The sequence below is a fragment of the Propithecus coquereli genome, unplaced genomic scaffold (assembly GCF_000956105.1).
Source record: "Propithecus coquereli isolate 6110/MARCELLA unplaced genomic scaffold, Pcoq_1.0 Scaffold423, whole genome shotgun sequence".
NCBI lineage: Eukaryota > Metazoa > Chordata > Mammalia > Primates > Indriidae > Propithecus > Propithecus coquereli.
The window spans coordinates 1,082,685-1,153,447 of NW_012149986.1; the positions used below are offsets into that span (position 1 = coordinate 1,082,685).

Consider the following 70,763-nt stretch of genomic DNA (forward strand, 5'->3'; position numbering starts at 1 on the left):
TGGACCTCTTCTCACACCAGTATTTTAATGTATAAAAGAAAATGAATATTCAAAACAAACCAGTTGTATTGAAATGCAGTTTTATTGGTCAGCTTGGACCGCAATAACAACACACCATAGACTGGGTGGCTTAAACAACAGAAATTTATTTTCTCACAGTTCTGGAGGATGGAAGTCCAAGATCAAGATGCTGGCAGACTTAGTTCCTGGCGAGGGCTCCCTTTCTGGCTTACAGAAGGCTCCTTCCTGCTGTAGTTCACGTGGCCTTCCCTTGGTGCTCGCTGGTGGGGAGGAGGAGGGAAGGAGGGAGGGAAAGAGAAAGAGAGGGCAGAAAGAAAGAGAGAGAGAAAGACAGAGAGGAAGAAAGAGAGATCTTTTTCTTATAAGGCCACCAATCCTATTGGATTAGGGCCCTACCCTTATGACCTCATTTAACCTTAATTACCTCCTAAAAGCCTTATCTCCAAATACGGTCACATTGGAGGTTAGGACTTCAACATATGGATGTTGGGGGTGGGATGAGATATGACTCAGTCCATAGCAATCTTTATCAAAATACTTAAAAACCAAATGTGTGGCATAATAATATATGTGCCTCTTGAACAGATTCAATAACAAGAGCTATCAGAGAGTCTAATAACTACCATAATTCTGAAGTAGTGATGAGTGAAAATATCTCAGGATGTCTGCAACAACTGTAATATAATCTGGCTAATACTACTGTGGTTTATCTCCAACATTCATAATTGAAGAAAATGCTACGCTTCAATTACGGGAAGATTTTTCTATCCAAAGCTGCAAATTCCTTGAATTCTATCCATGTACTCCTTAGGGGATCCCTGGATTGCAGGTTAAGGACGCCTGATTTTTGCCCTTAAAAATGATGGATCACAAAACAAACAGTACTCACTCAAGTTCTGTGGAGACAGGCTATCAAATAAAGGGGAAAGTGAAGACGGTAAAGGCACCTTTCTTCCTAAAAGGAAGCTTGTTCTCACCTCCCTCCCCTTCCCTCCCCTCCCCGCTCCTCTCTTCTCCTCTTGCCTCCTCCCCTCCCCTTTCAAAAGTTAGTGAAAGATGTTCATTTACATCTTTCAGTAACTTTTATAAGGATACCATGGTCGAATACCATCCCCTTCCCTCCCCTTCCCTCTCATCTCCTTCTCTCCTCTCCTCTCCTCCCCTCTCTTCTCCTCTTCCTTCTGTGAGCCAGGGTCTCACTCTGCTGCCTGGGCTGGAGTGCAGTGGGGCACAGTCATGGCTCACAGCAGCCTCAAACTCCTGGGCTCAGGCCATCCTCCCGCCTCAGCCTCTCCAGGACCACAGGCGCACATCACCACGCTTAGTTAAATTTAAAAAATATATTTTTTGGACAGATGAGGCCTCACTACGCTGCCCAGGCTGTTCTTAAACTCCTGGCCTCAAGTGATCCTCCCACCTCAGCCTTCCAAAGTGCTGGGGTGACAGGCCTGAGCCACTGTGCTAACACTCTCCTTCATTTTCTCACCCGCTCCAGAGGTTAATACTTCCTCCCGGCATCACTCAGGGATCTCTTACTGCCTGTCCCACACCTCCACGTGTCCTGTTGTCCAAAATTACTCTCTCCTTCCCTCCTGCAAAGGCAAACTTCTTCCCCCATTGTGATATATTTCAGCTGTGGACTATTAGGAAAATAATCTAATTAAATGAAGTCACCCCAAGGGGCAGTTCCTTATTTAGAGCGTATGCATTCTTCTAAAACTTTGCTTTTTCACCAAATAAATCTCCAATTGTGAGGACCATGGGTGCAATTTTTCCCCTTGAGGGAGGATGGCACAAGGTGCCATCCCAGGCCGCCCGAGGCGGTGCTCCCTCTCCGCGGAGACGCTGCCTGGGAGCTTTGTCACACAGCAGCCTCCATCGCCCACTGCATGTCCTCGTGGAGCTTTTCCAAGCCGAGGAGTGTGTACTTTTAAACGGAAATAAACCTCTCAGATATCCTGTGTTAACTTTACATTCTTTACACTGGGAGAAAATGTTTTTATTAGAATGTTACTTAAATACATTCAAAAACAGTCAGGCTTATATCTCTTAATTAAAAACAAACTAAACAAATCAAGTTAAATTTCATGTGACGGATGATGTTGTTTTACTAGTCATGAATTGTACGACTATGATAGAGACTCTTAAAGAGAGGCTCTTTTTGAGGTCAGCATGACTTAAAAATCACGGGCTCTTGGATACATCAAATCCTTTACTACCATATTCTAATAACTCAAAGCCTTCATATGTTACACTATTCAACCTTTGGTTTTCATTTTACATATTAAGTCTGACTCATTCTTTTGTCTTTGGCCCACAACTAAAGGGGTGCTAACAGAAACAAAAACAATCTTGGGCTCTGTAATTAAGAAGTTGTACAGATAATGCAGAATTAATTTGTTCATGGACCTTAAAACACAAAATTCAAACAGGCTGGCATAGAATTTGAGGACCTTTAGAAATCTATGGCCCCTAGTTTGAGAAACACTGTTCTTATAAGCTATTCTATTTCCTACTTCCTTTTTCTTCATTCACATCTTTCAGTAATTTTTATAAGGATACCATCGTCAGATGTGATTAATGAAAATATTTAGCAGAATCCAATTTTTCACATCTGAAAAATTAACAGAAAATGTTTCAAAAGGAATAGTAACAATTTTATCAAGAAAAATGGGAAAACTATACATAACCAGACTTTGAGTTTATGGAAAAAAAATTTTTGTTTGTACCAGATAGGTAGAGAATTGAATTAATCACATTTTTCAGTTCCTGGGTTCGTGTTATTGTTGGCCCGTGTAAATCATCTTCATTGTATTGGTTCTCCATCACTCACTACTCCTGTTCCCATTCGTTCTTCCATGTAGGTACCCACGATCATGGGTTTGATACAGACACTGGGGATCTGAATATATATTCCAGTTGTAAATACGTAATATTATTTTCTATATATTTTTTGTGTGAAAACAATTCTGGTTGTTTTATTTATATAAATGGTATAAAGTTATAAATTTCATTCTACTTTTTAACTTTTTGGTTAATGCTTTCTACTGTGTCATTTTGATATGGAGAGGCAGATAGATATAGGGATATATAACTATAGATATATGAACCTTATAAATGGTGTGAATTCTGTTCTAGGATACAGAACCACTGTGGTGTTGCTATGAAATAGGGAATATCCATGCTTAATTTCACTAAGTATGGCCAGACTGCTTCCAGAAGGCATGTGCGAGCTTATGCTCTACATGAGGGTTCCTGGACTCTACTGTCCTCACAAACACTTGTCTGACTTTTTATTTTTGCCAGTCTGATGGGTGTAAAGAAGCAGCTCATAGTTGTTTTAATTCGCATTTCTGAGATTACAAATGAGTTTCATATACTGTTAGCCTTTCAGATTTTTCCCTTCTGTGAATTGCTTATTTACAGTTTTTGCCAAGATTCTGTTGGATTTCTGTTCTTTCTCTTGTTTTGTAAAAGTTCTTGGTAAAATCTTGAGTTTAATTCTGTGTTAAATTCCTTGCAAATATCTTGTGTCAGGCGCCTGTGATAGGTGTCCCTACTGCACAGAAATACTTTTCTTGTAGTCAAATCCATCAGTTTTTTGCTTCATGGTTATTGTTATGTAAATATTCTGCCTCTTGTGATCCCAAGGTCACGAAGGTATTCTCTGGCATTTTCATCTATTAGCCTTATAATTTTTTTTCACATTTTCTACATATTTGGAAAAATTTTCTCAACCATATACTTTCCTCACTGGTATGTGGGCTCATGCTCATCAAATATCCACTCCCCACATACACATGCATCTATTGCTACATTCTTTATTCTGTTTCATTGTTTTATATGGTTTTCCTAAATTCCCTAATCATTTCCAAAATTGATTTAGCTATTTGTGGATCTTTATTCCTAGATATAGATTGTAGAATAAGTTTTTCACCTTTCTCAAAAAACTCTCCGGAATTTTCACTGGGATTGCAATGAATTTATAAATTTGGGGACTACTGACATCTCACAGTATTACACTGGCAGTACCATAAATGTGTTCTATCTTTACACTTAGATTTTTTGTTGTCTTCATAAAGATCTTGCACAGTCATTGCTAGGTTAAGTTTTAGATACTTTATAGTAGTGCTTGCACTCTTTTTCACATCATTATACACAGAATATGATCACATTTGTATGTGGTGAGAGCAGTATATTTTAATTCCCAATTTTAAACGGGATATGTCTAAAGTTCTCCATTAAATATGTGTTTACTGTAGGTTTTTGGATGTAACCTCTGTCAAATAAGAAAGTTTCCCTCTATTCTGATAATTTTGATTATAAATCAGGGTTCAACTTTATCGGATGCTTTTTTTTGGTATGTACTGACATTGTATTTCTTTTTCCTTTTGTCTATTAATGTATGAATTACCTTGATAGTTTGGCTCACTGTCATTAGATTCACTGCTATTGAGTTTTTGAGACAAACTCTACTTGATAATGATGCAATTTTTAATACAGTATTGGGTTTAGTTAGCTAAATTCACACCTGCATTCAAAATGAAAATTACTCTGTGATTTTGCTTTTCTTGTACACTTTCCCTTCTCTGATTCTGGCACAAAGGTTACCCTCATCTCATAAATTGAGTTGGATTGTTTTTCTGCTTTTTCTAGTATGTAAACCAACTTGCTTAAAGATCTATTTAACCTAGCTTTGCAAATTAATATGTAGTTCATGTGTCTCCTTCATGATCTATTCTGACACACTTCCAGTGCCACACCGGTTGGAAACAAAAAACATGACCTGAATGTCATTGCAGTGATTCTGAATATAATTAGGTATTCCCCCATCAGGTATACCTCTATGATGTTTGAATTCAGAACACAGATAACAGGGGGGGGTGTTTCAGTTGCCTATTGCTGCATAATAAACTACCCCCCAAAATTAGTGATTTAAAACAATAATTTATTCTTTCTCAGTATTCCGAGTGGTGGTTGGGCAGTTCCTGCCCTCGTTTTTCTTGGTGTATTCTGCACCACAGGCATGCGTTTGGCAGCTGCTGTTAACTGATGGCCAGGAAATTTAGTTCTCCTCTAAGTGTCTTCCTGATTATTTCATTCCTGGGTAGCATTTCAAGAGGGAGAAAGTAGAAACTGCAATGCCTCTTCAGGATGAGCTTCAGAAGATGTGTACCATCACTTCAGCTACATTCTGCTGGTCAAAGCAAGTCACAAGACCAGACCAAGGGTGAATAAATAGAGTTCACCTATCTGTTCTACAGATAAGAATAGTGAAGTTATATTGCAAAGGGGCATGCATACCAGGATGGGAGGTATTTGTGACAATAATTTAAAATTTACTCCAAGGAGGGATGTGATACTTGAAGCATCTAATTTTGCTACTGCAGATGGTAGCAGGAACAAAGTGACTGCAGCCAACAGTTCTGGTGATGGGTTTCTAATCTCTTTCACCTTCCTAAACTTACCAACAGCTGCCAAGATAACTGCCTTAGAGCAGCACTAACTTTCCTCTTATTCTCTCTACTCTAGCCATAAAGGTTCTAAATTGTTAACAATAAACTTTTTTTTTACATCTCTGCTTTTTTAGGCAACAATAAACGTACTAGGTACTTGCTTTCTTTTATTTCCAAGCCATTTTGCATTATTATATGGAATTTGTTTCTACTGTTTGATTCAGTACTTTGTGAACAGAAACCCTTGTTGTCTTGAATCCGGGGCTGCTTTTGAGATCGCCATTGTAAATCTATTCTTGTTGCTTTGTAGGATATCTGCAATTTCTCCCTGGAAGCTTTTAGAACTTTCCTTTGTCTTTGATCTTCTTAAATTGCACTGTAATCTTTCTATGGTTACATATTTTTTTATCTATATTGCTCAGCACTCTACAAGCCCTTTCAATCTGAAGTCTTTTATCTTTCTTTAAAAGTGGGGAATTCACAGCCATTATTTGTACAAGTATTTCCTTCCCTCTGTTTATTTTTTCTCTCCCTTTGGGACTCCTTGCAACCACAGCTGTCACCTCTACTTCTAGCTTCCACGCTTGTGCTGCATCTCGTTACCCCTTCTGGATGCTTTCTGATGCTGTAACTCAACACAATCTTCCAGTTCCCTAATTTATTCTTCATTTGTATCCACTATGCTTTCAGTTTACCTATTGAATTTTTAACTTCAACTATTTAGTTTTCAATAATATTTCCATGTGACTTTTCCTTAAGATTGCAGTTACTAAGATCTTTTCATCCCTTTTACACTTATAATTCATATTCATAATTCTAAAATAATTCCTAATCAAATATACAAAATAAAAGCCTTTAAAGTATTTAATGAAATAAAACATCTATGATAAAACTTTAGCACACTGGGAATGAAGGGATGCATTCTTACAATGACGGGGGCATCCGTAACAGTGAAGCTGCAGCAAACACCATGCTGAGCTACTACTATATTTCATTAGTCAAATTTATCTTGTGCTTCCAGAGGTTAGAAGTAGAAAATAGGTCTTACCAGGCTAAAATCAAGGCATCGGCAGGGCTGAGTTCCCTCTGGAGACTAGGGGAAAATCTGTCCCTTGCTTTTTACAGCTTCAAGAGGCTATCTGTGCTCCTTCCTTCATGGCCACGTCACTCTGACTTCTGCTTGGCCGCAGCTTCTTCTCTGACCCTCCCATCCTCCTCCTTTAAGGACCGCTGTGATGGCATTGGCCCACTCCAATAACCCAGGATACCCTCCCTATCTCAAGATCCTTAATTTAATCGCATCTCCAAAGTCCGTTTTGCTGTGTAAGGTTAACATGTTCACAGGTTCCAGGGATTAGGACATGGACATTGCAATGGTTTGAATGTGTCCCCCAAATTCCATGTGTTGGAAATTTAATTGCCAAATTCATGTTGATGGAATTTGGAGTTGAGGCCTTTGGGAGGTAAGTGGGATTAGATAAGGTCGTTGGGTTGGGCCTGTTTAAGAGGCCTAACTCTGGCATCAGTCCCATGATATGACAGGTGGCTTTATAAGAACAGGAAGAAAGACCTGAGCTGGCATGATCTTGCCCTCTCGCCAAGTGATGCCCTCCGCCATGTTATGATGCAGTAAGAAGGCCCTCACCAGATGTGGCCCCTCGACAGCCTCCAGATTGTAAGAAATAAATTTCTTTTCTTTATAAATTACCTGTCCGTGGTGTTCTGTTATAGCCAACAGAAAATAGACTAATAGAGACATCTTTGGGGGGCATTTTTCTGCCTACCATACCCATCCTCCCAAATTCACCTCCCACAACTTTCCTTTCTGTGATCTCTACACTATAAGCCAAACCTGTTCTGTTTTTCTCTGTATACCATGGTCCTCACACCTTCACAAATGCCAATCCTTCTGCTTAAAGGTGCTTCACCCTCTTGGTTTTCTACCTGTGGAACTCTAAGAGACAGTGTAAGTGTACAATAGTGGTTAAGAGGTCTAACTGGAGTCAGACTTCTTGGACTAAATTATAAGTCTGCCACTTATTAGCTGTGTGGATTTGGGCAATTTTTTTTTTTCTATTTTTAGTAGAGATGGGGTCTCACTCCTGCTCAGGCTGGTTTTGAACTCCTGAGCTCAAGCAATCCTCCAGACTCAGCCTCTCAGAGTGCTAGGATTACAGGCATGAGCCACCACACCCAGCCTATACATTTCTTTTAGAATACTTCTCCTAGGAAGCTTTTCTTTCCCAGGTTCTGCTAAAAAGTTAGTAATTTCCTTATTGATTTCCCGTAAGTTTATTCGTATCTTTACCATCAGAGTAATTATTACGCCTAATTATTTTAAGCTTTTATTACTATGCCTAAAGTTTATTTAAAATTTATTATCGTGTGCTCAAGTGCAAGGGATTCTATGTGCTGAGGATGAAGCGAACAAAACAGAAATGCCCTCTACACAGGCTTTACCCAGAGTATGTCACAGTGCAGATGGGGGACAAACAGTACCTACGCAAACATGCAATTGCAATGGCGGGCAGGAAACCCCCAGAAGTGTGTGGACAGAGAATGGAGAAATCGGACTTTCTCTAGAAGGTGATTAAAATCTTTCCGAAGAAATCCTTAATTTCAGAAATGATTCCATCCTATGTATCCTCACCCCATCCACAGTATTATAAAGTGGAGGCTTTGGGAGGTGATTAGGATTAGACGATCGTAACAGAGGTCCCTTCATGAATGGGATTAGAAATGTCATTAAAGAGCTTGCTTCCTCACAGTGTGAGAGTACTAGAAGCCAGCAGTCCTTAACCTGGAAGGCCTTCATCAGAACCGAGCTATGGAGCACCCTGATCTCGGACTTCCAGCCTCCAGAACCTTAAGAAATTTGTTTAAGCCACCCGGCCCATGGCACTTCCTATAGCAGCCCCAAACTGACTAGTCTGTATTAAAAAGGGCAGAAACATTTTAAAGGATCACTCTTACTCCCATTACCCGGTAATTAACGTTATTTTTGGCGGCTGTAGAATATTTTAATCCCGCAAACTTCGCATGTCTTGGACGCTCCTCTAGTTTTGGACAGCAGTTTAGAATACAGAAAGCTTCCTGCGTTTCCAGCCTTTTTTTTTTTTTTTTTTTTTGGGAGCTAGGGTCCTCCTGTGTTGTCCATGCTGGTCCCAAATTGGCTGTCTCAAGCGACCCTCCGAGCAGCTTAAGTGTGGGCGTGAGCCATCGCGCCCGACTTCCCCCGCGCAGACTCGCGGGCTCGGCGTCCATTCACACACACGCCCTCCAGACAGGCGCGACAGGGGCGCGGGCCCGGGCAGGGAAAGGCTCCCGGAAAACTGCAAGAGGCAGCAGCGCGGCCGCCTTGCGGAGGGTCAGCCCGGGGCACCGCCACCGCCCAGGCTGCCCTCGCCAGAGCGCTCCTCCTCACCCCACCGCCCTTGTGGCCTTCACATTTCCAGCCCTGAGGCTCGAGCCCGAAGTAGCACCATGCACGATGACGCTCGCACTAGCCGATAAAGGCCCATGCATTCCGCTGCGTTCCGGCCGTGCTTCCGGCCCGGCCCAACCCGCTGCCCGGGCTCGCCAAACCCCGCGATATCTCAACCCACCCACAGATCAGCAGTCCCAACGGCTCCGCCACCCTGGAACATTCTACATTTCCGCACACGCGCTCTGCGGCCCTTAGCGTCTGGGCTCCGCCTTTCTTTGACCACGCCCCTGCCCGTCAAGGGCGCTCCCTGTCCCCGCACCTCCACTTCAACCTCGCAACAGGCCTCTGATTGGCTGACTTGGTAAGCTAACGCCGCAGAAAGGAGGCGACGATAGGTTGGCAGCAGGCCCTACTCCCGCGGGAGGTGATTGGTCGGCGCTGCTGTCCAATCGGCAGCGGGCTGTCGGATTCAAATCGGGATCGTTGGGCCTGTCGTCGTTAGGCTCAGTCGAGTCGTTTCCTTGGACGGGCACGGACGCGCTCTCGGTTGCGCCCTCTCTTCGTGCTCTTGTCCCCTGCTCCGCGGCGCGCCGGCAGGATGGCCCACAAGCAGATCTACTACTCGGACAAGTACTTCGATGAGCACTACGAGTACCGGTGAGCAGCCTTCGCGGACCCCGGGCCGGCTCTCTCAGCCGCCGCCCGCTCGGGCAGGGCGACCCGGGTCGGCGCGGGGCGAGGTCAGGGCCGGGAGCTGAGGTCGGGGTCGGCGTTGCCTGCGGCCCGTGCGGCCCCGGGAGTCGGGCGCGCCTAGTGTGCGGCCGCGATGGCCCGGCTGGGCCCTTGTTCGGCCTGCGCGGAGCGGGCTGGACCGGCGTCTTGTGCCCCAGTGAGAACCGGGGCGACTTGGGAAACGGGTCCGGGGTCCTGGGCGACGCCGAGCGACTGCCGGGTCGTTCTGGCTCTGTGAACAAGACCGGGACTAAGTGAGACCCCGCCGGGGACCGCCCCGCTTCTCTGGCTGCCGCGATGTGACTGGTTTCTCCTTCGTGCCAGCCACCCGCCCGTGACTGCCGGGGTGTTGAACTTTTACTGGTTTCAGTTTAGAACGGTGATTTTGATCCGCTAACAGAGCCCGAGGAACATCTTCACCATTTTCACTTTTGAAGTTGATGGTACTAGAAAGCCCCGAGAAATGAGCGTGGTGGGGATCTGATAATGTTCATCGTGTACGGTGATTTAGGTGATTGTGCCCCAGTCGTTACTAGTTGAGGGCGTCATTAAAGGGCGTTTATTTTCATTTTGAGATCAAATTGAGAACACGAGTAGACTTTGCCCATTTTTTAATGCTAGTGTAGATTAGCCGAATTTTTGGCTTTTGAGTCGTCAAGCTGTGCACTAGAATGTCGTGGCTATAATCAGTAAAATTAGCAAATTGGATTAGGGGCACCTAAAATTGGCTTTGTTGTGTGCGGGAGACTTGTTTGGGGCGTGGCTTCAAAGACCGGGCAACCCCTTGTCCTACTGGGTAGAGACCAGAATGTTGCATTCTGGGAAACCACCATGATTTAACGGAGATACAGCCCATGCCATCCTTGGCCAGATAGTGACCTTGTTTTCTGTCTGCTGCCCGCCCTTTTAGGCGAGATTTCTAGAATGCTATTCGAGGAAGAAAGGTGTTCTGTCTCCCCCTTCCTTGTTATCATGGAAGTCTATCATCACAGGAGGAAAACTGAAGATTTCTGTGGGCGGCTTTGCAAATTAGTAATAATTGCACCGTTTTGTATTCCTAGCTAGGAAAATCTGTTTTTCTGGCTATAGTAAATTTCAAGTAGATTATCTTAACTTTATGTAGTAACTACAACGCTTACAGTTCTAATCATATGTTGACATAATGATAAACTATAATACCTTGTTAACACATGGAAAACTATTCCGAAACACATCTGGCTCCAAGTGTTTAGGATAAGGATTTATGGGTCTGTATACTTTTTTTTTAGTATATAATATTAAAATTATACTCCTCAGACTTATTATAGCAGTAGTTCCATTTATTATTTAATATAATCACATAATCATGGGTGCTAGGCACTAAACCTAATTTACTAAATGGTTTGTATTGGTAATGTGTAGAAGAAAATCCGGTCATATCTGATGTGATTTATTTTAATCCAATATAAATTAGAGCTGGTCTTGATTGACCAAGCCACACTTACTTTATGAAACCGAATAATTAGTCTCTGTAATTAAAAGAGATACTTTTAAAGTGAAAACGATACCAACAATATGCCACTGAGACATGAGTTTAGGGTAGTTTGTATATAGTGGTGTGGCATGCCATGTAAATTTCAAAAAAAAAAAAAAAAAATAGTGTTTATTTTTCCCAGTGTGTAATTATTTATATCTTTGGTTTTTCTTTTGTGATTACAGACTTAATTACCTAGTCTTTTTACTTGAGCTTAGGTTCTTCTCTAAGGGCACAACAGTGGGTGGCCTTTCTTTTCTCCCTCCCTAGTATCATGGGAGTCTATATTCACAGGAAACGAACTGAGGATTTCTCTGGGTGGCTTTACAAATTTGCAATAATTGTACTGTTTTGTACTCCAACTGCAATAAACATTGGATTTGGGAAAAAATTTTCCTTACTTGCAGTTTGGAAACTACCTCCGTGCAATACAATTCAGGTAGAATCCTCATGTGGGCTTTGATGGTACTTAAACATTTTTCCTTTATAATCAAACGCTAATGAAGAGCCTATTTCCATGGTTTATGGAGAAGGTAGGGGTGGTGGTAAGTTATCTACATAAATGTAACAAGTTATTTAGATATAATTCTTTTTGTAAAATTGAAAAGGTACAAAAGCATTACATTTCGCTTTGAAACTACTCAGCAGTTAATGTAGAAGGTACAAATAACAGGTTATTTGTAGAGCCTTAAAAGATAGGTGTTATCTGCTTTGTGTCCTGGAGGAAGGAAAAACAAAATAGTGTTTAAAAAAAAGTGAACTGTTAAAGCAGCATTTCAAGAATGAGCACAGTAACTGGTAAGTGTTACTAAGAATCACCCTATAATTCACTGGAACTGATGAAAACTCCACTCTGGTAGTAAGCATATGAGCATATGACTTGCTTGCCTCATGTCAGACTAGCAACATAATAAAATTGTTCTGAGGTTCAGTTTGCTCTGTGAGTAATACTAAATTGGTACTTAACTAGCCACATCCTAAAATTAAAGTTGACAGCTTGGTTAAAATGGGTTATGGATTCAGTTTTACTGTGTGCCTGAAAGTATGGCCAGATTGCACCTCTCACCCACAGCCAGCTGACACACAGATAGATATCCTAAACTGTTAAAATAAAAAATAAAAAAATTGGGTTGGTGGTTATGGATGGTTCTGTAAGAATGCGGCTGAGAATTGTGACTTTTATAAAAAGTTCTTTTTATGGTAATAAACAACTAAGTGGGGAGGGGTGCAGCAGATCTGTTTTTAAGAATTTCACAAAGCTACAGTCATACGTATTCTTGATGGTTTAATATTAAAGGTTATTTTGTTTCTAAGAAACTGAATAAAGTTAGTTTTGGATATAGGTCAGTAGCTTATTGGAAAATATGAGGTCTGTGGGGTTGTACGTAACATGTATATGTACAGTTAATAAGAGTTGAGCATGTTTATCCCTTTGAGGACACTTCATACGTTGTATTCTTAGATCTTGTTGGCCATTATTTGGTCAAAAGTTAGTCCTAAGTAAAATGCTTTTTGGTTTTGAGTTGCATGCTTTTAGCTCCCTAATTTGAACATAGGCCATCAAAAATCGGAATTAAAGGTTGTAGGGGGTACTCAAGATTGACACCAAAGGGGATATAAGATAGAGTTTCTTTGAAGAACTTTTGAGGACCAAAAGCCTCAAATTTTAAACATCCTAAAGGTTCATATGTAATCATAATTTTAAGAAAGACACAGAGCACTAATACTTGGCTGTATCTTTTAATAGGCATGTCATGTTACCCAGAGAACTTTCCAAACAAGTACCCAAAACCCATCTGATGTCTGAAGAAGAGTGGAGGAGACTCGGTGTCCAACAAAGTCTAGGCTGGGTTCATTACATGATTCATGAGCCAGGTAAGTTTTGCTATAGTAAAGTATTAATTGAGTTAAAACAGTAATGGTTATGGTTGGCAAAATTTTTTTGATGACCTTGACTTTCTATGATATTCCAAGGTAATTCTGTGGTAAGTTTGACTGTTTTTTCAAATGACTTCTTAACCCTCTGGAGAGGGTTCCAATTTCGTAGTAAACCAAACACCCACAGACGCCAAAAAATACTATTCTATTTTAAAATTTGTGTCTTAAAGTATTTTGCCATATGTATAGCTAGAATTCCATTGTATCTACCACATTATGGTTAAATGAGATAACATAGCATATGAACTCAAATGTGCTACCTGTATTATGCATGTACGAATGCCTTATGCTATTATGTGGTATTAACCAAAAGTGTTCCAGATATTAAATAGTAAAATAGACGAACTTTGGAGTTAGATTCTATTTATGGATTAACAGTGAATCTAAAAGTATTATAATCCTTTGAACAAAATTTCATGCCGTAGAAGCTGAAGTAGATGGAAACAAAGCTATCTTGCTTTTTATTCTTGTTAAAGAAAAATAGCATCAGAAACTCTTAAAAGACTCAACTTTCTTGGGGTTGGGTAACATAATTAAAATTCTAGTGTTCTTTCTCTAGCTAATACAAAAGCAACTGAGGAAACTAACTGTAGATTCCTGGGCCCCACCTACTGAAACAATTTATCAAGATGGGCTCCTGGGATCTGCATTTTTGTAAACTCCTGGTGTTTTTCAGTGTGCATTAAGGTGAGATCCAGTAGGTGATTTGAATGAGGTGTCTTTCCCCATAAAGAGATAACCTTTCTCTTTTACTTATTATTCCTTTTCTTCAGAGTGGGTAAACTAAAATATTGGAGGGATCTTCTCATTATCAGGTTGTTTGTCTTGTTTAATGTTGACAGTGACTTTGAAGCAAAATTCATTTAAGACACTTCGAACCAGTTTAATAGCAGACTCAAGTATTTTGGTTTAATTGAGAATTCCTTGAATTTTTGTTGAGTATATGAAAACTCACCATGGTATTAAAATGATACAAAACATTTTCTTTCCACAGAACCGCATATTCTTCTCTTTAGACGACCTCTTCCAAAAGATCAACAAAAATGAAGTATACCTGGGATCGTCAATTAAATCTTTTTCAAATTTAATGTATATGTGTATATAAGGTAGTATTCAGTGAATACTTGAAAAATGTACAAATCATTCATCCATACCTGTGCATGAGCTGTATTCTTCACAGCAACAGAGCTCAGTTAAATGCAACTGCAAGTAGGTTACTATAGGGTGTTTAAGGTAAAATTTCTTCTAGTCAGTTTTTCTCTTAATATAAGTGCCTGTTTGACTTTATCTGTTACTTTTTGTTAAATAAAGTTTGTACGTTGCATTTACCACTGTTTGAAGTTACCGAGGAATATTTTCTTATGGTTAATTTGTGACTATTGAGATTGTTTGATTTCAGTTTTATAATTTTAGCCCTGAGGAAATAAAATGTTGAATGAGTATATAATAGCTTGGTATGATGGAGGTAACATTTAATTCACTTAGGAAGAAACTAAGAAACCAGGGATATGTTTAAAACTAGAGCCAAAGTAGATTTTAACACTTTATTGTTTTGTTCCTAGAGAATTATCTAGAATCTTCAGTTGAACAGAAAAGCCCAACTTAATAGTATCTGGGCTACTTCCACTTACCTGAGAACTGCCACTAACTTCTAGCAGTCTTGGGAGAAACCCTTAACCCTGTTTATCCTTTTCTCCATTTCCTAAGTGGGAATGGTGTTTCCTATAGCTTTTTTTTTTTTTTTTAAGAGATGAGGTCTCACTCCTGCTTAGGCTGGTCTTGAACTCCTGAGCTCAACCATTCCTCCCGCCTCGGCCTCCCAGAGTGCTAGGGGATTATAGGCATGAGCCACCAGGCTCAGCCCTCCTATAGCATTTTTTAAAAGTTAAAAAGTACTGTAAAACATGTTCATATGCCCTATGTATTTTGCATCTATTTAGATTGCCTATTTAGTTAGCTGCTAGGAAAATGTTGAGTTAAATGCTGACATAGACTAGTTTACCTTAGTTGATTGCTATATTAGAGAAAACATAAGACCCCCTCTGTTTAGAAAGGGTGTCGTTATATGTAATCAGCACAGTAAATATTGAAGGTGGTGATGAGCAGCAGCCTAGAATCTACTCCCAATCTCCACTGTCACTGCCACAGGACACCTCATCTGGAAAGCTCCAGGATGACAAAGACAAAAATGCCAAAATTAGGTAAACTTCATCGCACTCTTAGGGTAAACCCAGTACTGCTGAGAGGGAGGGGTGACAGCCACCCCTCGACCTCCAGCATAGATTGTTGCCAGACCGTAGGCTTCTGTCCTGGAGGTCGGGTGTATCCAGGCATGCTTAGTAAACTTGTGGGACCCACTAGGACCGAAATGTGGTAAAGAACTGGAGCTGCTGCCTGCATTTCCTGTGTAAAATAAACACCTGGTAGGGTTACTCAGTCTGCAGGCCACGGAGGAAACCTACAACTTGCCTCAACCTAATAAACCCTCTACGGGTAAATGGCCTACATTGCTGGCAAACATTTTCTGTCCCTTAAATCCCTTTGCACCTTCCTTTAAGCTTCAGAGCAAAAAGGAAGTTCCTCCTCCAACTACTGAAAGACACTCTGCAGTCTTCGGGGTACGTCTCTGGTGAGCCATCTTGTCCTTGCAGCACCCTGCACATTTCTCAAAGTATTTGGTTAAGTTCTCCCCTTCTGTAGAGCTCTTTCCCACCCGCACAAATCATACTACTTTTCTATTTACCACATCCTAGCACATTTTTTAATGTTGGAATGAAACAGCGATTTTGGAATTAAAGTTCTTTCCGTGGTTACTTTCAAACCTTAAAGTTTCTGGGAATTCAGGACGCCGGTAGTCTTGTAGGCTTTCCAGATCTGTAGGACTTACCGGGCGCACAATTCCCCTAAGTCACCTTATGAAATCTCAGGGAAATGCAGTCGTGGAATTGGGGTCAGGTTCTCCCCACAGTTCCCTTACTATTAAGCGTTCTTAAGGTGACTGCTCAACACAGCCAGAGGCCTTTCCAGGCCACCTTATCCAAGGAACCTTCCTGTCTGATGCCAGACCCAGAGGACACGAGCGAACCACGGCCTCATGCTAAGTTTCTCTTTGCTACTGCCTCGGCAGAATCTATCGCAGACAGCCCGGCACTGCAGGGCACACATGAGGCTCCTGTGGTCTACACTGAGGCCCTAGCCCAGAGGACTCTTAGGGGTCACTTCCCCAGTAACCACGTGCTGCTCGCGGAGGTGCGGAACACACGCCCCGTACTTCCGGCCGGAAGGAGGGGTGGACCCCGTCGCGTTTCTGTGACGCACTTCCTGGCGTCCCCTCCGAAGGCGGAAGCGCCGCTTCGTCTGTCGGGTCAGCCGACGGGCTGGCTGCGGGCCTCACCCGGCGCGGCCTCCTCCGAGCAGCCCGCCATGGCGTCGGAGGGGCCGCGAGAGCCCAAAGGCGAGGTAAGGGCCGCCCGGGCCGGCGGGCGCTCCTTCGGCGGCCTCAGCCCGTCGGCCCTGTTCGCCCCGGGGTCTTGGTCGTGCGGTGACGGGGCCGGCCCGCTGGGCGGGGGCCGGAGGCTTGTGACGGCGCGGGAGCGCGGAGTGGGCGGCCGCGATCCGTGCGTCCCGCCCCGGGCCCGCCTGGGGGCGGCGGTCGGGGCCGCAGACACCACCCACGGGTAGCGCCGCATCTGGGTTGTGGTGCCACACGGGCCAGTGACGGCTGTCCTGTCCCAGCACGCCCAGGGGTCACGGCACGGGACTCCGGCAAGCTTGTGGCGCTCTTGGGAAGTAGTTTGTTTAAAGCGTCCTTAATTTTCTTAAACGTCGTCTCTGCGCTGCATACTCAACGTTGCCGCTAGATGGAGCCCTGGCAATCGCATCCATTAGTTTTAGACTTAAAAACCATGGCTGTGAAATTCTCAGTGAAAGTAAATCTCTTACTACATATCTTAAAAACTTTAAAAAATTTCAAATCTCAAAGGCCCATAGCCATAGGATGATTTTTTTTTAGCAAAGCAAGCTTTTGCTTTTTCAGTAAAACAAGATGGTGGTTCATGAGTAAAAAGCAAATGTTTTGGGGCAACTTTTTTTTGAGAAATTTAATGGAATAAACATTCCACGTCTGTATTTGACTACAGTAATTCTACAGTTCTTGGTTATCCCTAAGTAAAGCTGAGAGAGATGAAATATCCTTATTCCAAATTTAAAATTGTGGAAACGGCAGTTGTGGTCCTAACTGTGTAATCTGGCTTGAATTTTATTTTCACTTTAATTGGTTGTCCACATTTTTCACTGTTACTACTTGGATGACCGGTTTTTCTAACAAAAGAAAGCATTTGAGAGAAATTGTTAGCAAATGAATTCTTGTCTCTACTAGACAGAAGTTTTTAAACAACAGCATTGGGATTAGCATTTCTGGGCCTGTTAGAAAGGAACACCTCTCTTTGGGTTTTTTGTTTTGTTTACTTTTGGTTGATTGCAGAATGAAGCCAAAACCCCATTTTTTTCCCCTCAGGGCATCAAGTTATCAGCAGATGTCAAACCGTTTGTCCCTAAATTTGCTGGGCTCAATGTGGCATGGTCAGAGTCCTCAGAAGCATGCGTCTTCCCTAGCTGTGCAGCCACATACTATCCGTTTGTTCAGGAACCACCAGTGACAGAGTATGTATCTTTCAAAACGTCTTACCTTACCAGGGGGCTTATTTCTAGACTTAATGGTGATTAGGCTTTCAAATATGCTAACACAGAAAAATCCTGCAGATGGCAAGAGAATGCTCTTCAGCCAAGGAGGGTCTGAGCCAGTAGTATCACAGCTTAATGGTATCCGGTGCCCAAAACTGGACTTTTACTCCTTTTTTTCTCCATACTCATTCTGTTATTTTGGGTAAAGAAAAGGGAGGCTACATTGTATTTATTAGTAGGAAATGCAGTTTCAGGGTTCATTGGTTCATACAGTATATCGTGTATCTAATGAGAGATGAAATGGCAGGAAGAACCAAATAAACATGCTCCTCATATTTAAGGTTTGACATTTTAAAATCTTGTTCACGGAAGGGGTGGGTACTAGCAACCATGGCTGCCTCTGTGTATAATTCCTTGGAAATTGCTGGCTTTTGCTTTCAGCCATTTTGCTTCATATATATTCTGTGGAGATGGGTTTCACAAATTTTGGGTTTAAATTCTTCTAAATTAAATTTGAGTTGAAGGAAGGTTTAAGTTTTTCTTTAAATCTTCTTTTTCCTTCTCAAGATTCATTCTCTAGGTATTTACAAACTGGGTTCTACTTTTAGCTGAATTTAGAAAAACAAGTGTTAATCTTTCATGTAATTGTGTAGATTTATTTGTAGATCTATTATAAGGTCTGCATCAGCTTTAGTTCTTATGTAAGAATCTTTCTGCTTTATGTTCCTTGGATATGGTTCAGACTTGTTTCCTTTTTATGTGTGGGCATGGTCTGATTAAAAATAGTTTGTACCGCCCATAAATTCTGTAATTATATTTGCAAGAATGAAAGTTGGAATAAGAAAATTATTGAGATGTCTGGTGTATTTAGGAAATACTGAAAGTTGTATTTATTGACAATAGTTGAAATCCTACCTTTATGTGCTGGGATTTGGCATTTGGTAGGAATTTCCAATTTTTCCACTATAGTCTCATCTTTTATAAAGGGGAGGTTGGCATGGGTCTCATTTGAGTTGTTCCCTGGCTTGGGTGTCTCCCATTAAAAAAATACAAAAATGTATGTCACACTCTGAGAAGAACTCAAAGCCATCTGCTAGGTGGTATTCCAGAATGGTGGTTACTCAGAATGGTGGTGGAAAACATTCATATGGCTAAAGCAACATTTTAACAGTAACATGAGTGGACACTAATCAGAGACTCAAGGATGTATGGTGCTGAATTTCAAAATTAAGCTTCTTAACCCCTTGTCCTTTTTTAGATTTGATTTTTTAAAAATTGTTTATCACCAAGGAAAAAATAGGCTTACAATATTCACTGCTGGCAAGAAAACAATTAAGGATAAAGGAGGTATTAAACCAAACAGTAAGGGTTAGAAAGGAAAAGAGCCTTTAAAGTAGGGATGAAATGATGTGACTTCACATAGTTGAGAATCAATTACCCAGTCAGTTCTAATATAGATTAAAAATTGCATTGCTATAGTCAGATTATGTATAAATAGAGATCTCTTCCCTCTGTCAAAAAAGGACTAGAATTTTCTGAAACAAAACTATGTCCTCTTTCTTACTTGTTCCACCACATAGCAACCTAAATCATCTTTAGGTATCACTTCCATCATCTTTCCTTAAAGGAGGCATAGTAACCTTTCACAGAATCTGTCCCCTCCAGTACCTTTACTGCACTGGAAGATACTTCATTTATTCATTTGGAATTAATTATCGAAAGGCTACTGTATGGAAAGCACTATATCTTAAAGGAGGAAAAGACTTCTCATGAGCTGTGCTCCTCTTTTTGTCAGTGTTACATAGACTTGAACTGATGGAGATGAAAACAAATATACCAGTCTCCTCCAGACTTTCTTATAGGACAGGCAAGTATCAATAGAAGTCATCTGATATATAGCATTGGCCTTGGAAAATACTGATTATTTACTGATGTAATGAACAAATAAAAGCCTGTGCAAGCAAAGTAAGTTCTCTGCTCCACGTGATGTCCACAGTTGATGACTTTATTGATTATCATAGTATTAGGTCACGGAATATGAAATGTCTGATTTCAAATCAAAAGTATAGTTTATTATATCTCAGATAGGAAGCAGTACAGTTAATCAAAGAATGCACCTAAATTGTCACTTGTTCATGCCAGCAGCGAAGGAGCCTGGAGAGCGAGTGGTGATGAAATCATGAAAGGCGTTTTCCACAGCTTGTTGAGAATTGAATGTTTTTCCTTGCAAGAAGTGGCCCGGAAGAAGTGGGAGTCAGTTGGTGCAAGGTCTGGTGAATACGGTGGATGACAGAGAGTTTCCGTGTCCAGCTCCTGTAGTTTGAGCAGCATTGTTTGTCTGACACTTGGTCAAGTATTGTCTTGCAAGAGGATTGGCCTGTCTCTATTGACCAATCTTGGCTGCTTCATCACAAGCATCATCATCATTTCATCCAGTTGAGTGCAGTAGACATCTGCTGTAATCAATGGACCAGGTTTCATGAAGCTGTAGTGGATAATACCAGCTCTGGACCAAACAGACACCATTAGCTTTTTTTGATGAATATTTGGTTTTGGATTGTGTTTCAGCACTTCATCTTTATCTAACAATTGTGCCAAATGCTTGCAATTGTCAAAAAGAATCCATTTTTTATCACATACAACAATATGGTGTAAAAATTGTTTGCCTTTATGTCATGACAGCACAGAAAGGCAAGCCAAGATGATTTCTCTTCTGACATTCATTTAATTCACATGGAACCCATCTATCCAGCTGCTTTTACCTTGCTGATTTGTTTCAAGTGGTCCAATATTGTTGTAATAGTAAAGTCAGACCTTGCTGCTAATTCACACGTAGGTTGAGATGGATTCACTTCCACTACAGCTTTCCGCTCATCATTATCCACCTTGGTCTTGGGTCACTCACATGGCTCATTTTCAAGATTAAAATCACCAGAATGGAACTTCTCAAACCATCCACATACTGTGCATTGGTTACCACATCCTTCCCAAAAACGTTGTTATTTTGAGCTGTCTACGCAGCATTGGTTCCATGATAGAACTTATATTTGCAAATAACATGAATTTTTGACTTATCCATGGTTTCACAAAAATTGCTGTAAAAGGAAATTTGAAAGATAATCACAAGCCACAATGTATGTTTGAGAGACTGAGGATATACCGTCATAATACAAATAAAACAAGAAGTGTCAAAGTGAAATGTCAGAGATATCAACTGTCAAACTTAGTACTTAAGGAAATCCGACATTTCATGCTTAATAATGTAATATATCCTTTATGACAAATCCTGTGCAACACGTGCATGAGGATGTGTACATTTTGTTTGGGAATTATTGTATACTTTCACTTCTTTCATGCTTACTACAGTCAGTGAGGTTGGCAGAGAGATATAATGTTATTTTTACTCATGAGAAACTGAGGCTAGAAAAGTTTGTCCATACTAATTCAAATAAGTAGTGTCAGAACCAGAATTAGCATTCAGATCTTTTGACCTAAGTGAGTTTAATCATGGTGTTCTCCAGAACTGCTGCTTTTGACAAGAGGTAGTTGAGCATCAGTATCTTGCAATATATTGCAGAAATTTCAGAAAGCAGCAGTTGATGCTTTTACATTAAAACATCAGCTGTGAGAAGAGCTAGCACATAGCCTAGCAGTATACAACATTGCACGGCTGAGTACCTGGCTTCAGTCAGTTTGGTGGGTGGGGGAGATTCTGGATCCCCTCAGGGTCCTGGCCTGACTGAAGGGACCATGTGCACGGTGTGTTTGTTTGGAAGACAGTAGAGGAATGAGGGGAAATTGGTAGAGGAAGCTGTCAGTAGATTGGAAGGCTACATAGTACAGCTGAAAAGTTTAGATCGGTCTGCTGAGTAGGAAATAGGGACCTTTTGGTGGTACTTTGAATGGAGTTATGATAATCACTCCTGAGTTCTGGTTCTGTTTTAAGGAAGCAGGGCTTATAGGTTTTGACCAGGTTCCAGGCACTAGAAATAGCAAAGAAAATACATGAGAGACCTGCTACAAGGAAAAAAGGCTCCACCATGGTCCATACAGGTTTTGGTGGGAAAGATATTATAAAGGTCTCCAGTTGAATACATGGAAAGAATTGTGGGATCATTCATGAGCACAGAAGTTGGAAATGGTGCTGGTTTGGGGACTAGAGAGTAGGTTTGGGATTTATATGTGCTAGATTGGGAAAGAGTGAAATATTAGGTGGAAATGACCTGTTAGTTGGAGATGGAGGCCGAAAGCTGGTGAAGGTTCTGGGTAGTTTGTATTTATATGAAGTCCTGAACAGAGTGACGAGAGGTTCCAACTCAGAATGAGTCTGAAAGGTGAGATGGAGGGGTGCAGAGGAGACCGCTCTAGGGAAGGAGACAGAGGAGGGGCCTTGGAGGGTGGGCGAGAACCAGGAGAGGGTCGAGTTCGCAGTCCAGGCCAGTGGAGCTTTCCAGGTCAGGTGATAGAAGGGCCAGACCTAACCCCTGGCAGGAGAAAGGCGAGAAGGAGGTCCTGAGAGACCTGAAGGCTGTTGAGGCATGTATTGCACAGATAGGTAGGCAGGTTAGCTTTACTGGGGACAAGGCAGGGTAGGACAGTGCCTGTAAAACAGGTGTGTTGTTCAGGGTCATCCGAACAGCTCGTGGCATCTGGAATTTTCCAGACAAGCCATTTGAAGCCTCACCGGATGCTGTGAGTTATCTCTTTGATATTTTGTATTGTGTGTTCTCTGCATGTCGTCGTGTTTGCACTGGAGGGAAATGAAAAATCCCAATTTTCCAGAGAAAGAAGGACCAGTGAGGGGACAGAAACCCAAATGACTTGTGCAGGGTGGAAAGCTAGATGGTGATAGAGTCAGAACCCCAACCAAGGTCTTCTGACTCATGGATGGAAATTTTCTGGATGACAACAGCCTTCAGAACCACATTGGACCCTGCCCCTCCTTTTTTTTTTTCCCCTGCTGTCAACCCATCTTCTTTGCCCATCTTCTCTTATGAAGAACAGATTCTTCACTTTCACCTGAAACCTGCCCTCCGGTAGATTTTCTGAGCCGCAAGCAAAATAAGGCACAGAATTCACAGGAGTATATAGGCAGTGGGTGAAGCTTTGAATCTCCCTCTTCTCTACGAAGAACTAGTGCTCAGTGCTCTGTTTGGGGCAGTACTAGGCCAGGTGTTCTGGAGGACAGAAAAATGTCAGTGGAAAAGGTTTGGTTTTTGATTAGGAATATTTCATTTTTTGAATGAATTGCCTATAAGTAAAAGATCTTACAAGATCTAAGTTTATTACAAAATATGAACTAGCACACAGTGATACAAGGCAGTGTATAATTAAGTGCTGGATAGAAGTGAAAGCAGTAAACATTCTTAGCGTGTTATAGGTAGAGATGGTGGCACCTTTTCTTACCCATTGTAGGCTTTTACTTGGAAAGATTAGAAACGTGATTTCTGGTAAGTGGTGCCCGTGTGCCTGTCTCCTGACACCCGACAGTTTGAACGTCATACAGGGTGTGTTATGATTAGGTTTGGATTTTCTGCCTTTCGGTGTACCAGTATGCTTTGGTATAGCTCTGGAAATTCACAGAAACATCTGTTGGTGCTTATTCGTGGGAATGAGGGGTTACGATTTGAATTTTAACTCAGCTGCTTAGCATTTTGTCATTGTATCAGCTTTCGTTGGAAAATGGTTGAAATCTCTAACTTTGTACCAGATTTGCTTAAAGAAAAATCAGTGTTACATAATATTTCGGCTTAGTCTTGTAGCTTGAACAAATTGAAGCAATTGCAGTTTTCAGAGACGGCATTTTTTCTCGTCAGTTGGCTGTGTGGTTCCCTCGTAGTGTCCCCTTCGCACTCTGGCCCTGAGAGTCGGCACGGCACAGGATGTTGTGTTGGCCTTGGGGCAGGGAGGGCTGGAGAAGAGTGGCTGCAGGCCCCAGAGGCCTCTGAACGGAGGCACTGCTGGCTGTTGGGCACCCTCCCAGCAGAGAGGGTGGTCTTCTGGGCCATTTTGGCCAGGTCGCTAAGAGAGGCTTTCCCCGTACTTGACAGAGGAGTGGGAAAGCTGCCCACGCGTCCTCTGGCTACGCCGATGTTTCTTGCAGACTTCTGGCTCGTTAGTGAAAAATACAAACTGGTTAACATCTTTCTTTGCAAGATGAGAAAGAAAGGCTCAAAGGTTTTATTTGACTTTTGATAGGGACATTTCAATGCTAAAGTGAATGATCTCAAAAATACTGAATATTAACAAGTTAGAATTTGTTTATTATAAAATATTAAACCTTTTGGTTTATAGTGTAAAATGTGCAACTAAAATTTACACTTTCATTTAGACGGAAAATATATCCTGAAGATATGGCCTTTGGAGCTTCCACTTTTCCACCTCAGTATTTATCTTCTGAGATAACTCTTCATCCATATGCCTACTCTCCCTACACCCTGGACTCCACGCAAAGCGTCTGCTCAGTGCCTGGCTCCCAGTGTGCCTATAACCAACCCAGTTGTTACCGAAGTTTTCAGACGGTGAAACCCCGGAATGAGCACATGTGCCCTCTCCCACAAGAAACGAAAGCTCTGTTGAAGGTGAATAAACGCTGTGGTTTCACTGTGTTCTTGAGTTGGTTGCTTTAGCATTTAAAATACCAAGAATTTTGGTAAATTTTTGCATATTTAAGCATTGTGTATCTTTTTGTGGTATTTAACCTTTTTAAGAATGATTTGGTCTGATCTTTTTAAAAATGACTGAATTGTGAATACTTAATAATTTGCTATTTTAAACCTTTTTTTGTAGTGGTGGTTTTCTTATTTCATGTTGATTTTTAAACTTTCCTGCAGAAAAAAACCTATGATGAGAAAAAAACGTACCATGAGCAAAAGTTGGATGGTAAAAGGGTGGATGGAACTCTGTCATCTGAGAGCAGCTCAGCTAAAGAGTCACGTCATTTGTCTGTTCATGCTGAGAATACTTTGAAATCAGGTAAAAGCCACCAGCTTTATAGTATGATGCTGGCCTACCCATCTACCCCAGAAATGCTGCTGTTCTTTGTGTGACTGTTGCCGTGGGGTGGTTCACTGTGGCTCTCACTGACGTGAGAGCCAGGAGACCTGGAGCCTGACACAGTGTGAGGGCATCAGACTTCCCTTGCAACTCTGGAGGCCTTTCCTCCCAGGGAAGGGATTATTGCATGGTACCTGTTGCATGGTGGGCTCTGAAGGTGTCATGACCTTGTTTTACACACGAAAAATTTGTCTGAGGTCACATAGCAAGTAGGTGATGACCCCTAGCCTCAAAACATGTCCTTAAATAAAAGCATATTACAGCCACATCCTTTGTACTGTATTTGACCATATTCATTCATGAACTAGCTTCTCTGATGTTCTGTTGGAAGACTTTCAATAGGTGGGAGAATTGGACTATGGTTTCAGTCCCATCCTGAACGATAACTGAACCTGGGCATTGTGGTTACTCAGAGGATACCACGTTGATTTGTGCTGTAGGCATGTCTACTCTGGGCTTGAAAACTCTCATTCTGGCTTGTGGCCAAAAGTTAATGATTCTACATGATGCCTTGTTTTTTTCCCTGTAAATTATTTACTGCTGTCGTTGGGTTAGAGACATAACCTATTTATATGCTAAAACCTTCTGCCAGTTTATTTACATGTATAATTTATATTACTTGGCATATAAACTTTTCTCTTTCCAAAGACTTTACTCACAAACCATCTGGTAAAAGGAAAGATTAACTGTTAACTGTAGTTGCTCTGGCCTTGCAATTAAAGGAGGGGCTTCATGGTGCAGCAGTCTACCTGGATGACGATCCACTGAGTGTCAGGAGAAAGATGGAAAGAGGTTATGAGTTTCGTGCTGCCTGCCTCCAGTTTGTTCCAGCAAACTGAAAAATGGAAAGCTTGTTACTACAGGAAATTTGTTAAGTCCCTTCGAATTTGCAAAACTCTGAAATGTATTTTAAGAATAATTAAAGGCCAGGTGCAGTGGCTCACTCCTGTAGTCCTGGCACATTGGGAGGTCAAGGCAGGAGAATCTCTCAAGGCCAGGAGTTTGAGAACAGCCTGGACAACATAGCAAGACCCCATCTCTTAAAAAAAAAAAAAGAATAATTAAAAATCTCAGCTGTACAATCAGGTTAAGGTGACTATTTCATCAGCCTTAGAATTACAGTCTGGGGATATGTTTCTGAGAATCGGATCCTTAGGCAATTTCATCATCATGCAAACGTAGAGTGTGCTTACACAAACCTAGATAGTATAGCCTACTACACACCTAGTCTATATGGTATAGTTTATTGCTCCTAGGCTACGTACCTCTCAGCGTGTTGCTGTACTGAATACTGTAGGCAATTATAGCACAGTGGTAAGTATTTATGTATTTAAATGTATCTCAGCATAGAAAAGGTATACAGTATAAAAGATAAAAAAATGGTACACCTGTGTGGGGTACTTACCATGAACAGAGCTTGGAAGTTGCTCTCGGCGAGTGAGTGGTGAATGAGTGTGAAGGCCTGGGACACTGCTGTACGCTGCTGTAGACTTTAACAACACTGTACACGTAGGCTACACTGACTTTATTAAAAAGTTTTTTTCTTCAATAATACATTAACTTTTGTTTACTGTGACCTTTTTACTTTATAAACCTTTGAATTTTTTACATTTTTGACTCTTATAAATATGACTGTACAGCTGTATAAAAAATTCTTTATGTCCTTATTCTGTAAGCTTTTTTCTATTTAAAAAATTTAATTTTTTTAACTTTTTGAACTTTTTGTTCAAAACTAAGACACAAAACATACACATTAGCCTAGGTCTACACAGGGTCAGGATTATCAGTATTATTGTCTTCTCCCCTCCACATCCTGTACCACTAGAATGTCTTCAGGGGCAGTAACACTCATGGAGCTGTCATCTCCTGTGGTAATAGTGCCTTTTGCTGGAATACTCTCTTGAAGGACCTGCCTGTGGGTGATGACCACCAGCTTCAAAACATATCCTTAAATAAAAGAGGTGTGTAGCCTAGGAGCAATAGACTGTTTTACAGTTAACTGTTTTTTTTTTTTTTAATAACTAGGAATACACTCTAGAATGATAAAAAGTGTAGTGTAGTAGATACCTAATAAACCAGTAACATAGTAGTTTATTATCATTATCAGGGTATTACACCTGTACATATATGTGCATGTGCTGTAGTTTTATATGGCTGGCAGTGAAGTAGGTTTGTTTACACAGCATGACTACAAACACGTGAGTAATGCATTTGTTGCATTGCATTGTTACAAAGGGTGTGACGTCACTAGGTGATAGGAATTCTTTAGCTCCATTATACCACCATTGTATGTGCAGTCCATCATTGGCTGAAATGTTACGGGGTTCATGACCATACTCCTAAAATTTGCAGTGCATTTTGGTTTCTCTGCATGATGGCCCGACCAGAGTGACTGATACTTCTGGTCATTTATGCTTTACACTTTTGCAAAGGAGAGTAAGAACACTAGCAAAAATAAAGATGTATTGACAGGAATCTCTTGCATCAATATCAATAGACTTTCTATTCTGCAATTTAAGCGTAAGTACTGTATGGTCATCAAATGGTATCTAAATTTTTATTCCTTTTAATTCTGTAATTACAGATGCTTATCATAAACGAACAGACAGGAAATCCAGCATCATTGCAAAGGGTGGATCTGCCTCTAAACCTGAGTTTGAATTTACTAGGTTGGATTTCCCTGAACTGCAGGGTCCAGAGAACAATAATATGTCAGCAGTACAAAAGCAACCCAAGTGGGGACCTGTCTGCTCCACCTCGACGGACATTTCTCTTCTAAGAGAAGTGGTAAAATCATCTACCTTGTTATCAGAGGTGAGTTGAGGATTGGTTTCTTTCACTTTCTCTCTCTCTTTCTCCTCAGTAAATGCCTTTTCAGTTACATCCCTTCAGACACTACACTTTAAATCTTGATGTGGGCTGTGAAGTCCATGGAGCTGGGGAGGCGGTATTGGGGGGAGGCCTTTTATCATGCATGTGGATCACTTTCTCTGTTATTGGAACTGTTTACAGTGAGGCTGTCACACCTAGTATAGCTATTCTTTTAAAAGAGTCACCTAGGCCAGGCGTGGTGGCTCACGCTTGTAATCCTAGCACTCTGGGAGGCTGAGACGGGAGGATTGCTTGAGGCCAGGAGTTCAAGACCAGCCTGAGCAAGAGTGAGACCCCATCTCTACTAAAAATAGAAAAAATTAGCCAGGCATGGTAGTGCGCACCTGTAGTCCCATCTACTCAGGAGGCTGAGGCAGGAGGATCACTTGAGCCCAGGAGTTTGAGGTTGTTGTGAGCTAGGCTGACGCCACAGCACTCTAGCCCAGGTGACAGAGCAAGACTATCTCACAAAAAACAAAAATAAAAAATTAAAGAGTTACCTAATAAACTTGTTTTCATTTGGAATTGTAAAAGGTATTGTGCTACAGAAGGAAAAGGTTCTAGCAAAGTCTAGCTGCTTTGACAGCCCATTCTGAACATGCTACTCCTGGCATTGCATTCTGACAGCACATTTTCCAATACAGAGAAAAAGACTTTTTAAAAAATGGAATAGTAATATTTAAAACTACATAGTGTTTCTTATGAATTTTCCAGGCTTTTTATGTAAATCCCTGTCTTGCTAATGAAACTGCAAATTCAGCAAAAATTATTGCAGTAGGTGCTTTCAGTTTGTTGTCTAATAATTTTAAGTTACACTATATTCAGCATTCAGTCTCAAAGTTTTAGTTCCCCACATTGAGGCATTTTCCTGGGTTGATTTGAGACTTCCGGGAAAAAATGGTATTGGACTAGTAGTCTCTAAAATGGCTTCTGACAAATTTCCACTGAAGAGAGAGGCGGGGTACATGCTGGTAGGAAGGCAAGGAGAAGAAGGATAACAAAACCGAGCTCACCAATTCGCTTACCTCTTGAACTGAGAAAGGATTTCTGTTTCCTGTCCTTGGACTCGTCTTAGATGCCTTAGAAAGACTCAGTAGCAGTGCAGAATATACACCATCGGGTAGCATTTCCTCTGCAGGACCCTTACACTGTTTCACCGCAGTGCCTTCCCGTTAGAGAGATGTGAAAAGTCAGCCAGACTGATGGCTGACTAAAAATCACAGTGGCGTCAGGCAGATGTGTGTCTGCCTCCTGGGCCCCAGAGTGGGTGTGTGCAGTGGCTGAATAGTCATGGGGGTCCCCGTCTTCATCACATGCAGAGTTTCGTGAGTGCCCCACAGACACAGTGCAGGATGCCGTCTGAGCCTCAGGGTAGGTGCATGGGGTGGGTGGGAGCATGGCTGATGCTTTATGTCGAGGTCACCTGTTACCTGTGACTGTTACATTCTATTATATATTCACACACTTTTGAATTATATGTCTGCTTTTTGTTTTAGTTTCCCTTGTAACAAAATTTTTTTCCTGATATTAATAGTGTCTATAAATGACAGAAAAATATTAAGGAAAACAGAAAATATAATTGTCTGAAATTGTACAGCCAAGAGAAAACCATGCTTAGCACTTAATCTTTTTTTTAATGGTCTGTTGTGGGAATTGAAGAGGTTTCCCCTCAACTTGGGATTATAAGCATGAACAGCCCTTTATTTGAATTTGTAAGAACTGTTTTTGGCATTTTTCCCATGTCACTGAATATTTTTTGAAAACAAGTATTGCATTTGATCTCTCATATTGATATGTGTATTTTATTTAACCATTCTTGAACAGGTAAACCATTTCTATTTTTTTATTGGCCTTGGTGAGCATAACAGTTATATTTACTAAAAGAAAGCTATGTTTTAATAATTTTATTTTTTTAGTGGTCTCAGATGTAAGGAGATGGCAATGGGAAAATATGAAGCATATGAATTTTAAAAATTATTTTAAATCCTTTGTGTGCTTAATGGATTCAAATTTGAATTTATCAATTGACTTACCTCTGGCATGGGTCACTTTGAGTTGTCTTTTGATACACTCACATGCCCCCTTCATATACATACATTTGTGCCTTATGTCCAGCGTGTGAGGCAGCTTTCTGTCTCTGTGAAAGGGGGCATGTGCCACAGGCTTACGTTTGTGGACATTTTGGCAGACTGTTTTGGACTTCGGTGTGTGGGCCTAGTGAATGATGGCTTTCTCATGCATGTAGGAGGACTGCAGCTTTAAGAACTGTGTGCTGCAACTGCACTGGCCTGGAAAGTTGCCAGTGGCATATTAAGTTTTTAAAAAAAGGCTGTACAATATTACATATGGTATGATCCCATTATTGGGAATCCATATGGAAATGATGTACAAATGTTTATATCATAGGCAAAGAAATAGAAGGATACTAAGCTATGGACGGTAGATGATTTTTTTCCTGTTAGGACTAAGATTTGGTAGAAGGAAGTAATTTAACTTTTCACATTATAGATTTACATATTTTGAATTTTTAGTATATATTTTGCAGATTTTAAGAATGGCAAGGGAAGCTATATTTTAAAATTAAATGGTTACTTTCAGTTTGAAATAGTAAGAAAATAACTGCTTTGGCTTTTTTTTAGTTAAGTAAACTTTATTTTTTAGAGCAGTTTTAGGTTCACAGCACAGTTCAGAGGAAAAGACAGAGATTTCCCACATATCTCCTGCCCCCTGCCATGAACAGACTCCCTTACTATCAACATCCTGCACCAGAGTGGTGCATTTGTTAGAAATGATGAACCTACATTGACACATCATCACCAACGTCCATAGTTGGCATTGGGGTTCACTCTTGGTGTTGTATCTTCTGCAGGTTTGGACAAATGTATAATGACATGTGTCTGCCATTGTAGTATGATTACAAAAAGTTTCACTGCCCTAAAAATCCTCTTTGCTCTGCCTCTTTATCCCTCCTTCCCCACATCCTCTGCCAACTACCGATCTTTTTATTGTCTCCACAGTTTTGCCTTTCCCAGAATGTCATATAGTTGAAATCATACAGTATGTAGCCTTTTCAGATTGATTTCTTTCACTTAGTAATGTGCATTTAAGTTTCATCTATGTCTTTTCATGCTTGATAGCTCATTTCTTTGTAGTGCTCAATAATATTCCATTGTATGGATGTACCACACGTGTTTATCCATTCATCTACTGAAGGTCATCTTGGATGCTACCAAGTTGTGGCAGTTATGAATAAAGCTGCTGTAAACATCTGTGTGCAGGTTTTTGTGTGGACATAAATTTTCAGCTCTTTTGGGTAATTACCAGGCTGTGCCATGGCTAGACCATATGGTAAGAGTATGTTTAGTTTTCTAAGAAATTGCTAAACTGTCTTCCTAAGTGGCTATACCATTTTTCATTCTTACCTGCAGTGAATGAGAGTTCCTGTTGTGAGTGTTCTGGATTTTGGCCATTCTAATAGGTGTGTACTAGTATCTCCTTGTTTTAATTTGTACTTCCCTGATGACATCTAATGTATTTGCTTTTTAGGGTGAAATGGTGGTGAAAAATAATCCAGATGAATGTGTGACTACTAATGCTGCCTCCAGTTCCCCTTGTATGAGAGGTAAGAGTAGCTACAAAACATTATTTTTAAAAATGAGTTTTATGTTTTCTAAGTTCATTTTTTTTAAGACTAGTCAATTGCAGTAGTGAGAAGAGGGGAAAGAGTAGAATGAGTTTGATCTGTAACTGACTGTGAACAATTAATTGAGGTAATTCACTGCCTCTGGACCAGCCTCTGGAGTTAAAAAAGTTCATTTTTAACTCCAGTGTAATCAGAATGGTTTTTGTTCGAAAGCCTTCTTAAAGACAGCTAACGCATTGTTAGTAACCTAACATTAATGTTAATTTAGAAAATTAAAGTAATTAAATGAGATCCCCCATCCATGCACAAGGAATGTAAAATAAGAGACAAGAATTCCAAATGAAATATACATCCAGTTAAGTGAGAAATTTTATGAACTCAGAAATGACTCCTTCCTTCAGTATTACCTATTCTCAAAAGTTTTTGGTCTTAGGACCCCTTAATACCCTTAAGAATTGAGAGCCCCAAAGAGCTTCTGTTATTTAGGTGAAATCTATCAATGTTTGCCCTATTCAAAGTTAAAACAAATTTTAAAAGCATTAATTTGCTTCAAAGTAACAATAACAAATGTATTATATTTTAACATAGCATATTTTTATGAAAACCATTTTTCAAAATTAAAAAGCTACAGTAGACAGCAGTCTTGCTTTATGGCTGTGCAACTCTTTAACATGTGGCTCTGCAGATCTGCTGTGGCATTGAGCTGCTTTAGTGTCCTCGTCATGCGGCTTTGGAGAACTCCGGCAAGAAAGAGAGGGGGAGAGTGGGGAAGGCAGCTAATGGCATTCGTACTCTTGGGGAAACAGATTCGACTTCATAGACCCCTGAAAGGGTCCTGGGAGCCTCAGGCCACACTTTGAGGGCTGCTGATCTGTGCTGGACTGGCCAGGAAGTAATATATTCAGGGAGAGTTCAGTAGATTCTGCTTTTGAAATTTTTACAGTAGCTTGTCCTAACAGAAGAAATTTTTACAAAACTATTCCACATTTATGTATAAGGTGTTTTCTTTTACGTTCTCATGAGTGATATATATGTGGTTCAGTACAGATGTGTACTTCAGAGGCTGCCTTGAGGACGTGTAGCTGTGTAGTGATGAGAAGAGTCTGTCTTACCCTTGGGGTAGCCACTGACGGCTGACAGGTGTTCACCTGCCGTGTCCTGATGGATGTCCTTTTGTTTTGTCTGCATATAGAGTTTCATGGGCACCTAAGGAGTAGTGTTGCTGTTCTTATGCCTGTGTTCTAAAAGAAATAAATTACCAGTTATTGTGATAGCTGCAGTCTAGTGATCTTTGACTTCTGATGTTAAAGGTATACATCAAGGTTAGTAGGGCCGAAATTTGATCTTTAGCCCATTAATTCCGTGTGTTTGCCACGTGGATGTTATTGTGGATTGTTTTTTAACCAAAACTATTGTTTGTGACTCACTCCCATTTCCCCAAGTTAAAAAAAGTTTCTAGGAAAATAAACCTTACAGGTTAAAAGGGAAAAAATTCAGCATGCATGCTCTAAGAAGAAAAACAAGTTTAATGACTACTGTGGTTTCCAAGAGGATGTTTTGAATGATAGCCTAAATTTAGTAATGCATGTCTGGGTAACTAAGGAATTTCTATTTTACTGTTGAGATTGTTCAACAATTTTGGTTATCTTTGAACAGAGTTATCTTGGACACCAATGGGTTATGTTGTTCGGCAGACATTATCTACAGAACTGTCACCAGCCCCTAAAAATGTTACTTCCACAATAAACTTAAAGACCATTGCTTCATCAGCAGATCCTAAAAATGTTAGTTTATCGTCCTCTGAAGTTTTATCTTCGGATCCTTCCTGCAACAAAGAGAAGCACATTGTTCATTCTGCAAAAAAGGTAGGTATCACTAGAGACAGATAGTAGGATGGTGGTTGCCAGGGACTGGGGGGAGCAGGAAATGAGAAGTTATTTATTAATGGGGACAGAGTTTCAGTTTTTGCAAAAGGAAGAGTTCTGGAGATGGATGGTGGTGATGGCTGCACAACGCCAGTGTACTTAATGCCACTGGACTACACACCTAAAAATAGTTAAGGCGGTAAGTTTTGTTATATGCATTATACTACAGTAAAAAAGATTGGGAAAATGAAGGTGTGCATCACATTTTGATTATGTCGATCTGTGCACTGGATGTTCTCTTTTTGCCCCCAGACCTACCTGTGAAAGTGTTTTGTTCTATACTGTAGTCACTAGTCTGAGTCTGTTACACTAGTATCTTGAAAAAGGACTAGATTGTCAGTCAAGGAATGCAAGTGATAGCTTTTAGGTATGAGAGAGAATATACATTTTAGACCTATGGTCTTAAAATATCTGTGAACCATTTTGAATTCTTTGAAGATGTGCTGGCTTCAGTTTATATTCTGGTGTGTAAAATTGCTGCTGCTTTTCCCCCTAGTCTTTTGTTGAATTTAAATGGCTTTTACCAGTACTAGAGTACTGGTAGCAAATTATTACAATTGAATTCCACATTTTGTGATCATCTGGTGTATGTTAATGATTTTTGGTTAATCGCAATTTATTTACTTACTACAAGATAGCATTTCAGAATAGATTTTTTTCCCTTAAATAATTTTAAGTTGCATTTTTATCGATCCCTAGATCTATTTCTTCAGGAGCTTTGTTTTTTACACTGGTATAGATGTTGTCCTTGATTTTCATTGTGTAAGGATACATTATTTTAGGTTGAAATGTGGTCATGTTTAGTGCAACGGTTTCCTATCTTTTTGAGTGTGAGGATACTTTTTGACATCCAAAATGTCATTAGCCCATTCCATGTCAGTGGTAACTGTGCATTTATGATCTGTTAGTGACAATTATAGCAAAGGCAGACTTGTGCTTAATTCCTCATGGCGCGTATTTGAGAGAGAGTAGTACGCATAGGTGAAAGACCTTCTCTTTTGCACACACACTGAACTTGGCTCTCTGTGGAGTCCTGCTGCCTGTCTCTGGGGCTCCCCGGGTGGCTGGGGACAGACTGGAAAACAGTCCACTGTCTAGCTGCCAGGTCACTCACTGAGCCAGTTTAACATTCGAAGAGTTAACAGATTTTTATTTTCCCAGAATCTTTTTAAAAATTATTTTCTTAAATATAGGTGTAATAAAAATTCATTTTAGAAGAATTCTAAAATAAAGATAAGAAAATTACAAGGCTCTAGTTATGGGAAAGGCCCTCTGTCCAACCCCTTAGGGAAACCTGCACTAACAATCTCTCATATGTCCTGCCTCAGGCTCATGAAAATATAAATGAGTAGAGAGGAATTTCTGTTGTTTTGTTTTTTTTTAAACAAAATACAAGCATTCTATACACATTACTCTTAAAACTTGCCTTTTTCACTTAACAAAATATGGACAGTCCCTCCAGCTCAGTAGATAAACATTCTTTTTAATAGCAGCTGAGGCTTTTACTTCTGAATGGTAACTTCCCACTGAGGATAAAGCAGGGCCCAGAACATACAAAGTTCCTTGCCCGTTAAGAGCCTGCGTTCTACTGGGGAGAGACTAGCTATGCAGACAGATCCAGAACACACCAGATAGCGATGAGTGCTATAACGAGAAAACCAAGCAAAGCCAGAGGCTACAGAGTGAGGGCTAGATAGACATGAAGGAGCAGTCCGAGCTTACCCCAATTCAGGTGTGAGTGTTCGGTGCAAAGGTCCGGGGGCCAAAGCACATTTGACCTGAAGAGAAGCCAGGGGCTGAAGGGCCTGTAGGAGTGATGAGGTCACGTTCAGCAGGTCTGGGATGGGCTCAGACATTGGATTGGAAGGCTCCAGAGGTGATCTGCTGTGCAGACAGATGTGATGTGCAGAGCAGGGACTGCTGGGCTGTGCTGACAGAGATGGCCACCTGGACTTGTGAGGGGAGGTCAGGTTGGCGTCAGCAGGATCGTTAACAACGTGACCTCCTCAAGCTGAAAACTAGGTTCTGTCCAAACCCACCAGTTTTGAAAAGGAATTAGGCTTGTTACTATTATTTTAACAGATATTTTTTCCCCCTTCAGAATTATACTACTGAGTTCTGGCTCTGTAGAAAATGGGGAATGAGGAATCTAACTCTAAATAAAATTGCCATGTGATTATACAATTTTTTATTTTAATTTTGCTGACACATGGTATTAAATATTCTATTGAATGCCCTAAAAACTGCCGATTTTTGCTGTTTTTTTCTTCTAGTCCAAAGCATCACAAGGTAGCAACCTTGAACAAAATGAAGCCTCAAGAAAGAATAAGAAAAAGAAAGAAAAGTCTAAATCAAAATATGAAATCCTGACAGTTCAAGAGCCACCAAGGATTGAAGTACATTTATATTTATTACTCCTGTTGTGTAATGTAATAAAGGGGTCTTTCTTAATAGAAATGGGTTCATACTGGTTTCCTAAGTGAATATCTCCAACATTTTTTTCGTGGTCATTTTCTTAGTGCTAGAGAAAACAGTGGCCGCCCACTCTCCTCACCTCTTGTTTGGCTTCCCAGCTGTCTCAGAGCAGGCACTCAGTGTATGTTTGAATGAATGAATGGTCTGGGGACAAAACTACTTGTATCGGAGTTTAATACTTTGTGTGCCATATTACTAATATTTCCCCTTGGTACCTGTTTTTTTCCTTGCTTTAGAATGTTGGCTTTTGCAGGGCCTCCTTTTCTATCCAGAAATCTTATTATAAAGTGCTTTACTATAGAGAAAAATGTAGAATACCATAGATCCATTGTAGCCCCAGTCAGGAGAATTTCATGAACTTGCAGAAGTGCCCTTGAATTGCTGTCCCATGATACTCCAAGAGTGTAGTGTCCTCTGAGCAGCCAGCCTGGCTTCCGACTGTGTTTCTCATGGACCTGCTTGTTTTCACGTTGCTAAACCAGACCCAGGTGGCCTGGCTGCTGTACAGGCAGAAGGCTCTCAGAGGTGCTGCCCAGGTGCCCAGCTTGGGATCGTGCCCAGCTTGGGATCAAGCCCAGGGCATTCCCACAAACTTGGGGCGAGGCGTACAGTTCCCAAGCCTCTTGGAATATCCATTTCAGAACAACTGGGTTATATGTTGAAGACCTACTACCATGGCAGAGCATTATGGTTTGGGCCAATGAATAATTCATATTTCTGCTTCATGTTTCCCACATAATTCTTTTTTCCAGAGCACCTAAAATACTGACAAATTTACATATGATGTTTTAAAATGATTTAAAATTGTTTTTAGCAGGCCTCTTGCCTTTGTCTCTATTTACTAGCATGGGTTCAGCACAAATTACGTAACATATGAATCTGCTGCATCCAGATCTGATGGGTTCTCTCGTGAAAAACAGAGACTTTTGAAGAACAGGTGCTTGAATACTCTTGTGCCAGGGTGGTCCACGGTCAGTTCTGTAGACCCCTCAAGTGCGCCAAGATCCTCGGTGGCACCCTCTCTCTTTTGGGTCTGGTGTATGAGAACTTTGGTCTTTAAATTTAAAGTTAAATAAAGCAGTTATGTCAGAGTTTCACAGCTATTTCATATCACCTTTGAGAACCTTCGTCGGATCTTATTATATTAAGACAGAAAATATAAGCAAGGAAAAGGTTGCACTTGGCATGTTTGCATTCTCATGATTAATAAAGAGCTAAAGGGGTATGTGGTTTACTTAGGATGCTGAGGAGTTTCCCAACCTGGCAGTTGCATCTGAAAGAAGAGACAGAGTAGAGTCACCGAAATTTCAATCTAAACAGCAGCCACAGGTAATTTTTAGATTGAAACCACAATTGCTTTAGGCTTAACTTTTCTTGCTTAACTAAACTCTTGAAAAAAAAAACTGCTTTCCAGACTTCTTTGTGTACCGAGACAGGTGGTTTTGTTTTGATTCATTCCTTCATGGGAGAACTTCATCCATTGTGTTGAAATAGAATTGCTCTTACACTATAATATGTTATCACTTTAGTAATAAGACTACTGGTAACTGCAGTTGGTAAGTCAGAAAAGAGGGGGACAAACTGCCTTATGAAACTAATTGAAAGAAAAAAAAGTTGATTCAGTTTATTTAGGAAACAGAATTTCTTCGCAAGGCAGTAATGTCTGACGGAAGAAAAATAAGAGAAGCACTAGAATTTTATTCCGTGCAGTCAAAACAGAAGCCAAAGGGGAGGTGATTTCTCCTTGCATCCTCTCCCTTCCCTAGAGATTCAGGAGGGAGCTTGTGACTCATAATTTAGATGGGGAATTTCCATACTTTTAACTATTTATTCTTTTAACGTGTTCATTGTCATTTTGCCTTTTAAAGGAGGGAGATTATTTTCACATTTATGAAAAATAAAATTCTAAACCTTTGTGTAAATTAACTTTTGACTCACATGTGATGATGTGCTCACCTTGCATCCCTGCAGCAGGTCTCCTTGCCTGCCTTTGTTGTACTGGGTGCCCTGCCCTGACATGAGCCCTCTCAGCCTGTAGGGTTTTTGGTGTCAGGGAAGAGAATACTCAACAGGAGAGTGGAATGGAGGTGCTGAAGCAAACAGAACACCATGCCTTAGGATGTACCACAGGCTTCTGTGTACACTTGTTTTTAAGAGATGGGGTCTCACTCTGTCTCCCAGGCTGGAGTGCGTGGGCTGATTTTAGCTCACTGTAACTTCAAACTCCTGGGCTCAAACCATACTCCTGCCTCAGCCTACTGAGTAGCTGGGACAACAGGCGTGTGCCCCTCGTATAACTTTTTATATGGCCTCAAAACCCAAATCACAACTATTTCAAAAATAACTTGTTTCAAGTATATCAAACTTTTTGCCTACATTAGTATTTCCTGCTGGGTATGATTTGGGCTTGTGTAGACTTCTGGCCATATCGCTATGATTTCATGGCTGTTTGTTGGTTCTTGGAGGCAGTTAAAAAGAGAATGGTGCTAATGAAGTAATAGTACTAACCAAGTAGCCTCACACACAGACTTTCGTAGTCAAAGACTTTATGCAAGCCCTGGTGTCTTGTCTAGAGGTGTACACTGTTAACTTGTAGTGGAGATGTAGACAGAAATGTAGGCGATTTAATATAAACCCAGTGTTCTGAAAGAAGAAGGAAATAAACAACCATGGTAATACTGGCAGATAATGTGGGATTGATTTTTTTTTTACTTGAATTTTTTTAATTTTAAGATTTTTATAGTCTCTAAATCTATTTCATTTTATCTATAATTATATGAATTTTTTGTAAAATGAAAAGCACATTTTGTGTAGCACTATAATAAACGTATGATTTTTGAACTTTTTAGGATAATTTTAAAAATAGTGTAAAGAAGAGCCAGCTTCCAGTACAGCTGGATTTAGGGGGGATGCTGACAGCACTGGAGAAGCAGCAGCACTCCCAGCATGCAAAACAGTCCTCCAAACCAGTGGTGTTCTCAGGTAAGAGTCTTTTCATCTCAGGCACGTGGCCGAAAGTCTTTTTCAGATAGATTATTTTCTAATATTTTCTCTTGTTATCAAAAGTTATTTATATGTAATCAAAACACTGTGGTTCTGAAGTAAGCATAGACATAGACCTATGGAGAAGAACTGAGAGTCCGGAAGTAAACCCATGTATCTATGGCCACCTGATTTTTCACAAAGGTGCAAAGTCCATTAAAAGAACAAAGAACAGTCTCTTTAAAAGTGATGCTAGGAAATCTGGATTTCCATATGCAAAAAAATAAAGTCATATCCTCTACTTCACACCACAGATAAACATGAACTAAAGGCCAGGTATGGTGGCTCAGGCCTGTAATCCTAGCACTTTGGGAGGCTGAGGCGGGAGGATTGCTTGAGACTGGGAATACAAGACCAGCCTGGGTAACATATCGAGACCCTATCTCTACAAAAAATGAAGAAAAAAGAAAAATTAACCAGGCATGGTGGCATGCGCCTATAGTCCTAGCTGCTTGAGAGGCTGGGCCAGGAGGATCGCTTGAGCCCAGAAGTTTAGGTTGCAGTGAGCTGTGATTGTGCCACTGCATTCTAGCCCACACCACAGAACCATCCCTCGCAGAAAAAAATTGAACTCAAAATGGATCAATGAGCTAAACACAAGAGTTAAAACTATAAAACTCTTAGGAAAAAAACGGGTAAATCTTCATGATGTTGGATTAGGCAGTGGATTTTTAGATGTGTCACCAAAAGCATGGGCAACAAAAGAAACATGACCTCATTAAAATTAAAAACTTCTGTGTACCAAAGGACATGTCAAGAAAATGACAAGATAGCTTATAGAATGGCCAAATCATATATCTGATCAGAGGTTAATATCCAAATATGTAAGAACTCCTACAACTCAATAACAAAGATAAACAATCCAATTAAAAAATGGGCAAAGGACTTGAAAAGACATTCTCCAAAAAAGACATACAAATGGCCAATCTGCACATGAAAAAATACTCAACATCATTAGTTATCAGGGAAATGCTAATCATACCACTTCCCACCTAAATGGAGGACTATAATCAAAAACACGTAACAAGTGTTGATGAGAATGTGGGGTAATAAGAACCCTTGTACACTGCTGGTGGGAATGTAAACTGGCAGCCCCTGTGGAAGACAGTTTGATAGATGGTTCCTCGAAATGCTGATAAATGCAGAGTTACCGTGTGATCCAGCAATTCTACTCCTCAGTACTTGCCCCTCAACATTAAAACACTCAGACACTTGTATGCCAGGGTTTATTGCATTATTCACAATAACCAAAAGGTGGAAACAACCCAAATGTTCATCATGAACATATAAATGAATAAACATTCGTGGTATATTTGTACAGTGTAATATTCAGCCTTAAAAAGATAATTCTGGCCGGGCGTGGTGGCTCACGCCTGTAATCCTAGCACTCTGGGAGGCCAAGGCGGGCGGATTGTTTGAGCTCAGCAGTTCGAAACCAGCCTGAGCAAGAGCAAGACCCCGTCTCTACTAAAAATAGAAAAATTAATCAGACAACTAAAAATATATAGAAAAAAATTAGCCGGGCATGGTGGCAGATGCCTGTAGTCTCAGCTACTCGGGAGGCTGAGGCAGATGGATTGCTTGAGCTTAGGAGTTTGAGGTTGCTGTGAGCTAGGCTGATGCCACGGCACTCTAGCCCGGGCAACAGAGTGAGACTCTGTCTCAAAAAAAAAAAAAAAAAAAGAGATGAATTCTGATACATTCTACAACATGAACGAAACTTGAAAACATTATGCTACATGAAATAAGCCAAACACAGAAACACAAATACTATATGATTCCACATAAATGAAATATCTCGAATAGGCAAATTAATAGAAAGCAGATTAGAGGTTACCAAGGGCTGAGGGGAAGAAGAATGGGGAGTTATTCTTAAGGGGGAGGACGGTGTCAATTTGGGGCATGAAAAAGCCTTGGAAATAGTGGTAATGGTTGCACAATATTGTGAATGTAATTTATGCCACTGAATTGTGCACTTAAAACAGTTAAAATGATAAATTTTATGTCATGCATTTACCACAATTAAAAAATTTTTAAATTATTTAAATGTGATTTTTAAGAAATAGATCTTAATAAAAGATGAGGAGTTTTCCACTTGCTGTAATGACATTGTGTAGCTGAAAATCTCCTTATCTTTCTGAGCACCCTGTGTTCCCCAAGATCTCTACTGTGCGGGTTAGAAAGCTGCAGTCCATAGACAGGGACTGCCCGCCTATGCACAGGGCACCGCTGGGAGCAGTGTCATGCCAGCACTGGTGTGGCTGTCTCTTTCCTCTGACACATCTCTTAGAGAAGGATGTTTTTCCTTTTGAAGCAGTTTTTTCAAAGCACTACATTTAAAAAAAAAATAGGTACCCAAGAAAATTGATAAAGAGGCTTTTATTTATATTTGATTGGGTTTTGACTTTTGTCTTTGAGATTCCTGGTAGTTAGTGAAGAGGGAAATATGCCAAGTTTTATGGTTTTAATCCCAGAAAGGATCAACTCACTCTGGCTCTTTGGGAGGTGGAATTTTTTTACCTTGAAAATTTTCAAACATCCAGAAAAGCTAAATAAATTGTACAGTGAACGCTCTTGTACAGGTTCCAGGCACACCTTAGGATTACTGTGTGAAAACCGCTTGGGATGGAATCAGGGGGTTTAATAAGCATGTTATAGGATGTTTTGTTTTGTCTTTGTTTTTTACTTTTTTATTATGGAAAATTTGAAACCTAAAAAATAGAATGTGATGTGTCCATTGCCCAGATTCATCAATTAACATTTTGCGAGTCTTGTTTGATCTGTTATCCTACTTTTTTCCCTTAAAGTATTTTAAAGCAACTCACAGGCATCATGTAATTTCACCTATAAACACCTCAGTATCTCTGATAGTGATTTTTTTGACTCACCCTGCCATCATCCTGCCTAACAGTATTGACAATGATTTCTTTTTAAAGAAAAAACAAACTTGTTTTTCTCTATACACACTCACAAACTTTATTTCTAACACCAGTTGTGTGGGTTTTTTCCCACAACAGTTCTTGGGTAGATATCCACTGGGTGTCCTACAGTATAACTCAGGACACTGACTGTTCAGAGTTAATGCAGACTCCACAGGTTAAGGGGTTGGTCCCACAAAATTGCCCCTACTTCAGATGCCACTTGCAAGTCCAGGTTGTCACCTATGCTTCTGACCAACCAGCTATAAATTGGGGGTTCCCAGGACCATCTCTTGAGGTTTGATAATTTGCTGGAATGGTTTCATGGAACTCTTTTTGGAAAATAGTTTGTCCCTCCAGGCTCACCACCCTCGGAGCATCTCCATGTGTCCCCCCACCACCAAGCTCTCCAAACCCTGTTACAGGTTTCTATGGAGGTTCTATTATGTAGGCATGGTTAAATTGTTAGCCATTAATGATTGTGCAACCTCCAGCTCTTCTCCCTTCCTCAGAAGTGGGGCTGAAAGTTCCAACCCATTGTCACTTGGTTGGTTCCCCTGGCAACTAGCACCTAATCCTTAGGCTATCCCTGCCACCAGTCTTCTCATTACCATACAAAAAGACACCACTTTGGTGATGCCAAGGGTTTTAGGAGCTTTGTGCTGGGAAATGGGGGCAGAGACCAAGTATATATTTCTTGTTATGTCATAATCTGGTATCTAGTCTGTATCAAAATTTTCTTGATTATCTCATCGATTTTGGCAATTTTATTCATGTCAGGATTCGTGGTTTCATACATCACATGTCAGTAATTCTTATATACACCAAAGCTTAAGACTACTGCCCCTTACGTAGTCTTCCCTAAAAGTTGCCTCTTTTAGCTCATCTTCTGCTTGGGCCTGGAGTGCTGTCACCACGTATTAATGTTTTCAGCAGTCTAGGTGCTTTAGTGAAAGTCGATCATCTGTGGGGTAGCTGTGGGCAAAGGCAGCCTTTCCTTCACAGTTAGCTTTGGGCTTCACTCTATGGATCACTCTGTGGAAATTGCCTTAGCCTGGACACTTCAGAGCGGGTGTTTTGACTAACCTATATCACCCTTAGAAAAGTCTGGAAAGTGCTCTTCCAAACTCGGATTTTGAAGAATGTAGCTTCCCGGGGAGCCTGTAGGGAAGTGTCTTGTTGCATGATGTTCTCACCATACTTCATAGACGTATTTGGTGTTGAGTAGTTGAAAATTGAGGAGAGGTCACCACTCTCAGTGACAATAGCTCTCACACTGTTAGTATTAAATCATAACTAGCAGGGAAGTTATGTTAAATCATAACTAGAGGGCAGAGTCAACAATGTTTAGGTCACTTCCGGAGGTAGGATTTTATCATTAGTATGTGTTGGAATAGAAAAGGGAGCTAAAGCAGAGACTGGTTTTATACCATTGAGATATTTTATGCAGACCTTTTAGATGGAGTCTACATGAAATAAGCAGTTTAACCAAGATGGAGGGTTCTCAATCAGAACAGATTTTTGAATAGTTCAAGGTAGTTGGTGAGGCTGGGATTTTGACGGTATCGAGATGTCATTTTGGCCAGAGATTGCAGGAATGCCCAAATCCTGATGCGCCTATCATCTTCCCTTCTGAGTTCACTAATGGAACCGTCCTTACGAGGAAAAGTAAAAATTAACAAAACAGAATTCAGGGTTTTTCATTTTTAGCTGAGCCAGTGCCACATATCCCTAGTCAGGGCTTTCTAGCTAGAACACAACTTAATTCAAAGGCTTCCTAGGGGTTTTTTGTCTGTTCCCGAGCCCAATTCAGGTCTTCCCAACTGGTTGGCCAGTTAATGAGGAGGAGGAGGAGAAGAGGCTTGCTTACCAGCAGCATAGGGAATAGATAGTTTGTAAGGTGTGTCTTTTGTAGATAGCGGATGCTTCCATCTTTCTTTATTAATTCAGTCTGACAATCTGCCTTTTGAGTGGGATATTTTGTCCATTTGTATTTAATATAATTGTTCATATGGTTGGATTTATTATATCTGCTGTTTCACTATTTTTTCTGTTTGTCTCATGTTATTTGTTCCTTCCTCCTCTGCTGCCTTTTGTGTTAAATAGTCTTGAACTATGCTTTTGATTCCTTTGTTGATTTTTTTTTTTTACTTTAGTTTGAAAAATTAGGTTGTTCCAGGGATTACAATATATATCTTAATTTATATATTGGAGAAACTTTACTATATCTCCATTTTTTTCTTCCCCCTTTGTGCTGTTGTTAACATATGTTACATCTAAATATGTTAAAAAACAAATAATATAGTGTTGTAATTATTACTTTGCACAGTCATATCTTTTAAAGAAGTTAAGAGAAGAAATGAGGGAGAAAATTTATATTTACCAGTTTTGTATTTATGATTTTTGCTTTTTTTTTTTTTTTTTGAGACAGTCTTGCTCTGTTGCCCTGGGTAGAGTGCAGTGACACCATCATGGCTCACTGCAACCTCAAACTCCTGGTCTCAAGCTATCCTCCTGCCTCAGCCTCCTGAGTAGCTGGGACTACAGGCACACGCCATGACGCCTGGCTAATTTTTCTATTTTTAGTAGAGATAGGCGTCTGGCTCTCACTCAGGCTGATGTCGAACTCCTGAGCCCAAACGATCCTACCCCCTTGGCCTCCCAGAGGTGCTAGGGTTACAAGCGTGAGCCACTGTGCCTGGCCAATTTTTGCTGTTCTTTATTCCTCTGGACTCATTTGCCATCTGGTGTCCCTTCTGTTAGTATTTCTTCTGAAAGATTTCCTTTAGTATTGTTGACACAAGCTCTGCTAGCAACAAACTCTCTCAGTCTTTATCTGGGACCATCTTTATTTTGCATTCATTTTTTGAAGGATAGTTTTGCAGGATATAGAATTCTTGGTTTATCTTTTTTTCAGGTCTTTGAGTGTTATTCTACTGCCCCCTGGCCGCTTGTTCTTGATGAGAAGTCAGACACTGTTATTCTGCTTTATGCGATGAATTATTTTTCCCAGGCTGTGTTCCATGTTTTTTGTTTTGACCTTCAGTAGTTTGACTGGGATGTATATAGGTATGAATGTCTATGTTTATCCTACCTGGGTTTGGTAGTTGTTTTTAGCTCTGTAGATTAATGCTTTCACCAAATTTGAGACGTTTAGGGCCATTATTTTGAAAATTTTTGTCTTTTTCTCTCTCCTTCTGGGACTCCCACTATATTTATTTGTATGCTTGATGTTACCCTATAGGTCTCTCAGGCTCTGTCCATTTTTTTCAGTTTTTTTTTGTATCTTTTCTTTAAGTTAGATCATTTCTATTGATTTATCTTCAAGTTCACTGATTTTTCTACCATCAAATCTCTGCCAAGCCCCTCTTCTTTATATTAATAATTTCTATTTATTGAAATCTGTGTTCATTTTTGTTCTAATAATTGCCTTGACATGTTGGTCTGCTAAGTCCCACATCTGGAGGCACTCAAAAATAGTTTCTGTTAACTGCTTTTTTTCTTGAGTGTGGTTCATTTCTTGTTTTTTTGAATATATCAAATTTGTGTTGAATACTGAATATTTTGGAGCAACCCTGCATTCTGATTTCTTTCCTTGGAGAGGAGTGATGGTGATTTTTTTTTTTTTAAGTAACTTGTGTGATCTATTAATAAATCTGAAGTCTGCCTTCCCCACAGTGTGCAGCTGCTGATGTCTCTGCTTGGTTATTTTGTTTGTTCTTATTTTTTGCCTGCCTTTCTAGGGTTACCCTATGTCTGCACGCAGAGATGGGTCAGAGGCCATGCTCCAGCCCCCACTTTTTGTTGATAGCTGTGTGTGACCTGGGGGTGCCTTCAGCCCTCAGGCCAAATTCAAGTTTGCCTCGTGCTCAGTCTCCCTTGGGCCTGCTTGTGGACTCTACCTTTGGCTGGGTTGTGTGGGTGGCTGGGAATTGCTTTTGCTGGGCACCCTGCATGCACCCTGTGGCCAGCCAGGATGTGTGGAAAGCCCATCCTTACAGCGAGTCTTCCCTGGACTCCTCCCTGTAAGTCCCTGCTGGCCCGCGGTCCATTACTTGTCCACATGAGATGGCAACCTTAGGCTGGCCTCGCTGCCTCACCCTCCCTGTTTGCCAAAGTGGCAACTTTAAATGACCACACTCAATCTAGCAAGCCCCTTCTAGCAGAGCTAGGGCAAGAAGTGGCCTAGGTAGGAGGCAGGCAGAGTCATCTTGGGTGACTTGTGCAAGTTAAACGCTCCGCATGGAAACAGGGAATTGGACAGGTGAGATTTAATGGGCATACCGATTGACAAAACACCAATTATTTAAAAGACATATTCTGAAATTAAAGGAGGTTGGGTTAAATACATCTGGAAAAATATTGATAGTTGTTGAAGCTGGACAGTGAGGCTCATGGGGGTTTGTCGTTTACCATTTTCCCCTCTTTGGTATATGTTTGGAAATTTTCCTAATTAAAAAGTAGGGGAAAAAGTATACAAAAATAAACTATTTCCTTTAAACAGTTACTGAGGTATGGAGTCAAGCAGAACAAGAGAATTAAATTGAAATACTCAGTGGTAATCACAGAAATTCATTGACTGTGTGGAGAGATTGCCCCCAACTGCCCGTGGTGGGATTTGGGAAAACACGTCGTGTCTAGAAACTCAAGAGACTCAACTGGAAGTAGTATGGGCGTCTTTAAGGGCCTTGTAAGATAGTAATAGATAGAAGGTACACACACAGAAACCAGGAGCCGGCTTCTGCAAAGGCAGTGCCAACTGAAGCGGTGGTGGAGAGGGACTTGTTCACAGCTGTAATAGTGAGTAGCAACCACCTTAGAACTATCCTTAGTCAGAAATGAAATCCACAAAATGAACAGACTTTGCTGAGAAACAGGAGAGTTGATTACATGGATAGGAAGGTAGATCTTCTTAAGTTTTTGATATTTTTTGGGACTGCATCCAAAAGATACTTAATTTCATTAGAATCACTGCCAGTGAAAAGAATGTGTAAGAGATTGTTTGATGAAGATGAGAAGGGTTGTGGGGACAGGTCAGGGGGGTCATGGGGGACTTCTTCAGATACCCTGAGACAGTTCCAGGTGAGCTGTGGCCCGAGAGCTGGGCAGGGCCACTGGGAGGTGACCTCGAGGCATCTGTCCTTTTGTGTTTCAGTTGGAGCGGTGCCAGTCCTTTCCAAAGAAGTCTCCTCAGGGGAGAGGGGCCGGCGCTTCAGTCAGCCGAAGACGCCGCACAACCCCTTGGACTCCAGTGCCCCTCTGATGAAGAAAGGAAAGCAGAGGGAGGTCCCCAAGGCCAAGAAGCCAACCTCACTGAAGAAGGTGTGCTCTTAGAGTTTTTAGATTGTAAGGTTTATGTTACTCCAACATGTCGTCTCAAGATGTATCAATGATTCCCAAACCATCAGTGCCTCACCCTCCTGGCCTGACGTGACAGAGCGTGTGAAGCAGGGAAGGCTTCAGCTACCTTAGAAAGGAGGAAAATCTTTTCTCTCTTTTTTACTTTTAACGGTGCAATGACACAGACTGAAAACCAGAAATGGAGGGAGTTTCATTTTCCTTCTTCACACGTTCCACCCTCATCCCACCCCTGCTGATTAGAGCCAGTGAACGGGGCACACTTCCGTGGACAGTTGCACATGTGCCTTTGGTTAATTCTTACAGCAGCCCCATGGTATACATGCTTGGGTGACCGTTGGGTGGCAGAACTGGCTTCAAGGCCCAGGTGTCTGCCATGTGTCTGCTCTGCACACCTGGGAGGAATGTGCTGCTCTAGGCCGGGTGAGGGTTGGGCCAGCCTCCAAGACGGGAGCATGTGGCCACTCTGAGGGCACACAGGCGAATTGCCAACATGTTGAACTTGGGCCGTTTGTTTTGCAGAAGTGCTTATTATCTCTTAAGTACAGATATTTAGGTGTTTCAATCCTTGATTTAATTTTGAAGATTATTTTGAAGGAACGGCAAGAGAGAAAGCAGCAGCGTCTCCAGGATAATGCTGTGAGCCCAGCTCTCACCAGCGACGAAGGGCAAGATGGAGAAAGTGGTAGCAATGACCAGGCCCCCGAGCAGGTGGACCCCTCAGGTACCGACTCCTGTTTGCACCTGAAAGAGTACTTCTGACTAGGGCAGCCATGAAAAGGATAAGCTGTGCCAAGCAACCTGTCCGGGGCAGTCCTTGCACCTTTGTGGTGAAAGGGGGTCAGCTGTTAGACATCAGGGGCTGTGGACAGTGTTGCATGTGTGTCTCGGAGGGCACAAGCACTTGCTCCTGTTGGCCATTGCTGGGGGCAGGTTTCTTTGGTAGCTCCTGCCGAGCGGGTTGCCCAGTGTTCTGGTTACACCACTGGGGGTGTCGCAGGTGCTCCCCATCCCCGCCAGCCCATGGGCACTGTCTTTTGTGTTTGCCATCCCAGTGGGTGTAGTGTACATTTTTAAATTCCTTCACTTGGCAATCTGATACTTGGCTTGCATTTTGGTGGTTTGTAGAGGTAACAAGGTGGGGAAACTAAAAAAATAAATTTGGCCACTGAATCGCACACCTAAAAATGGTAAAGTGGTAAACATTATATGTATTTTACCACAATAAAAATTATTAGCAAGTAAACATTGGAGGAGAGGCACACATCCAGGCCTGTCAGAATGCTGGCATGACAGTCTGCGCCCTTCCCCAAGCGTCCCCAACAGTTTTTGTCGTCCTCTGTAAACTTCTCAGTGTTGTCTGTGTAGGCTCTGGTCGCATCAGTGCCACTGCCCTAGGCCAGGCCTTCATTGTGTGCACGCAGCCCTGCGGAGGTCATAGAATGACTTTTTCCTCTGTGAAGGTTCAGCGGGGACGGATGAATTGGTCTCCTCCACTCCTGCGGTCGAGGGCAAGTCAGAAGAGCCACCAGGCGCAGAGCTCCAGAGGGATGCGGAGGCCAGCCACCTTGCTCCCGACCAAGCTGCCTTCCCCAAGATCCACAGCCGTAGATTCAGGGAGTGAGTGAGCCCCTGCCTGCCAGGGACTGTGGGAAGCGAGGGGCGCTTAGTTTCGATTTGGCCTTGATTGCTTCCACCCTTACAATGCTGGGTACCATAAACCCGTGTGGTTGGGCCACATTGCACTTTAACCCTCATGGTTGGAAGTGGCCAAGCACCTCGTTCTATGTGTGTTCGGGGCGAGCCTAATCATCGTATCTGTGTCTGCTCCCACTGAGGTTTCTGTCCTGATGACAATGGAGGGAAGTGCCTTTAGTCCAGATTCGAGGTTGGGAAGTGAGTGGGGAGGTGATGGCACATGACATTGGGCCCCCCTTGGTGGTTTAATTCTTATGTAATTTCTTAGGGGCAGAATTCTTTTAACCTTGTTTGCTTGTTCTGCCTTCTCTCCATCCCACTTTTCTTTCATAATGGTCTCTCTAGGTGTTTGTTTTCATGATGGGGAGATGCATGGGGAAGTGGCCAAGACAGGGACCTATGGCAAACTGTGGCAGAGGGTGGGGCTCAGAGATTTTTGTCCCTTGCAGTTTGGAGTGGGGGAAGCTGCCCCAATATTTACCTTTCATAAAATGGAATCAGTGAGGAATTCGGTTGTGATTGGGGTTACTCGTCACAGTGTGACTTCTCATCTGATGCTGTCAACATCTCTTCTCCCTGAGGTTGGGTGGGAGCAGTGCCACAGGGTCGCGGCCAGTGGCAGAGTTCCTGATGTTTGGCATTTCTTTCAGTTACTGCAGCCAGATGCTTAGTAAGGAAGTGGACGCTTGTGTTACGGACCTGCTCAAAGAACTTGTCCGTTTCCAAGACCGTATGTATCAGAAAGATCCAGTCAAGGCCAAGACCAAACGCCGACTTGTGTTGGGGCTGAGGGAAGTTCTCAAACACCTGAAGCTCAGAAAGTTGAAATGTGTCATCATTTCTCCCAACTGTGAGAAGATACAGTCGAAAGGTAATGGCTCTGTGCCATGTGGGCCCTGTGCACTAGTGCTTAGTACACCGTCCTCGTGGTCGGCCACACACTTGGGCAGACCGTGCTGCAGGCCTTGGCACCTCATTTTCTTTTCTGTTTTTGTTTTTTAATTGAGTAATTGTTTCTCAAGTGCGCTGACCACTGAGTGCCTTACTTTCTGTAACGTAGGAGGGTCATGTGATCTTGGACGATGGGTTTCCAGCCCACGCAGGCCTCTGACAGCAGGGCATGATGTCCTTCTGTTGTGCAGGGTGCTCTGGAACTGAGGATGGTCACTGGTGACACACCATGAAGGGCTGTGCCTGGCAGCCAAGCAATACCTACCTAGGACACTTGTCCACTTCACATTTACTTGTTCTGTCTGTGGTGAGCTCATCTGTTCACTCGTTACAGAGGTGGGTTTGTCTGAATACTCGGCCATTTTACTTCAGCTGGATGGTATAGTTTGTCAGATATGATGTGCTAGGTGAGACGACAGTGAACTCTTCCTCCGTGACATCTTGTTTATCCTGCACTTGTGCCATCTTGACTCCCAGAGAACTTGCCTGTCCATGCTGTGTCCTCCCCAGATTGAGTAACAGAAGAGCCGAGAGGAGCAGAACGCCATTGCTCATGGACAGCCGTCCTGCATGTCCATCTGGGCTGAGATCACTCACAAGCCCTTCTCTGGCCCCATTCCTCTCTCCTGCGGTGTAAAATTCAACTTAGCCAGGGTCCCACTTTGAGGTGACGAGTCCGGATCCTGGGGCTGAGCCCTTAGAGATGATCTTTTCCAGCTACTATTTCACATCTAAAGCCTGGAGGTTTCCTGACATGTCTGAAGCCCCCTCCTTCCAGCCGAGGAGCACCAACTGGGGCTCCTCATGCCCAGCCTGGCAGCTTGTCCCTGTCCTAGCTCTGTGCAGGTCCAGTGTCAGCGCTGACCAGAATGTGACAGAAGAGATCTTGGCGACCTGCCTATCCAGTGGTATGTCTGGCAGTGCCCAGAGGCCCTTCTGTGTCATTGGAGAAAATAGGGCACACGTTTCCTTGGCTGTTTCCATCCGCGTTGTACATGCACACAGCTAACGGTAAAGGAGGCCTATGGGGCTTAAGGGAAAAGCCAGGCCTGGGCTCCCTGCCTTCCCTAGAGACTCTTCTGGTCAGCTCCTAGCCAAATTTGGGGATATTTTTCTCTGCATCTCCAAATAAGAGGCTTGTGGGCTACTGCTTAACGTTTTTTTCAGTTTTAAGTATTTATTCGGTAACTTCCTGACAGAGGAAACGGGCTTTACTCTCATTTATCCTAATCTATAGTTTGGCTTATCATTCTTGTTTTGTGGTGCTTGCTTAATTTTCTGTATACTTAACATTAATCAAACCCCATGCCCTCGGCTAGCTGGCTCAGTCTTCCCTCAGACAGTTGGATACATCAGGCATTCTGCAGTTTCATCTGCTCAAGAAACCCTCATTTCTGGCTCTCTGCACCCTGGGGATGCCCTTGGCTCTCACCCTGCCCTTGTCGAGGTGCACTGTTTATGTTCTTCTTGCAGTGCCCCCTTGTTTTGCTGAAGCACATCCTGCAGTGGTTTACGATAAAAAGGTGCATGGGAGGCACATTTTGGAGGTCTTGCTTGAAATCAAGAGTCTTTGATTCTTGGTCCTTTGCGATCTTTTTTTTGTTTGTTTTTCCCTCCTTTCTGGGAGTTTGTTGGAACTTCCTTGTTCCTGGGGTTCCAGTATGTGAGGCAGTTTGCATCCAGTGTCCTTGGCTCTGAGATGTGTTGTTGAATTTTTGCTTTGAATTCTCTCCTTCAGTCCCTGCCAGCTCCTCCTGCAGCCGCATCACTGTTTGGGCTTTCTGGACTGGTGTCCTCTTGTTGGTTGTTCTTTGCTTTTCTCCTCTTTCTTTTGGTTCCATTTTCTTTTAGGACACCTTAACTATATCTTCTAAACTTTTTCATTGAATTTTTTGCTTCGTACATTTTTAATTTCCGGAAGCTATTTTTGTTTGCTAAAGATTCCTTTTTTATGACATTGCTATTGCCTCATGAATGTATTACCTCTCTGAGAATTTTAATGATGCCAAATTCCCCTCCCTGCATAGCCTCTGTTTCTTCCAAGTTGTTTTCTCTGTTTGTTTTGGTCTCTGCATGGTGGAGGCTTTTCACAGATGTCTCGTGGCTCCTTAGTTGTCTGCTCCTATTTAAAAGCTGCTAAGAAGCTGACTCGAAATCTGTATGCATGGCTGGCGTTCAAGGCTGTGAGCAGCATTGTGGGGTGGTGGTTCTCAAACCGCAGCCTGCATCAGAATCACCCAGAGGGCTGGTAAAAACAGATTCCAGAGTTTCTGCTTGAGTAGGTCCAGTGGGCCCAAGAGTTTGCACTTCCAGTGGGTTCCTGGGCGATGCTGCCGCTCTCAGTAGTGCACTCTGAGAAGTTCTGCTGTTGTCTGGCTGCTGTCATGTCAGCAGTGCCCCAGGGGTGTCTCTGTCTCCCCTTGGGCTGGTCACCCCAGGGAAGACTTAGCACCTCCTGTTTGGAGGGGCAGGCCTGGCTCTCAGCCTTTACCCTGCAAACTTGTCCTCTTGCCACCATTAGAGGTGGTGCATCACGTCCCACACACTTGTGCCCTCCTCACCAGAGGGCTGCGGCCAACAGGGTAGACACTGAGTCACCTGTTCATCAGTGTCCAGCTGGCTCTCCCGACCTGCACTCTGCCCTCATGCTGCCAGTCCCTGTGCTTTGTGGGACTCTGGGGTCCAGGTCGGGCAGTTCTAGGCTTTTCTCTGCTGTTGGCTGAGGGCTCCTGGCTCAGTTGTCCGTTTGCATTTCAGCTTTCAAACATCTGCTCGCTCTCATTCTCCTGTGGACTCATGTCTTAGACGCCACCATTCCACCTCTATGTGAGGGCAGAGCAGAAGGCTAGGTTTGTCCTTGTCGGCATCGTGAAAATTCGCATTACACCTCTGAATTATGTTAAAGTACGGTGCTTGCTCAGAATGGCATTTTACCTCATAACTCTGAACTTTTAAGTGGAAATTACTTATCTGAACCAAGCATCTTGCTTATTTGACCTGAGCTGCCTTAGGGTGATTCAGTGAGTCAGCTGTGGAGTGTGCAACTTTCATCTCTTGCTAATGACAGTGGGTTGGAGGTTGTTCGAGCAAAACAATCTAGACTTGCGTTGCTCATATGAGGGCTACCGGGGTTCAGTGACGTGCCAGGGGCACCCCATGACTCAGCATACAGTGGCAGTCGTGGCTGTGATTGAGTACAGTGAAAGGGTGCAGAGCAAGCAACGAGAAAGGCACACGGGCTGGAGTCTGGGGGAGGAAGCCAAGCACGAGCTTCCAAACGTCTCTCCCAGTGGAGTCGCATGGGACATGCTTAATTCCCCAGCTGTGGCAGCCGTGGGAAGTGCTCTCAACCAGGCATGCCGTTAGAGACTCTACCCAGGGTTTTACTGGGGGCCAGTCACACAAGGCACCCTCTGCCTGGCACATAGCTAAGTTTCAGACTCCAGAAGGAAAGCAGATGTTGAGCATAAACCACAGTGTTTGCACGCAGTGGAGGCACAGAGCCACTCTTGTCAGTTGGAGTGCTGGGAACCCTCCTGAAATCCAAGTTCACCAGCCTCAGCCTAGGGCCAGCCTGGCACGCAGGCCTTCAGAGGACAGTGGCCAGGCCCACTGTGTTAGGTTTTGCCTGTGCACTGCTTAGATAACGTTTGTGATTCCTTCCTAGGGGCTGGGTGGACACTGGGCCGAGGACCCTCAAGTGAGAGACACATCCAGTGTTAGGGGAGCCTCATCAGTCTCTCCTCGCAAGTTGAAAATATCTCCTTGTGATTATGCCTGAGGAACACTCGTCCCACCCCACCTCTGCCCGGTCTCCCCCTTCTCCCAGCCTGTCCAGAATTGCTGTTTTTCTTCGAAGTTTACATCCCAGGAGGTTGCTGCCTCATCACCTTCCGTGTTTCAGGTAGATCCGGGGCAGGGAGTAGGCGGAAGTAAGGGCTGTGGGACTTAGAATCCCCTCCAACCAGATGCAGAATGAGGTCCCAGTTCCCACAGGGAGGTAGAATGTGCATTAGAGAAGTGCCTCTCTGGGAAATGAGATGATCCGTATGTGATGAGGTACCGTGTGGTACTTTGATAACTGTAAACAGTTGTCGTTTCTTCCAATCGTTTTGTGAGGATGTGTGCATATCTTGTAGGTTCAACACCTGGTGTGAGAGCGCAGGTGCATCGCGAACTTGAACGCATGAGCCCTGCCGCCCTCCATGTAGCCTTCCTCCCTGCTGAGCCGCACCGCCCTGTTGAGTTTTTATCAGCATTTCGCTTACAAGGGAGGGTCGCCATCAGGCACTTGGGATTTCCTGGGAACTGTTGGTTTGTATTCGTCGCCCATTTGTCTTTCGCGATGGTCGTCTTCTTTTGATTGATTCGTACATTTTTATAAGTGAGCCCTTTGGATAAGAGTCGCACATATTTTTCAAGCTTGTCATTTGGCCATTTTTAAAAAAAAACCTTTTTGGCCATGTAAAATTTTAGGTGTTCAGGGGTAGAAAGAAAAAAAAAGAAAGAAATCTTAGGTGCTGTATATATTGTTATTTTTTATTTCTTATGTTTTTTATTGCATCGAGGTGTTACATCATTTCTCAGCCTTCCCACGCCAGTGTTTTTGCAGATTTGTTTTTAAACTTCTCTTTATTTCCTGGTGCTTCCGTGTTTTCATTTCTGTATGTTTAGGCAGGCGGAATAGGTTTTGGTCCAGCTGGATCTTTCCAGAGGTCTACCCAGTTGTCCAGCATCTTCTCCCCGACTCACTCGGAATGCTGTTCTGCGCACGCTCATTTGCCATTAAATTTGGGTCATTTCTGGACTCCGCGTCACCTCACTTGTGCTTTCGTAAGCTTTACGGCAAGGTTTAACGGTGCTAGCCTGACATTTTTCCTTGTTTTTTTTTTTTTATTTTTTCTCAGAGAAATCTTGTCTGTAGTAAGTTACAATATGTTAAAGTTTTAGTTGATGTAGATTTGACACTTTATCATTTTGGATCATTCTGTCCAAAAGCATTGATAGATGCCTTTTCATTTGTTCAGATTTTCTGATGTGTTCTTTAATAGCATGTTCTATAAATCTTTCATTTTTCATGATATACTCATTCCTACCTTCTGTAATCTTCTGTTGCTATTGTACGTGGAGTCCTCTCTCCGACTGTGCCCGCTAACTCGCCGCTGTGCGAGTGTACAGACTCGTGCCGGGCGCCCTTCTGCACTTCTCACGCGGTTCGGAGCGCTCCTCAGGTGCAGTTGGTTTCCGAGTGGCCAGGAAAGGCCTGCATGTGGTGCTCCTGTCACCTCCTTCCTCGCACTGGCGCCTCACTTGGAAGCAGGGTCAGAATGTAGAGCATGGTCAGCCCTTGGGAGCCAGACCCTGTGCCCCATTTAGAGGTACCATGTGGAGTAAGGAACTTAACCTGTCTGTGCCTCTGGTTTTCCATCTGTTAGCGGGGACACAAGCATCTACCTGCTTTTGAGATTTGGGGGAGGATACAGGAAATAATATATGTGAAGCAGTGGTCAGTGGCCTGGCACATGGTAAGTATTCAACAGTATTAGCTAATACTTAACGCTTCCCATTAGCATAATGCCAGCTGTGTGTTTTACGATGTTATGGAAGTATCAGTTTCGGAGCGTTAATTCTTCCATGTGGCTATGACTTGCTGTCTGGTGAAATTCGGCAGGAGCTGCTGACTTGAACATAAAATCATAAGCAGGCATGCTGCTATCTGAAGAAAAAGCCCCTTGCAACCAATATCAGCACCATGTTCCACGTGACATGTCTCCCTGTCGTTTTTCATTGTCGTTGGCCAGGTGGGCTGGACGACACATTGCACACCATTATCGATCACGCCTGTGAGCAGAACATCCCGCTGGTGTTTGCCCTCAACCGCAAAGCTCTGGGGCGCAGTTTGAACAAAGCAGTCCCTGTCAGCGTGGTGGGGATCTTCAGTTACGACGGGGCCCAGGTGAGACGAGAACACAGGCCTCGCCAGTCCCTGCCTGGGGGAGACAGTGGGGCTGGCGGTCTGTATGCTCACGCACAGAGCAGCCCCAGCCCTGCTGGTAGGCTGCTATTGAGAAGAAGCTACCATTGAGGCAGAACCTTCTCATAAAATGGTGGCCTTTGTCTCCCTGACGGCAGAGTGTCTGGTTTTGAATTTGGCTCTGGGCTTGCTGCTGACCCAGAGGCACCTAGGCAGGCCTGAGAAGCCAGCCCGGCCCACTCTCCCTCTGGGGCAGCATCCCTGGCATCCCCCACCGGCATGGGGGCTGCACAGCCCTGAGTTGTCCCTGCTTCCCTGCATTGGGCACTGTTGTCAACTTTGCAGGGGACCCATATCCTCTCAGTAATCAGGGGTCATCATCTGTGTGCTCTCACTTGTGCCTAAGGACCAGTTCCACAAGATGGTTGAGCTGACGATGGCGGCCCGGCAGGCGTACAAGACCATGCTGGAGAACGTGCAGCGGGAGCTGGCGGGCGAGCCTGGGCCTCAGGCCCCTTCCAGCCCCCCAACGCAGAGCCCCAGCTGCTCCGTAGAAGATAGCCCCGCAGGCCCCGCTGAAAAAGAAGAACCACGCTACAGTGAGTGCTCAACGGAGGGTTTGGTGTTGGGTCGAGTGTCCTCTAAGTTCTTTAGCAGCTTTAGTGTCCCCAGGAGAGCAGCTCGGCCATTGATACTGCAAGACTGGCTGTACCAGGGCCCAGTGAGTCCAGCCCAGACTGGCTGTAATCAGGCCTGGTAAGCCCAGGCCAGTGCCTAAGAGATGTTATCAGACTTTGGAAGTTGTGAGGGTTTGTCAGGGACTATCTTACAATTCAAGTCACATGTCATCTAGAGAGTGGCCTTAAGGGTAGCTGTACCCAAGACAGGCTCGGAAGGCCAGGTGGGGTTTTTCAAGGGTGTGTGCTCTCTGGGGGGTAAACCGATGCAGCTCAACAAGGGGCAGCCTGGCCCAGCAGGCTGCGAACAGCGGTGGAGCCTACGGGGCTCCTTCACTCGGGGGGCAGCTGGGCGGCGGCCGCAAGCTCACTCGCACCACTGCTTTTCTGACAGAGGAGTTTGATAACGTGTTCATCTGGTTTCTCGTTTTAGTTGAAATCTGGAGAAAACATCTGGAAGCATACAGTCGATGTGCCCTGGAGCTAGATGACTCCTTGGAGGCTTCTACCTCTCAAATGATGAACTTGAATTTATAGGGAGAGAGTTCTTTCCTGTGTGTCGGTGTTTTTTGGGTAAGGAGGGAGAGGTTTGAAAAAGACTTTGGGGCTTTTTCTTCTCAGTTCTTCATTGACCTAATGTATTTTGTATGACTCTTGAATTTGGAAGTTAACCTGCATGAAAGGGCACGTGAAGCAGCTTCTCAGGCCTTCAAGACTGTGGAGCCCACCCATACCTACCGTGTGGTCGCTCAGATACACCAGCAGCAACCTTGTCATAAAAGCCTGGTGATACAGCTGTGGCTTTCTGAGCACACTGTGGATCTGGAAAATACTGGAAAACATGGTACTTAGAGTATTTGGGCTGCTAAGGAAACTTCCTTTCCGTTGCAGAATAGCTGAGCCGAGTGAGTTTGCAGAAAGCTGGTGCTATGCTCCTGCCAGCGGGGGACAGGCCACGGGCACCATTGCCTCCAGGGCAGGAGCACGGTCCTGCAGGAAGCCACCTGACAGATGGCTATAGGGACGCTGGCGTCAGAGCAAGAGGGCTGTGGGGAAAGGCTCTTTCTCAGGGGATGTAGCTTTTCAGCTTCAAGATTTGGGGATACTTGGAGGATTTGCTAAAATGAGCCTCAGAGAAAAATTTGGTTTTCTAACCTGTGACATTTTGACATGAAATATTCCTTTCGGTCTTTATTTTTCAAAGAAACAATGTGTATTGAAGTTCCTAGATTTCAGTTTAATAATCTACAAATCTTTTCTTTCTTAAATGCACATATTTTGAATGTGATTTCTGTCTTAGAGGACAGGAGGACAGAGTTGACTTTCATATTTTCCTTGAAAGTAAGAGGGCTTATTTATTTTGAATAAAGAGTTATTATTTAATTTTGTTTCGGACTCTGGTGACCTTAGGCTCATCATTGGTCTCTGTCTTACTTGACTGTTCCTTTTGACACTCTGGCCCCGAAGGAAGGGGGCTGAGCAGGGCTTTCTGCTGCGCCCAGCCCACCTAGGTCTGGAAGGAGCGACTGCTGCAGCCTTTGACCCTGTGCAGACCTCACAGGTCCTGGCCCGGCCCGACCTGCACTTGCGTTCATTGTACCAGAGCCAGTGGCAGGAAGGGTTTCACTGCTCTTTGCTCATCGAGCAAGCAGGGTGTTGTTTTGGCTTTGAAAATACGGTTGATTGAGTTCAGTCATGCCAGATATTGTACCTCTGAGAAGCAAGTGGCCTAAGACAAGCAAGTAAAGTTGGAACGACGGCATGCTGTGGGCAGGGCTGGGACCGTGTGACCAGAGGTAGAACAGCTGTCTGCCCTGCCATCTGTGAGGCTCGTGACCGACGTGAGCCCTGATGCTCTTTACCGTGCTGAGCTTTTTAAGTGGGCCAGGCCAGGCGTCATTCCAAGCACAGAGCCCGCTCCACGTGTTTGTGCTTGCGTCAGGTCAGCAGGAGCGGAGAGGCCTTTCCTGCACTCCCGGCCCCATCGGCACGGAGCAAGTGGATTGTAGTAAATTTCAAATGGCAGATTATTTGACAACAAAAGTTCCGAAATTAATTTGTGGAGAAAAAATTGCCTGTCAGGTGCACTCAGCGGCTGTAATTTTAAAATTTGATAAAGCCTCTTCTTACAGGTCTCTAGGTCCGTGATATTTGTTTTGCTAATTTAGGGATAAAAGCAGCTTACACACAGAGTAGGTGGGTTTTTAACACCTCACTCAGCTTTCGAGAGGCTTCCTTCTCCGCAGACCCAACCGCTCTCACGGGTAGTTGCCTGGTTATGCCATGGCTGTCTGGGGCAGGAAGGGCTCATCAGAGGCCCCTGCTGCGGCCGATTCCCTCCCTCCCGGTGCCACAGCGCTGCCCAGCACATGGCCTGCGGCCGCATGCCACAGACAGTTGCTCCACCGAACAAAGGTACAGCTCTTTATTTTTATTTTTTCTGACAGTGCAAGGACTCAAAAATCCATCCTCATAGTGAATTTCCCAGCACAATACCATATGACAAAAACTGCAGATGTGTACCTGTTGAGCGTGAAAGTGCTCTAAATCCATATTCCAGGTACAGTACAGAAAACAGCTTCAAGGATACGAGCCCAGAGCTGACGGTGTTGCACTCGGCAGTCTGTAGCGGCTGCGGCCACCCCAAGCCAGAACCACAGCGAGAGCTGATGGATATTTTACAGAAAAACATTACGACTGTGTGACGGTTCTCTGGGCAGGGTGAGTGTCACTTGGCTAGGCGGGCCAGCATGCACCTGGGAAGTGGCTGGCTGGGCTGTGGTCACCGCTGAGAAGACGTCTGTTACTTGGTAGGGTCACAGAGGAGTGCAGCTTTATTTTTAACAGAGAGTGGTTTTTATGGTAGACATGAAAACTCATTCCACAGACAAGAAAGGACGTGCCTATAAGATTAAAGGCTGAGCAGCTTTGGGACAAGTTCACACACACAGTGACAGAGTCTTTGGAGAGACAGCTTTAATAATCAGAAGCAGGTATAGCAAAGCACTCAGCAGATTCATCCCAGCGTCCAGAACACTCAGCATGACTGACCCCAGGAGATCTGCATGATTAACCTGTTGGGCTTCTCTACCTCACACAAGCTTGTCCCGTCGCCGGGCTGAGCACGGACAGGGAGCGCGCTCAAGGGCAGAAACTGCGGCGCCTGAACACAACAGAGCCTAGTGTTCTGGGGTTAGCGAAGAACACAAGGACTTGACAGATGCCCTCCCAGCTGGCACTTCACGGTCACTCAGGGTTTAAGGCAAAGCGTTTTTATGTGGAGTCGCACCCTCTGTCCCGGTGTGTGCCTTAGTCTGTGGCTAAATCTGAAGGTGGGAGGAGTGGCAGGTGTGGCTTGATTTCCGTCAGTGGAAGCAGCACGCGGCTGGCGCTGGCTGTGCTGACCCTGTAGGCTGCGGGCGGGTGGAGGGGGCTGCATAAAGCGAGGTCACTGGGATCTTGTACAGTGGCCCTCAAGGCGTGATGACTTTCTGGAGGAGGAGCCTGTACCCAGCCAGCACTGTCACCAGAGCTGCTGCTGTAGCCTATTAGCCGTACGCACTCTCGCCAGACAGACCCTTCCGTTACAAGCACCTCATTTTTTCGCAAGGCCCCGGGAGGGCCTGTCAGGCAGTGGCCCGATGGTTGTGTCTAGAGCAGGCTGGGGCGAGACAGCTCACTACCGTGGGTGGCTCGTGGCAGCAGGGTCTGGTCAGGAACTGCCTCCTGGTGGCTACAAGGTGTCCTTGCTACAGCTTTCCTGGAAGAACAACGTGGTGGTTGGGCCCTAGACAGAGCAGACGGACCTTTCTCGCTCTGCCTCCCGCTCCCCCCCCAGACAAGCCCAGGCCGAGCGGTAACGGCCTGAGCCTCTCCTGTTGCGGGGGCCTAAAGGGCCAAGCGCCGGGTGGTTGCCCCCACGGGCGGGAAGGCAAAGGCGGCAGCCATCTGCACCAGCTCCCGGGTCCTGCTGTTTCAAACGAGCGCTCAGGGTGGCCAGCCTGCCCACCCAGATGTCCTGAGAGGGAGGAGGTCTTGGGGAGAGGCAGCTTTCACACGCTAAAATACGGACCGATCGGTTGTAAATGCCCAGCCTTTGGCGCAACAAGGGCTTTAGCAGCCGTGTCACCCACAGTGCTCTAGGCCCTTGGTTTGAGCTCTGCAGACCCCCGCACTGTGGCAGCACATCCAGTGCTGAAGCTCTCTCTGCCTTCTGGTGCAGCCAAGGCCATGTTGGCAACTTGGGAACCTTGGCAGGACAGCCTCTGCCTCTGTGTGGGAGTCCTGCCTGAGGAGCCTCTGCAGCCTCGGTGCTGGGGGCTGGCCCCCACAGGCTCAGCTCAGGAAGCCACCTCCCCCTGCCCCAGCTGCAGCACCCTGCCACGAGCCGCCCGGGAGCGAGCCCACCTGTCTGGGTTTCCTGCTCGGTCAAAGCAGTGACTCGCTGAGCGCTCTGTCCAGGGGCGGGGTGGCCGTGGGGGCGCCCCCACTGCCTCTCTGTAGTCTCCTTAAGGGCCAAGGCCAGGGCCCCTGATCCCCTCCAGCCTCGGCAACAAGACTTGGGGTTTCCCTGGGGCTGCAGGTTTCAAAAAGCAGAACTGCCATGGGGCTGAGAGGAAGTGAGGAGGGCCCATGGCAGGAGAGGCCCCGAAAGATTGCCCGGAGGTGGCGGCTGCCCTGCTGACCTCCACCCCCCTGGGGCCTGGCTGCAGCCACATACCCACGCCTTCCTCCAGCTCTGCATCATCCGGTCGTGCTCCCCGACCACAGCCCTCCAGGCGGCAAGCTCTCTGGTCCACTTCTCCTGGTGGGTTGCTTCTGGAAGGCAGGCAACGCGAGGTCACTGCTCTGCAGGCCTCCGAGGTACCCCAAATGCCGAGGCTGCTGGCTGCAGTGGGTGAGCCCCAGCTCTGGGCCTGCCTGCGGCCCACTGACCTGTCCCAGGAGCCCAGCCCACTGGTGAGGCCCCTCCACTGGGCTGAGCCACGCTTACGGTAAGGCTGCCAGCCCACTTGGGGGCCAGCGTGTGATCTGGAGTGTCAGGCCTCGCCTTTCTCACCTGTGGCTGCTTCCAAGCAGCAGTTCCACAGTTGGTACCAGCAGCAGCTGCCCTCTGACCTTGCACTGGCGCCTGTGTTCCTGCCTGGCAGAGGGGTCACTACCATGCCCGCGGGGCGTTGCAGAGACCCCGCGACTCGGACGGATGGGGCCCGGCGCTTCCTCCTCCTCCCTGGAGAGCAGAGGCTGGCTCTCACCAAGGCTGGTGGCATCTCGGGAAGCCAGCATGGCTGTGTTCTGGGGACATCACAGCACTTGCCACTCGTTCCCCACAGCCTCCCATGTGCGCTTCGTCCTGAATCCTGGTTCGTGTTACTGTGGGGCTGTCACGATGCCACAGACCTCACAACCATGCTTTTTTTTGTAAACACAGGAACGAAGATATTTCCTCATACGACACGCTCTTGTCACTGATCGCAGACACGTTCTAAGAACATGAGCCCTTTAGACACAAGCAGGACTGATGCGCCGAACAGAATTAAGCAGAAGCCCGGTGGCCGGTTTGGGTGCTGGGCGCCCACCAGCCTGTGGCTGCCCTCCCTGAAGGGAAGCAAGTGCTCCAGGAGCAATCTTTTGTTGTTTTTTGTTTTTTTCAGAGCCAGTGTCTCACTCTGTCACCCAGGCTGGAGTGCAGCGGCACAATCATAGCTCACTGCAGCTCTGAACTCCTGGGCTCGAGAGATCCTCCCACCTCAGCTTCCCGAGTAGCTGAGACTCGGCCCGTGCCACCACACCCAGCACGCCCAGCTGATTTTTTTTTTTTTTTTAAGTAGAGACGGAGTCTTTATGTTTGCTAGGCTGGTCTCAAACTCCCGGCCTCAAGTAGTCCTCCCTCCACAGCCTCCCAAAGTGCTGGGATTACAGGCGTGAGCCACCGCGCCCAGCCTAGGGGCAATTTCTAACTCAAAAGGGGGCCGCCTCTGATTCTGCCAACACATGGGGGTGAGTGGGGTGGGGGCCTCACATCAGTAGAGAATCATTTTGTTTTCTAAACACATCCTGCTACAACAGTACCTACACCTTCAAAAACATTGTTGGGGGAGGGAGATAAGGAAATGCTGAACCGTCTGAACTGTAGTTGGGCCTTTTAACTCCTGCCTCTTGTGTCTAGTGTAGTTAGAGTAACTCAGGCATTCAGTTGCCTGTATTCAAAGTCAGGTCCCGCTCTGTCCTGACTTCTGAGCTGTATGATGTCAGGCAAGTCACTTAACCTTTCTGGGCTTCTGTTTCATCATCTGTGAAGTGGGGATGGTAGCAGCACCTACACCTTGTAAGATTAAGTGAATCATATGAGGCAAAACATTAATGGGCTTCCAACTGCCCAGTGCCTAGCTGCTTGTCTTCGAGGGACCACATGCGGACAGCACTGTCCCCCTAACTCCTGGGCAGGATTTCACAATTTGTAAGTCACCTTTCATTCTCACAGCAACATGTGGGACAGAACAGGCAGGGCACTTTACAGAAATGAGGACTGAAGCTCAGGTAGGAGTGAATATTTGTAATTACTTTTCTCCTAAACCTCCACTAACATGACAATAAGGGGATCCTTTAAAAATACATACATAAGCTTGAAAAAGGACAGATGAGGAGAGGAAACAGCAGGAACCTGAAGTTGGAAAACAAGGACAAGCAGACTGACTCAGCAGACCCAAGAAGGCTGAGTCCAGGGCCGGCACTGGGGAAACGAGGGAACAACCCACAGAAACGTCCGGCAGTTCGGGCACTGTGCTGACGCACGTTGCTTCGTAGGCTGGTGATCACCTGGTAGCCCAGCCAGAGGACCACCCTCCTGCGTTCCAGAAGAAAACTGATTGTTTGGGAGAGCACAGGACAAAGGACTGCCGGGGAGTCCACACTGAGCAGCCAGGTTCACTGCCGGGTACGTGCTGGAGGGCAAGTCCCCGCCACTGCACGTGGGCTGCAGCGGGGCAGAAGTGCTGAACTCCAGGTGCCAGCCAGCCCTGCTGGGTGGGAATCTGCATTTTAGCAAGACCCCAGGGGACTGCCCACATCCCAGTGGAGACGTGCTCTGCTGGAGGAGCTTCTCTGGCCTCGGTGTGCACAGGAATCCCCTGCAGGGAGGGGAGGGCTGGACATTTTGCATTTTTGATGGGCTCAGTTGCCACGCCTTGGGGAGAGGCCTAGAGCCTAGGGATCTGTGTGCCGCTCTCTCAAATGCACACGGACACCCAAGGACCACAAGACAGCTAAGGGAGACAACCAGCAGAAAGAAGGCAAAACAGAAGAGGGCGCCTTGGAGAAAGCAGAAAACGAGGAAATCATCAGTATTCTCAGAGTGAAGAGAAGACATGCATTCATGGAACAACAGAATGCAATAAAAAACCCCAAAAGCTCTTAGAGATAAAAATGTGATAGTAGAAATGAAAACACTCAGTAATTATTAAGGCTTCAAAGATAAAGTTGAGGAAAACTAACAAGATGAGGGAAAAAGGTAGATGATGATACAAGAAATGGAAAATTCCAGTAGCAGCCCAATAGCCCCATTTCTTAGAAAATAATTGCAGAAAGAACAAAATGGTCAATAGTGAATATTTAAGAAAAAGTCCCAGAATTGAAGGGCAAGGCCTTCCACATGTAGCAGTCCTGGCCGGGGCACGAAAGACCAAGACCAGTGCTCAAAACACAGGAGGTCCTGTAAGCTTTCGGAGCAGAAAACCAGGCCCCAGGCACCGGAAGCCCCGGGGCAGCACCTCCCAACACTGCGGGGAGCCCTTCGCAGCCAGAATCACAGACCGGCCCAGCCACCACTTCAGTGTAAAGACAGAAAAGGTACACAGGACCTCAAGACACTTAATTCCCACACACCCTTTGTGAGTTGTGCTGGCAGACACGCTCCACAAAAAATTGAAGGAGTAAATCAAGAAAGGAACACTCCACCCGTGAGGTTAAGGGCAGCCCAGGGCAGCGCCTTGGCTGCGGGAGTGGAGGGCGAGCTGTCCGGCCGGAGCAGGCCAGAGGGCGCTGGGGGAGGCCGGCAGGACACCGGTGTCTGCAGTGATGGGGCGACTGAGACAACGCAGAGTCTGGCCTCGAATGCCACCGAGAACCAGGCAACTGGAAATCAGCACAGTGAGTAACCACACGGAAAAGGCACAGGACAGGGCATCGTGACAGGCCTGGTGGCTCAGCGGTCCTACTGACGTGAATACGAATCCCCGCACTGGGAAGGCGGGAGACAGGCAGCGAGCCTGTGTTCCCACGCGCGTGTGCGGGGCTTGGGGAGGCAGAGAGTGAAAAGCTAAACCCTCACCTTCCTCAGCGGAAAGCCAACAGGTAACCCCCAAACCCAAAGGCCACCATGCAAGAGGGTGCTTGCAGAGCACTCTGTCACGCCTGCGTTGCACATGGTGAGAGAGCACCTCCTAAGAAGGGTCGCGGTGGGCGCGGGAATCGCTTACCAGGTCTCATCACAGCAACCTGCACCTTTGAGGTCTCGTTCCCTGCGGAGGAGAAGACGGAGCAGCGATACTCGGTGCTCTCCCGGATGGCATCCCGTAGCCAGCTGAGCACGTGGGCCTTGCCGTTGGGCAGTGCGTGGGTCTGCACGGGGACACAGGTCTCCAGGACTCGCCCATTCTTCTCCCAGACAAAGCGGACATCCGCAGGACCTGGGGGCACACAGACCATCTCCACCTCCACATCCCTGAGTTCCCATGTAGGACCCACAGAAGCTGCCCTGGCAGGGGTCACCCTGGTGAGGGGCCCTCTTTTGTCCCAGCTGGACCTGAGGTGATGACAAGTCCCTGGGCCTCCCTTGGAGGAGGCTTGGCCAGTGCCCAGCCTCGGCACCCACCCATGGGCCTCCTGCCCTTTGACTCGACTCCAGCTGCCTTTTCCACAGCATGCCCTCGGGGCTGCACCCCCGGACACGCAGGCAGTCCCAGGCCGGGCCCCCTTTCCTTTCCTGCAGCGCGGTGCCGCTGCCTGTTCTACAGCCTTGGAATAGCATCCTGTCCCGCCCCGGCGCTGCGGCCACGTGGCTGACAAGCCCCACAGGCTCTGTGGTCACCGGGCCATAGCTGCTCTCCCTGTGGCGCCAAGAGGCCCAGAGCTCGGCCAGCGTGTGTGGAAGGGCCCAAGGCGCTGAGCGGGGACCTCGGGGCGGGTGTGGAGGGCAACAGAGACGGCCGCTGGAGCACTGGGGTCCTGGCTGGGGCCACCAAACCCAGCACACCCACCCTGGGCTTCCTGCCTCACTCACACACAGGCTCAGGGCCCCACAGCTGTGGCTTCTACCCCGAACCTCTGTTGTTTTCAAACTCCGGGCTTTTTATCTTAATTACTATTGAAAAATAAAGCTGGGGGCCAACAACTTCGCATACTCTGTCTATCTAACCTTCCAGGGTGGAACATGGCTGGCTTCCACCTGTCTGAGGGACAGAGGCCAGAAGATAAGATGGGGCAGGGACAGCAAGCCTCAAGGAGAACAGGCCGTGCGGCCTACCCTGAGGGCCACCCAGACGCCGTATCCTGTTCCAGGGCAGAGGGGTGGGGACCCCGAGCCAGGTGTGGTCAGCTGGTCCCCTCCCTAGCCAAGGGTCGCCTTCCTCGGCTGTGAAGCCTCCCGGGGGCTGTGCAGAGACGGGCTCAACCCCCATTCACGGCAGGGAAACACAAGCCAGGTAGCCTGCTGTGGGCTGCGGGACGGCTGAGCAGGCCCAGAAGGCGGGGGGGACAGGTGCCCCTGTCCCTGTGGCTCCTGGTCTTGGTGTGGCTCGGGCCAGGCCACGTGTGTATTATGTGTGGACACAGTCGTGTATACGCACAGAGAAAAGGTCTTAAAATAGCCAAGATGCTGGTGGTGCGGTGGATAGATGCCTAAATTTGGGGTTAAATTTTTTTCTTTGTACTTTCCTGGAGTTTTGCAGTTCACTACAACAAACAAGTACTGCTTTTATAATAATAAAAAGGGCTATTTTGAAAGAAACATGCCGTAAGCTCTGAAGGAAATTCTGAAAGTTTCCAAATGTGTTTCGCAGGGCTGCCCATCTGGCCCCAGCCTAGGGGACGAGCCCTTGTGGGCGGGTTTAGTTTTTTGTGCAGAATGTTTTTTTATACTATCACTCTATAATTTGTTTTTCCCACTCAAAGTGTTTTCAACTGCAGCCACGGATACCTCGATCGATCTATCTACAAACAATGTAAATGCAGCTCTCCACACACATCTACGTATACCCAGAGGCCCGTCCGCTGGGGACACGCATTTCCTCCCCGTGACTCTGCACTTCCTCCGTGACACCACAGTGCATGAGCACTGCCCAGCTGATGGGCACCCAGGTAGACTCGCATTTTAAGAACCTGTTCTCCTAAGCTGTTAGGATCAAGTAACGGGAAACTCTTCTTTGAACAGACACTGAAGTCAGTTCTAAAAAACCCCCGTCTCCCTCACCCACTCGCACCACCCGCCGGAGACCTGTGCCGAGACCCAGCCAGGGCCCTGGGGCTGGGAGAGGGTCACAGGAGCCTTTGGAAGGTGTCATGACCAAGCCCCTGGGGGCAGGGAATCTGGGTGGTCTGAGATGGAGCAAACTCATCCCCAAAGCCCCATGGCAGGACTGTCCCCTGCACTCTGGGGGCGTGAGCAGGAACAGGCCTGGACGCGCCTGCCGCACACCTGCCGTCCTCAGCAGCAGTAAACGTTATTTAAATATTAGTATGTACTTCGGCATAATAAGACAGTAAAGATGTTAAAGTACTTACGATCCATTTATCCTTTTTTAAACTATCCAGCTCTTTCTGAATGCAGAGGAGCGTAAAGAGAGAGGGAAAGTGAGAGTTAAAGTCCGTCCACAGGGCCGCCCATCGGCACTGCCCCCGGTGGGGGCGGGTGGCGGCGCGGCCCAAGGCTGCCTCGGCCTGGCCCAGCCCCCAGGGGTCTCCGAAAGCATCGCTCCATTCTTCCTGGGCCGAAGCCCCGAGTCCTGCCACCGCCCTCCATCCATCCCCTCGAGACGACGGCCAGGCAGGGCGGCTCCCCCAGCACCCACAGGCCTCTGTGCGGTGGGGACGCGGCAGCGGCTGAGTAGCTGCCAACCTGGATGTGCCACACTCCCACCGCTGAGTCAGTGGGTGCTGGTCCTCGCCTCGCCCTCAAAGCGGGAGACTGTCCTTCTGGCCCGGAAGGGTCCAGGATAGAGACCCCCAGGACAGACACCAGCCCCTGACCCGCCTGTCCCCAGGCCCTCAATACGACAGGGCCAGCTGACCACCCCCTGCGCATCTCTACTCAGGAGACCTGGTGGCCCCCGCAGCCTCGGGTGCAGCGCCCGGCTCGGCCAGTGGCTGTGGGTCGCTGCCCGCTGACCCTGGTGGGTGAATGAGCTCTGACTTCTAACGTGGGATTTAAAACACAAAGGGCCGTCCCAAATCAGCACAGCCAGTGCTACCCGAAGTATGGAGGAGCCGTTATTAGCTTTGAAAATGACCCGGGCCTCAACTTGCCACAGAAGACAGTCCTGGCAGGAAGGAAGGTGGGGTCCACTGGGTACAGAAAGACCCCACTTTGGTTAAAAGATGATACAGATCTATTTCTGTGTGTGCATGCATGATTATACATGTGCACAGCTTGTATTTCCGTGCATACAAAGGCACATCACCATGCATCTCCCCCGATGCGTGTCTGTGTATGCCGAATGCACTGCGAGTGGCTCTGTGCGGTGGTGAGGTTCTATGTCGCCCGTTATTCCAACAGATCCCCCAGGAGCTCAGCTTCACTACCTCAGAGGAGCAGAGCGTGACCACATGCTAACTCCATTTCTCCTGCTCCGGACTCCTTTGTCCTTGTCAGTGTGAATGTGCCCCGACTTAATGATGGGGTCACACCCCAATAAGCCCACTGTGCAACTGAAAATATCCTAAGTCGAAATGCATTTAATACACCTACCGAACCTCGCAGCTTACCCAACCTACCCTACACGGTCTCAGGACACTCACACTAGCCTACGGCTGGGCGACATCGACTGACACACAGCCACTTTTGCAAGAAAGTGCTGCGTGTCTTAGGTAATTGACCAAGTGCTGCACCGAAAGTGAAGAGGAGAATGGCTGCAGGGCGGTTTCGACTGGACGCACGTGGCTTTCACAGCACTGTGACGAGGGGACCATCTGTGTTTCCCTAACTCCCCGTAACGCGAATGGTCGCCTTTCAAACGACAGGCAGCAAGCGGCGTGCGGAATCAGTCCAGATTCCAGAACACCCCCTCCCGCGCTCAGGCCCGCCGCGGAGTCCACTGTGCAGTGAGCGTCCAGACCAGGTCCCACACGGTCCCACAGGGAAAGTCAGGAGGCGACAGCAAACGGGGGCCGTGGAGGCACTGTGGCCGAGGGCAGCCCTGGCCATCGATGGGTGTGTGAAACTGCCGGAGTGTTTTATCCGTAACAGCGTCCCCTGTGAGATGGTTTAGTAATCCCGCCCTGCTGTGTCACAGGCCTGCGACCTCTCGGGGACTTGGCAGAGGAGTGACCTGGAGACGCTTGCAGCCAGAGAGGCAGAAAACCGACACTTCTGTGCCATGGAAAATAAACTCAGTTTTTAGTTCCATCACCTTCGGGGACCCAGGGGCAGGGCTGGGCCAGACATGCTGCCGTCTGACCGCGAACGCAGTTGAACGGCGACTCTGTGCCCAGCATCGGCTCCCGGGACGGGTTTGGAAGGAAAAAAAGGCAACGTGTGCCTTAGTTTGGACTGCTCTGAGGCGGCCTTGGTCACAGCATGCCATGGCAGGAGGGGCCTCCATGGGACCGGACCCAGGACCCTTGCAGGGGCCAGGGCCACAGGAAGAAGGGACAGCTCTTGTTCGCTTTCTCCCTCGACGGCAGGTGCCATGAGGAAAGGACGGCTTGCTGGGTGCAGACTGCAAACCTGCCCGGCCAAGGGGCGGGTGGGGCTGGGTCCCAGCAGGCCATCCGTGGTGCCGTGTGCTGCAGATGCGACAGGAAGCGGACACTCCTGCAGGGCCAGGGGATGGGGCCACAGCCAGAGAGGGCCTGGGAGAGGGGCCGCTGGGCACCAGGCCCTCTGCCTCCCCCCCACCAGCCGCCTCCAGCGGGTCCCCCCGATCACCTGCCGCGGGGTGTGTGCTGTGAGTGCAGTGTGGGGTGCACGGTGTCTGTGTGTGGCGCGTGGCGCCTGTGTCTGCCGTGTGGGGTGCGTTCCAGTCCGTGGCAGCTGACTGCACAGTGAAATACCGTATGATGAACAGGACCTGACGAGTGAAACGACAGAAAGCTTAGACAGCAAACGCGACGCGGGCCTGCGCAGCGCGGCACTGCTGCGCCACGGCTGTGGATGTGCCAAAGGCCGCTGTCCCTCCCATGCAGGTGCACACGGCGGGGCAGGTGGCCACGCGGAGCTGCTCCAGGTCCCACCGGTGTGCTTGGTCCCCCAGGACTCGGAGCAGCTGGCAAGTGGTTCCCACGGGCAGCGTCCGGCAGTGGAGGCCCAGAGGACCTCACGTCTCTGAGCTCAGGGGGACATGGGGGTCTGGTCCATGGCCAGCCTTGCCCTTCCAGGTGCCATGCTTAGAGGACATACTGGCCACCTGAGGCTGCCACCCTCTTGTCTCACCTGGGTGCTGCAGAAAGGATGTTCCCACTGTGACACCCCCAGGCTGTCATAACTTCCTCTCTCAGGACCTTGCTGTCCCCACCCCAGGGACAAGGTTGACCCGTGCCAAGGGCAATCAGTGATCTTCCCATCTCATCCTCCACCGCCCTGAGGAGGGACCCACTGTGACAATTCCACTTCCCAGAGGCAAGCGCTGGGCAGAGCAGGGACCAAGTCTGTCGAGGGTCGGTGGGGCACGGGCGGCCCATCTCCCACCCCGGCTCCTGGCACAGGCCCACAGGCACGCCCCTGTCCCTCCCTTGGATGGGTTGGGAGGCGCATGCTCTGGGCACAGGGCTGGGCTGGGCCTCAATCTCTCCGCAACGTCCCACGGTCACCAGCCTCCCCTCCTGCCGGGATCTGAAGCAGCTTGCTGCCAGCCTCTTGTCCGCTTCTGCTCTGTCCACCTCTCGCCTCCACTACACACGCTGCCAGGCCCTCGTCCCTGGAGTCTGTCCCCTGGCCACTCCTCCCTCTGCATACACCACGGGGCATCCCCCCCGTGTGGACCTACTCTGAGCCCCTCTGAGGAAGGGCCTTGGCCTCGGAGGGGCTCTACCTCTCCGAATGGCTGAGCACACGAGGTCAGCTGCTGACCCCTGGCTAAGACACGTCGGGGCAGGTGGGAAGTCTCCCAGGTCAGGCAGGCCCCGGGGGAACTGGGCAGGAAGTAAGCGCAGGGGCAGGCCCAGCCCCCGATCTCCCCTCCCTGGAGGCTGAG

General features: G+C 45.3%; 2 protein-coding genes across 5 annotated transcripts; both read left to right on the plus strand.

The window, feature by feature from the left end:
* The first annotated feature begins 9,407 nt into the window (after positions 1-9,407).
* Positions 9,408-14,415, plus strand: CKS2 (CDC28 protein kinase regulatory subunit 2). The gene is made up of 3 exons (XM_012653558.1): positions 9,408-9,561; positions 12,897-13,024; positions 14,082-14,415. The coding sequence occupies exons 1-3, from the start codon at positions 9,503-9,505 to the stop codon at positions 14,132-14,134; spliced, it is 240 nt and encodes a 79-aa protein (XP_012509012.1). The 5' UTR covers positions 9,408-9,502; the 3' UTR covers positions 14,135-14,415.
* Positions 14,416-16,407: 1,992 nt separating this feature from the next.
* On the plus strand, positions 16,408-57,762 carry SECISBP2 (SECIS binding protein 2). Of its 4 annotated transcripts, XM_012653568.1 has the most exons (18): positions 16,408-16,546; positions 17,604-17,749; positions 24,102-24,351; positions 24,604-24,745; positions 27,411-27,640; positions 31,244-31,319; positions 32,997-33,205; positions 35,539-35,661; positions 36,980-37,069; positions 38,590-38,722; positions 46,856-47,022; positions 47,644-47,782; positions 48,522-48,678; positions 49,407-49,627; positions 55,509-55,663; positions 56,088-56,280; positions 56,792-56,931; positions 57,250-57,762. In XM_012653568.1, exons 1-17 carry the CDS (start codon positions 16,511-16,513, stop codon positions 56,893-56,895), a joined length of 2,571 nt encoding a protein of 856 aa, XP_012509022.1. In that variant the 5' UTR covers positions 16,408-16,510; the 3' UTR covers positions 56,896-56,931; positions 57,250-57,762. The 4 variants fall into 4 exon arrangements, with proteins under 4 accessions (XP_012509022.1, XP_012509021.1, XP_012509023.1 ...); XM_012653567.1 differs by having other exon boundaries at positions 56,792-57,762; XM_012653569.1 differs by having other exon boundaries at positions 47,656-47,782; positions 56,792-57,738.
* The last annotated feature ends 13,001 nt before the right edge of the window (positions 57,763-70,763 follow it).

What these genes read in the sequence shown, in the direction of transcription:
- CKS2 (XM_012653558.1), top strand. Translation starts at nt 9,503, where the DNA reads ATGGCCCACAAGCAGATCTACTACTCGGACAAGTACTTCGATGAGCAC. An exon ending in GATGAGCACTACGAGTACCG is followed by an intron (nt 9,562 to 12,896) that starts GTGAGCAGCCTT and finishes ATCTTTTAATAG; the next exon opens with GCATGTCATGTTACCCAGAG. An exon ending in TTACATGATTCATGAGCCAG is followed by an intron (nt 13,025 to 14,081) that starts GTAAGTTTTGCT and finishes TTCTTTCCACAG; the next exon opens with AACCGCATATTCTTCTCTTT.
- SECISBP2 (XM_012653567.1), top strand. Translation starts at nt 16,511, where the DNA reads ATGGCGTCGGAGGGGCCGCGAGAGCCCAAAGGCGAG. An exon ending in CGCGAGAGCCCAAAGGCGAG is followed by an intron (nt 16,547 to 17,603) that starts GTAAGGGCCGCC and finishes TTTTCCCCTCAG; the next exon opens with GGCATCAAGTTATCAGCAGA. An exon ending in CACAGCCGTAGATTCAGGGA is followed by an intron (nt 48,679 to 49,406) that starts GTGAGTGAGCCC and finishes CATTTCTTTCAG; the next exon opens with TTACTGCAGCCAGATGCTTA.